General features: G+C 44.3%; 2 protein-coding genes across 3 annotated transcripts; both read right to left on the bottom strand.

The window, feature by feature from the left end:
* Positions 1 to 40,438: 40,438 nt before the first annotated feature.
* LOC139409336 (histone H2A deubiquitinase MYSM1-like) lies at positions 40,439 to 55,548 on the bottom strand. 2 transcript variants are annotated; one of them, XM_071154317.1, is made up of 16 exons: positions 55,465 to 55,548; positions 50,719 to 50,794; positions 50,577 to 50,629; positions 50,388 to 50,468; positions 50,175 to 50,259; positions 50,010 to 50,108; positions 49,182 to 49,891; positions 48,971 to 49,101; positions 48,735 to 48,835; positions 45,186 to 45,343; positions 44,968 to 45,073; positions 44,760 to 44,834; positions 41,829 to 42,017; positions 41,609 to 41,738; positions 41,311 to 41,474; positions 40,439 to 41,141 (listed from the first exon to the last, which is right to left on the bottom strand). In XM_071154317.1, exons 1-16 carry the CDS (start codon positions 55,518 to 55,520, stop codon positions 40,770 to 40,772), a joined length of 2,586 nt encoding a protein of 861 aa, XP_071010418.1. In that variant the 5' UTR covers positions 55,521 to 55,548; the 3' UTR covers positions 40,439 to 40,769. The 2 variants fall into 2 exon arrangements, with proteins under 2 accessions (XP_071010418.1, XP_071010417.1); XM_071154316.1 differs by having other exon boundaries at positions 40,591 to 41,141; positions 41,609 to 42,017.
* Positions 55,549 to 55,822: 274 nt separating this feature from the next.
* Positions 55,823 to 70,176, bottom strand: LOC139409337 (transmembrane emp24 domain-containing protein 5-like). Its single transcript, XM_071154319.1, has 4 exons — positions 69,677 to 70,176; positions 65,455 to 65,552; positions 65,178 to 65,361; positions 55,823 to 58,285 (listed from the first exon to the last, which is right to left on the bottom strand). Exons 1-4 carry the CDS (start codon positions 69,851 to 69,853, stop codon positions 58,067 to 58,069), a joined length of 678 nt encoding a protein of 225 aa, XP_071010420.1. The 5' UTR covers positions 69,854 to 70,176; the 3' UTR covers positions 55,823 to 58,066.
* Positions 70,177 to 72,089: the final 1,913 nt, after the last annotated feature.

Here is a 72,089-nt window from a genome sequence, read left to right as displayed (position 1 = left end):
AGATGTTGCTTCAATATATTCACATAATTGTCCTCCTCATGATGCCATCTATTTTGTGAAGTGCACCAGTCCCTCCTGCAGCAAAGCATCCCCATAACATGATTCTGCCACCACAGTGCTTCACGGTTTGGGATGGTGTTCTTCGGCTTGCAAGCCTCCCCCTTTTTCCTCCAAACATAACGGTGGTCATTATGGCCAAACAGCTCAATATTTGTTTAATCAGACCAGAGGATATTTCTCCAAAAGCTACGATCTTTGTCCAAATGTGCAGTTGCAAACCGTAGTCTGGCTTTTTTATGGCGGTTTTGGAGCAGTGGCTTCTTCCTTGCTGAGCAGCCTTTCAGGTTATGTTGACATAGGACTCGTTTTACTCTGGATATAGATAATTTGTACCTGTTTCCTCCAGCTTCTTCACAAGGTCCTTTGCTGTTGTTCTGGGATTGATTTGCACTTTTCGCACCAAAGTATGTTCATCTCTAGGAGACAGAACGCATCTCATTTGACATTTGTGGAGCGGTAGAAAAACAAGTTTTAACCTAAGTATATGTAAACGTCCGACTTCAACTGTAGTCGTCTTCCGGCTACACCCTACAGAGTGCTGCTGAGGCCTCTGTAGACCTGCAAATTAGTGTTTTTTAATCAATTATTTGGTGACGTGACTATATTTAGTATTATCTAAAAAAGGATACTTTTAATTTTTTCACTATTTATATTTTTATAAAAATAACTGAAGAGGATGGTCCTCCCCTTCCTCCTCTGAGGAGCCTCCTGACCAGAAATGATGGTACTGTGTCAGCTACTGTCAATCTGGATCTAGTATGTTATATGTTTTCTGTAAAGAATCGTAAAAGCTGATCCCAGAGATCAGGGGATGCGAGCATGTCACTGTTAGGGGGGGGGGGGGGCACCAACAACATGCTCACTTGTCTTTAAAACGTGTTTTCGAGTTGTGGGAGTTCTCAGTGATCAAGGTAGAGAACTACAGTAGTTTGCTCTTGCATCTTTAACCACAACATTTTAATTTCTCATCAGATCCTTCATTATCTTATTGAATACTTGAAGTTTGCAGGCTTTCCATTTACGTTCAGCCTTTCTAAGTTCACTTTAAGGCACAAGTGGGGTCATTTAACCAAAGTGAGACTCTGGCAGACAGTTTATTCTTGGTTTTAACTGGTGCCACGTTTAACTGGTGTCTGACACGTCATTGAAAGTATTCAACAAATCATCGGTGTGACGACAAAGAACAGGATGAGTAGTAGAGGATAAAAAAGTGGTTGTGGAGTTAAGAATATGAGAGGGAGTGGGGATAGACACTTTTAGGAGGAGAAAGCATTTAAGAAATAATACGGAGATGGTCAGACACACACACATCAATAGTTTATAGGACAGCACAAGTGTAGGCCCTGTGGTATGTAGCACTAAGTTAAAGGATTCAAACAGGTTCAGAAACTCCAGCTAGTGCATTAGTTGGGCAACACACATGAATGTTCAGATCTCCAAGAATAATAACCCTGTCTTATTTAGGCATAACCAAAGATACACTACATTACCAAAAGTATGTGGACACGTTATCGCCGAACATCTTATTACAAAATCATGCGCATTAATATGGAGTTGGTCCCCCCCTTTGCTGCTATAACAGCCTCCCCTCTTCTGGAATGGCTTTCCACTTGATGTTAGAACATTGCTGCGGGGACTGGCTTCCATTCAGCCACAACAGCATTAGTGAGGTCGGGCACTGATGTTGGGCGATTAGGCCTGGCTCACAGTCAGCGTTCCAATTCATCCCAAAGGTGTTCGATGGGGTTGAGGTCAGGGTTTTGTGCAGGCCAGTCAAGTTCTTCCACACCAATCTTGACAAACCAATTCTGTATGGACCTCACTTTGTGCACGGTGGCATTGTCATGCTGAAACAGGAAAGAGCCTTTCCCAAACTGTTGCCACAATCCCAGATTCGTCCGTCGGACTGCCAGATGGTGAAGCAATGATTAATCACTCCAGAGAACAAGTTTCCACGCTCCAGAGTCCAAAGGTGGTGAGCTTTACACCACTCCAGCTGACGCTAGGCATTGCGTGTGATAATTTTAGGCTTGTGTGTGGCTGCTCGGCCATGGAAACCCATTTCATGAAGAGGTCTGGGTCAGGGGGGTAGCAGTGTCTAGGGTTAGTGCAAGGGCTGTTGCTGAGGCTATCAGGGCAGTACCCCGTCCCCCTGCTGTGATGTGGTTAGGGTCTGAGGCAGGGGTAGTGGCTCCAGTCTCCCCCTCCAGTACCTGGCAGTGTCCAGAAGCACTTTGACACTGAGGGAAGACGGCTCTGGGGTCTGTGGCAGGGAGGGCAAGAACAGCTCTCCCTCAGCTCCAGGTATTGAGGATAGGGAGGGAGGGAGAGAGAGGGCGAGGGGTTATAGAGGAAAAAGTACAGAAATATGAACGCCTGAAAGCAGAGTGGCGGTGGTGTGTTAGTGATCACCTGCTGAGTGTTGACAAACAGCGGCCATTCAACATGTAGAATCATCAGGAAATTATCTGAAAGTGACGGCCAATGTTTTGTGGTCAGAGGAGATAGGATGGTCACCCACTGCTTTTAAGTACCCTCGGCAGTCCATTGCTCTGGTGTGTTTCCTCTCTTATATACACACAGTGGATGTGAGTAAATCCATCCCGACACTGTACTGATCCAGATCACTGCTTCTACAGGTCAATGTCCCAGTCAGGGATTCAACAGATTAAGTTTCACTTTATTGGTCAATTGCACAAAGTCCAACCAACATGTGGCTCCCGCTTTTAACCCAACTGTTGACTACTTTTAACCCAAATTCTAATTTGTCTCGAGAACACCTATAACACCCCCTGCTTACGTACATTGGAAAACTTGGAACGTTTTGTCCTGTGTAACTAATGAAACAATGCCCACGTTAGTTTATTCTCCCGTCTCATGTATTGTCCTTATATTAGTTGTATAAGTAATACATTGTGGTATACTATAACTGGCGACGAGGAAGAAACATTCTCACCTGTTCATTATTTTCGGTAGTCTTGAGTATAATTAGTTTTTTCACTGTAGAAAGATGCAAAGAAAACGAAGTCCAGTAATGCTAGCTAGCTTCTGATGTCACAGCAACGAGAGCCTCGAGGAAGATTTTTGCTGCAGGAGAAAGTGGAATCACTGTAAGTTATATATATATTAAAAAAGGGGGCTGGGAGCAAGGGACTGTCTAAAAACTGTGAGAAAGTAAAATAATTAACTGAAAATGTCTGCACCTGTTGGAAATATAGGAACATTTGATGAATCTGTGGAACAATGGAGTTATTTTAATTAACCTTTATTTAACGAGGCAAAACATGGAGTTCTTTCGCAGAACGTTTTGAGTACTTTGTGTTGGCAAATGGAATTAAAGCAGAAGTAGTTTTTGACTGCTTTGGGAGAAAAAACATTCAAATCTACTGCGCAGCCTAGTAACGCCTGAAAACCTGGTGATAAATCAAATGATGTAATTGTGGCGACCTTAAAAGGACATTCTCCCAAACCATTGATAATTTTGGAGAGATTAGGTTTCAAATGAGAATTCAAGAGGAAGGGGAGTCAATCTCACAGTTTGTGGCTGTATTGAAACAGTTACAGTGGGGCAAAAAAGTATTTAGTCAGCCACCAATTGTGCAAGTTCTCCCACTTAAAAAGATGAGAGAGGCCTGTAATTTTCATCATAGGTACACTTCAACTATGACAGACAAAATTAGAAGAAAAAAAATCCAGAAAATCACATTGTAGGATTTTTCATGAAATTATTTGCAAATTATGGTGGAAAATAAGTATTTGGTCAATAACAAAAGTTTATCTCAATACTTTGTTATATACCCTTTGTTGGCAATGACAGAGGTCAAACGTTTTCTGTAAGTCTTTGCGAGGTTTTCACACACTGTTGCTAGTATTTTGGCCCATTCCTCCATGCAGATCTCCTCTAGAGCAGTGATGTTTTGGGGCTGTTGCTGGGCGACACGGACTTTCAACTCCCTCCAAAGATTTTCTATGGAGTTGAGATCTGGAGACTGGCTAGGCCACTCCAGGACCTTGAAATGCTTCTTACGAAGCCACTCCTTCGTTGCCCGGGCGTTGTGTTTGGGATCATTGTCATGCTGAAAGACCCAGTCACGTTTCGTCTTCAATGCCCTTGCTGATGGAAGGAGGTTTTCACTCAAAATCTCACGATACAAGGCCCCATTCATTCTTTCCTTTACACGGATCAGTCGTCCTGGTCCCTTTGCAGAAAAACAGCCTCAAAGCATGATGTTTCCACCCCCATGCTTCGCAGTAGGTATGGTGTTCTTTGGATGCAACTCAGCATTCTTTGTCCTCCAAACACGACGAGTTTAGTTTTTACCAAAAAGTTATATTTTGGTTTAATCTGACCATATGACATTCTCTCAATCTTCTTCTGGGTCATCCAAATGCTCTCTAGCAAACTTCAGACGGGCCTGGACATGTACTGGCTTAAGCAGGGGGACACGTCTGGCACTGCAGGATTTGAGTCTCTGGCAGCGTAGTGTGTTACTGATGGTAGGCTTTGTTACTTTGCTCCCAGCTCTCTGCAGGTCATTCACTAGGTCCCCCCGTGTAGTTCTGGGATTTTTGCTCACTGTTCTTGTGATCAGTATGACCCCACGGGGTGAGATCTTGCGTGGAGCCCCAGATCGAGGGAGATTATCAGTGGTCTTATATGTCTTCCATTTCCTAATAATTGCTCCCACAGTTGATTTCTTCAAACCAAGCTGCTTACCTATTGCAGATTCAGTCTTCCCAGCCTGGTGCAGGTCTACAATTGTGTTTCTGGTGTCCTTTGACAGCTCTTTGGCCTTGGCCATAGTGGAGTTTGGAGTGTGACTGTTTGAGGTTGTGGACAGGTGTATTTTATACTGATAACAAGTTCAATACAGGTAACGAGTGGAGGACAGAGGAGCCTCTTAAAGAAGAAGTTACAGGTCTGTGAGAGCCAGAAATCTTGCTTGTTTGTAGGTGACCAAATACTTATTTTCCACCATAATTTGCAAATAAATTCATTAAAAATCCTACAATGTGATTTTCTGGATTTGTTTTCTTCATTTTGTCTGTCATAGTTGAAGTGTACCTATGATGAAAATTCCAGGCCACTCATCTTTTTAAGTGGGAGAACTTGCACAATTGGTGGCTGACTAAATACTTGCCCCACTGTATCTGAACACTGAATTTGGGCGATCACTGAGTGACACTATATACGTGATAGGTTAGTGTGTGGCATGCGCAGCGAGGCACTGGTAACGTCGTTTGACTGAGAGTAACTTAACATTACAGAAAGCAATGGAAATCCCAAATAAAGAGTGCATCAACCCAAGTGCATAAGATGTCTATAGATTTCAAAAACAAGGCAGTAGCTGGCAAGCCATGCTATCGCTATGGGAAACCAGGTCACCAAACAGAGGAGTGTTGTTGCAAAGACTTAGACTGCAGAAGTTATGGAAGAAAGGTCACATCAAACGTGCATGTAAAAACAAAAAGACTCAAACATAAATACTGAACAAAGGAGAAGTGACCAAAAGAAAAGTACAAAAAGAAAAGAGCAGAAAATGGAGCCCAGAGAGAATGAACAAAGTGATACCCTGTCTGAAGCAGAAGAATCTTTGCATGTTTTGTCCATTTCAGACAATGGATACTGGGTGACACCGCTACTGGATGGAAAAGTAGTACAGACGTAAGTGGACACTGGAGCAGCCATATCTTCACTGTCTGAGGCTGTATACAAGGAGAAACTACATCACCTCACACCACAGCCCACAAAGATGTTGAAAACACACAGGTGAGATTGTTCCAGTGATAGGAAGCGTGATTGTTACAGTGGAGCACAACAAACAGAAGGTAAAGCTACCACTCTACATGGTGAAAGGCAGCCATCCAGCTTTGCTGGAAAAGATCAAACTAAACTGGCAGGAAATTCACATGGTTGCAAAAGAGGACACAAACCTACAAGGGATATTGAGGAAACCCACGGATGTGTTCGATGGAGAACTTGTCAGTATAAAGGACATAACAGATAAACTCACTGTGATACCAGACAGCAAGCCAAAATGCATCAAAGCTAGACCTGTCCCATATGCCATAAAACCAAAAGTTTAAATTGAGCTAAACAGACTAGTCGAGAGTGGAGTATTGGACCCAGTGAATGAGCTACACCCATTGTTCCAGTCATAAAAAAATACTTTGGTGATTTCAATATCACTGTTAACCCTGTGTTGACTGCTGAAAAATATACACTACCCCTCATTGACAACCTCTTGTCTGATTTAGCGGGAGGGCAGCAATTATGTAAGATAGGCCTGACATAAGTCTATATACAGATGCATGTGGACCAAGAGTCACAAGAACTGTTGACCATAGTGACTCACAAAGGACTGTACAGGTACCGGAGGCTTCCTTTTGGAATCACCTCAGCTCCGGCCTTGTTTCAGAGAGCTATGGACCCGATACTGAGCGGGCTCACTGGGGTACAATGTTACCTCGATGATCTACTCATCGCCGGCAAAGACGAGCAAGAGCACCTGAGAAACCTGGACACTACACAACAGAGACTGGAGGAATACAGTCTGAGGTTCCGGAAGGACAAATGCGTACCTGGGCCATGTCATCGACAGTTCGGGGCTCCACAAGGCACCATCAAAGGTGAAGGCCGTTGCGGAAGCTCCATCCAAACAGAACGTGAGTCAGCTGAGATCATTCTTAGGACTACTGACATACTACGCAATGTTTGTGCCAAACCTAGCTAACATGTTAAAGCCACTGCGTGAACTTTTGAACAAAACCAAACAGTGGAAGTGGACAGATGTGAGGAGGCCTTCAAGAAATTGAAAACTTCCTTAGCTCAGTCAGTGGCCCTCACCTACTTCAACCCCAACTTGCCATTACAGTTGGCATATGATGCTTTGCCTTATGGCGTTGGTGCTGTTGTTTCACACATCATGCCACCAGGAGAAGGCAGGCCAATTGCTTTCGCATCATGAGCATTAAGTAGAGCAATTGTGCAGATAGAGCGTGAAGCACTGGCCATCGTGTTCGGAGTTAAGAAATTTAATCAGTTTCTGTTTGGCCAACGATTCACACTGCTGACTGATCATAGACCCCTCAACCCCATCTTTGGTCCCCACACTGGCATTCCGTCGCTCTCAGCCAGCCACATGCAGCGATGGTCATTGCTATTATCTGCTCACCAGTACGATATCAAGTACAGAATGTCTGAGCAGAACTGCAATGCAGACGGCTTCTCAAGGTTTCCCTTACCTCTCGCACACACTGAGCACTCCCAGGCTGAAATCTTCTACTTCAAAGAGGTGTCGAACGCCCCAGTTACATCTGTCCAAGTGAAAAAGTTCACCCACACTGATCCAGTGATGTCTGAGGTCGTGGACATTGTCACTTGTGGGAAAGGAGGAGAGCTGTCAGACGGCCTAAAGACTTACCTGGTGCGGAGGAACAAGCTCACAGTTCAGTCTGGATGCTTACGATGGGGGTTTCGAGTCATCATACTACCGCCACTGAGAAGGCAGGTGCTTGAAGAACTCCATTCAGGGCACTGTGGCATGGTGTGAATGAAGGAGATGGCACGCAGCTACTTTTGGTGGCCAGGTTTGAACGCAGCGATCGAAGACAACGTCAAGTCATGTTCTGCATGTCAAAAGATGAGAAACATGCCTCAGATAGCACCACTACACCCCTGGGACTTCCCAGAGGAGCCTTGGCAGTGAGTCCACATAGACTATGGAGGCCCACTGGAGAATCGTATGTTCTTAGTCGTAGTCGACGCACACAGAAAATGGCCTGAGGTCACAGTGATGAAGAGCACCTCAACGGAGAGAACCATCGAAGAGCTACGGTCAATCTTCAGTCGCTTTGGATTGCCAACGCAACTCGTTAGTGATAATGGCCCCCAACTGGTGTCTGAAGAGGTCATTCATGGAAGCAAATGGAATTCAGAACATCAAGTCAGCACCATATCACCCTACAATGAACAGTCTCGGTGAAAGATTTGTCCAGACGATGAAGCTTTAAAATCATCACAAGGGAATGGGTCCCCCAATAGGCGCCTAAACCTGTTGACCTACAGAAACACCCCCCATGCTACAACCAAAGTAGCACCCGAGTCAGCCATGATGAAAGACAGCTTTGCACACGACTCGACCTCCAAAGACTAAACAAGTCGTACAGACACAACAGAGAGCACAGGTGGAGAGACAGAGCAAAGCAAAAGACAGAAGCTTCAGAGCTGGAGAGAGAGTTGTTGCTTGGAACAACCGCAAAGGTTCGAAGTGGACACCAGCCACAGTGGTTGCACAAACAGGCCCTGTGTCCTACACAGTTCACACACCGAAGAACATCATCTAGAGGAGACACGTGGATAAACTGTTGCCAGGAACCAACCTCAGAGATGACTCATGTCAAGTGACAAACCAAGATCAGCTGCTGGAGACCTACCATGATGACGAGCCATAACCTGAACATCCACTGCAGCAACCTACAAATGTGGAAAGTGCTCCAGACTCACCTGAACCAGCCAGAGTCTCTACTTCGGTTACTGTTGCACCCCAGGGCATACACCATCACCACTCAGACTCCGAGACAATGTGACTGTAGACTCACCTGTATGTCGTCATTACCCTGCAAGAGAAAGACAACCCCCTGAAAGGTTGAATATTTAGTTCAGACTAACCTCTGATTATGGGGCAGAATACACCATTCAGGGGTGTACTAGTTCAGAATACACCCCAGCATTCAGGGGTGTACTAGTTCAGAATACACCCCAGCATTCAGGGGTGTACTAGTTCAGAATACACCCCAGGGTTAAGGGGTGTACTAGTTCAGAATACACCCCAGGGTTAAGGGGTGTACTAGTTCAGAATACACCCCAGGGTCAAGGGGTGTACTAGTTCAGAATACACCCCCTGGTCAAGGGGTGTACTAGTTCAGAATACACCCCCGGGTTAAGGGGTGTACTAGTTCAGAATACACCTCGGGGTTAAGGGGTGTACTGTTGCGACGACCAAACCCGGATCCGGGATTCTATTTATAGACCTAAGCTCATTACCATAACGCAACGTTAACTATTCATGAAAATCGCAAATGAAATGAAATAAATATGCTATCTCTCAAGCTTAGCCTTTTGTTAACAACACTGTCATCTCAGATTTTCAAAATATGCTTTTCAACCATAGGAAAACAATCATTTGTGTAACAGTAGCTAGCTAGCGTAGCATTTAGCGTTAGCATTAGCGTTAGCATTTAGCAGGCAACTATCACAAAAACAAGTAAAGCCTTCAAAAAAAATAACTTACCTTTGAAGAACTTCTGATGTTTTCAATGAGGAGACTCTCAGTTAGATAGCAGATGCTCAGTTTTTCCAAAAATATTATTTGTGTATTAGAAATAGCTCCGTTTTGTACATCACATTTGGCTACCAAAAAAAAAAAAAAAAAAAAAAAAAAAACTAAAATTCAGCCCTCAAAACGCGAACTTTTTTCCAAATTAACTCCATAATATCGACTGAAACATGGCAAACGTGGTTTAGAATCAATCCTCAAGGTGTTTTTACACATATCTCTTCGATGATATATCCTTCGTGGAAGCCTGGTTTCTCCTTGCTCTCAAATGGAAAAATAATTGCACCTGGCTTTACGCTCCAATTTCGACGCAGGGACACCAGGCGGACACTTGGAAAATGTAGTCTCTTATGGTCAATCTTCCAATGATATGCCTACAAATACGTCACAATGCTGCAAACGCCTTGGGGAAACGACAGAAAGTGTAGGCTCATTCCTTGCGCAATCACAGCCATATAAGGAGACAATGGAAAACAGAGCTTCAGAGATTCTGCTCATTTCCTGGTTGACGTATCATCTTGGTTTCGCCTGTAGAATGAGTTCTGGGGCACTTACAGACAATATCTTTGCAGATTCTGAAACTTCAGAGTGTTTTCTTTCCAAAACGGTCAATAATATGCATAGTCGAGCATCTTTTCGTGACAAAATATTGCGCTTAAAACGGGAACGTTTTTTATCCAAAAATGAAATAGCGCCCCTAGAGATCCAAGAGGTTAAGGGGTGTACTAGTTCAGAATAAACCTCAGGGTTAAGGGGTGTACTAGTTCAGAATAAACCTCAGGGTTAATGGGTGTACTAGTTCAGAATACACCTCAGGGTTAAGGGGTGTACTAGTTCAGAATACACCTCAGGGTTAAGGGGTGTACTAGTTCACAATACACCCCAGGGTTAAGGGGTGTACTAGTTCAGAATACACCTCAGGGTTAAGGGGTGTATTAGTTCAGAATACACCTCAGGGTTAAGGGGTGTACTAGTTCAGAATACACCCCAGGGTTAAGGGGTGTATTAGTTCAGAATACACCTCAGGGTTAAGGGGTGTACTAGTTCAGAATACACCTCAGGGTTAAGGGGTGTATTAGTTCAGAATACACCTCAGGGTTAAGGGGTGTACTAGTTCAGAATACACCCCAGGGTTAAGGGGTGTACTAGTTCAGAATACAGCCCAGGGTTAAGGGGTGTACTAGTTCAGAATACACCCCCTGGTCAAGGGGTGTACTAGTTCAGAATACACCTCAGGGTTAAGGGGTCTATTAGTTCAGAATACACCTCAGGGTTAAGGGGTGTACTAGTTCAGAATACACCTCAGGGTTAAGGGGTGTACTAGTTCAGAATACACCTCAGGGTTAAGGGGTGTATTAGTTCAGAATACACCTCAGGGTTAAGGGGTGTACTAGTTCAGAATACACCTCAGGGTTAAGGGGTGTATTAGTTCAGAATACACCTCAGGGTTAAGGGGTGTACTAGTTCAGAATACACCTCAGGGTTAAGGGGTGTACTAGTTCAGAATACAGCCCAGGGTTAAGGGGTGTACTAGTTCAGAATACACCTCAGGGTTAAGGGGTGTACTAGTTCAGAATACACCTCAGGGTTAAGGGGTGTACTAGTTCAGAATACACCTCAGGATTAAGGGGTGTACTAGTTCAGAATACACCTCAGGGTTAAGGGGTGTACTAGTTCAGAATACACCTCAGGGTTAAGGGGTGTACTAGTTCAGAATATGTTATTTTGAAAAGTTCCTTTATTTACATTAAGATAACTGTTATGTTAAAAATAAATATCCAAACAGTGATTATTAACTTTTTCCCAAAAGTGTTATTATAAAATGTTATTATATTTATTAATTATGTTATGAATAGATACGGAGGAGTTATGTCACATATGCAGATATGGAAAATATATGGGAATATCTGCTCAATCCAAAATTACAACTAACTGATTGCAGCACTACCACAAAAATGTAGGAGGCAAGTGGAAAAAGGAGAAGATAGGGAACTTGTTTGCCTGTCATATATTAAAGACACAAATTGGCTGAAAGGAACTGGCATAAATAGAAAAATATACCAGTTTCTTTTGAGCACAAAAATGTCAACAGCTGCACCATACAGGTTGCAAAATAAATGGGAAGAGATTTACAATGTACCAATTCCATGGCATATGGTTTATGAACTGATACAAAAAACTACACTTGATTCAACACTTAGTTTTTCAATTTAAATTATTATATAGAATTCTTGCCACCAACAGAATGATATATACAGTTGAAGTCGGAAGTTTACATACTTATGTTGGAGTCATTAAAACTCGTTTTACAACCACTCCACAAATTTCTTGTCAACAAACTATAGTCGGTTCGGACATCTACTTTGTGCATGACACAAGTAATTTTTCCAACAATTGTTTACAGGCAGATTATTTCACTTATAAATCACTGTATCACAATTCCAGTGGGTCAGAAGTTTACATACACTAAGTTGACTGTGCATTTAAACAGCTTGGAAAATTCCAGAAAATGATGTCATGGCTTTAGAAGCTTCTGATAGGCTAATTTATATAATTTGAGTCAATTGGTGTACCTGTGCATGTACTTTCAAACTCAGTGCCTCTTTGCTTGACATCATGGGAAAATCGAAAGAAATCAGCCAAGACCTCCAAAAATAAATTGTACTTCCGTAAGTCTGTTTCATCCTTGGGATTAATTTCCAAACACCTGAAGGTACCACGTTCATTTCTACAAACAATGGTACGCAAGTATAAACACCATGGGACCACGCAGCCGTCATACCGTTCAGGAAGGAGACACGTTCTGTCTCCTAGAGATGAACATGCTTTGGTGCAAAAAGTCCAAATCAATCCCAAAACAACAGCAAAGGACCTTGTGAAGATGCTGGAGGAAACAGGTACAAAAGTATCTATATCCACAGTAAAACGAGTCCTATATTGACATAACCTGAAAGGCCGCTCAGCAAGGAAGAAGCCACTGCTCCAAAACCGCCATAAAAAAGTCATCTACAGAGTTAAAAAAGTATGTAAAACATCACAGCACAATTGAAAAGTATATGGCACATGGAAACCAAACGAGGGTAGTCTGTGGTGATAGGTGGGCTGAGAGTGGCTAAGGATTGGGATTTGTATTTATTATGGATACCCATTAGCTGCTGCCTCAGGCCCCTACTCCACCACTACCACATATATGCAGTACAAAATTAATGTGTGTGTGTGTGTGTGTGTGTGTGTGTGCATGCATGTGTCTGTGCCTATGTTTGTGTTGCTTCACTGTCCCTGCTGTTCCATAAGAAGTTTTTTCATCTGTTTTTTTAAATGTAATTTTACTGCTTGCATGAGTTTCTTGATATGTAACAGAGTTCCATGTAGTCATGGCTCTATGTAGTACTGTGCGCCTTCCATAGTCTGGTCTGGACTTGGGGACTGTGAAGAGACCTCTTGTGACATGTCTTGTGGGGTATGTATGGGTGTCCGAGCTGTGCACCAGTAGTTCAAACAGACAGCTCGGTGCATTCAACACAATACCTCTTATAAATACAAGCAGTGATGAAGTCAATCTCTCCTCCACTTTGAGCAAAGAGAGATTGACATGCATATTATTACTATTAGCTCTCTGTGTACATCCAAGGGCCAGCCGTGCTGCCCTGTTCTTTTTTTTGTGGCACCTGACCAAATGACTGAACAGTCGTGCAGGTGCGACAAAACCAGGGCCTGTAGGACCTGCCTTGTTGACAGTGCTGACAAGAAGGTAGAAACTAGGGCCTGTAGGACCTGCCTTGTTGACTGTGCTGTCAAGAAGGTAGAAACTAGGGCCTGTAGGACCTGTCTTGTTGACAGTGCTGACAAGAAGGTAGAAACTAGGGCCTGTAGGACCTGCCTTGTTGACAGTGCTGTCAAGAAGGTAGAAACTAGGGCCTGTAGGACCTGCCTTGTTGACAGTGCTGACAAGAAGGTAGAAACTTGGGCCTGTAGGATCTGCCTTGTTGACAGTGCTGTCAAGAAGGTAGAAACTAGGGCCTGTAGGACCTGCCTTGTTGACAGTGCTGTTAAGAAGGTAGAAACTAGGGCCTGTAGGACCAGCCTTGTTGACAGTGCTGTTAAGGTAGAAACTAGGGCCTGTAGGACCTGCCTTGTTGACTGCTGACAAGAAGGTAGAAACTTGGGCCTGTAGGATCTGCCTTGTTGACAGTGCTGTTAAGAAGGTAGAAACTAGGGCCTGTAGGACCTGCCTTGTTGACAGTGCTGTTAAGAAGGTAGAAACTAGGGCCTGTAGGACCTGCCTTGTTGACAGTGCTGTTAAGAAAGTAGAAACTAGGGCCTGTAGGACCTGCCTTGTTGGCAGTACATTTAAGAAGGTAGAAACTAGGGCCTGTAGGACCTGCCTTGTTGACAGTGCTGTTAAGAAAGTAGAAACTAGGGCCTGTAGGACCTGCCTTGTTGGCAGTACAATTAAGAAGATAGAAACTAGGGCCTGTGGGACCTGCCTTGTTGACAGTGTTGTTAAGAAGGGCCTGTAGGACCTGCCTTGTTGATAGTAGTGTTAAGAAGGTAGAAACTAGGACCTGTAGGACCTGCCTTGTTGACAGTGCTGTTAAGAAGGTAGAAACTAGGGCCTGAATACTGAATACTACATCCGATGGATCTGGATACTGCTTTCAAGCTAATTTCTGCAGCGTTAGTAAAGATGTGATTAATGCATGCTGTTAATTTCATTCCTGTGCTGTTTGTAACTACCCTGGTAGGTTGACTGATAACCTGAACCAGGTTGCAGGCACTCGTTACAATTTGAAGATTTTTCTTGAGTGGGCAGCTTAATGAAAACCAGTCAATATTTAAATAACCAAGACAATATACCTCTGTTGATATCACAAGCATTTCACACATATTATCCAGATACTGACTGTTAACACTTGATGGTCTATAGCTGCTTCCCACCATAATGGGCTGTAGGTGAGGCAGATGAACCGGTAGCCATATTACTTCAACAGTATTTAACATGAGATCCTCTCTAATCTTTACAGGAATGTGGTTCTGAATATAAACAGCAACACCTCCACCATTAGTATTTCTATATTTTCTGTAAATGTTATAACCTTGTATTGCTACCACTGTATCATCAAAGGTATTATCTAAGTGAGTTTCAGAGATAGTCAGAATATGAATGTCATCTGTTACTAGCAAATGATTGATTTCATGAACCTTGTCTTAACATATGTAGCTTAACGTAGGCTATTTTGAGCACTTTTCTTCTGGGATGCTTACTTGCGTTCATTGCTTTACTGGGAAGCTTAGCAGCAGTAGATGTGTTCATGTTCTTAATGTTAGTGCAGGGTGAGCTGCTCACAGTCGATTTAAAGAGCTTATGTTTGGTATTGGTATTGGTATTGGTATCATGGTATTGGTATCATATTGTTATGTGACTGCTTTATACAAAAGTTCCATGTATGTAAAATGTATGTATATGTAGCAGAAAAGCTGTAAAAAAAAAAAAACTACTTAAAATATATTTGTTCCCTTAAGAGGGGTGGTGGTGGAGGGGTTAATAAAAAATAGAAATAAAGAAAAAAGGGCACCTACTGCCTAGCCAATCGGATAGGTCAAATCCCCATGCCTGCCAGTGGCGGTCAGTGACATTTAAGATGAGGGAGGATGATTTTTTTTTATTCATGAGCATTGCCTTATTTCTATTACAGCATATTGGATGACTGTCATTCATATTCCATCATCCAGTTCAATGTAACAGCGATAGGTTTAGGCTACTACATGATACTCACATTTTCCCTATACCAACCATGAGGTTGCTACAACATAGCCTACGAATAAATGTTTACAATGTAGGTGCACACAGGTCGAGAGACAAAAAATTGAGGTGACAGACTGTAACACATGGACAGACAGTGACACATTCAATACTGCCCTGCACACTCTTGCCTGCATCCAGCTGATCTAGGGTGTAATCATTAGTCCAACAGTTGCAAATGAGAGATTATATTGGACAAATTCAGGAAACACAATAAACTTTTTCAACAGAATCAGCGGAATGAACACACCCCTGATCACGCGTAAAAGCAGTTCACTTTCATAGCAGCCACGTTGTATTCCTTATCGCATCCTCTCACCTTTTCCCTTCGCTTGTGCACAACACATCAGCTGTATGTGGCCAGGCGAAAAAACCTTTCCAAGCCAAACTATATCATAATCGCTACACACAGCCAACATTGTATAGGTTAGTTGCCATAATTACTGTGTAAGTCTATGGAAGGGTGTGGGAACCAGGTTAAAACATGGCGCTGACAGACATGGGAGCTCTGCTTCTAGCTCCTAAGCAACTTTGCAGTATTTTTTTCCCGTGTGTTATCTCTTACATTATTTGCCCAGAACGTTTTTTGTGTTATTACATAAAACCAGAAATAACTTTTGGATATCAGAGCGGCGATAACTCACCAGCATTACGACCAGGAATACGACTTTCCCGAATTGGATCCTTTGTTCGTAGCCCCCAGGGCAATTTAACTTATCCCAGAGGCTGCTCCAAGTCACCGCCGGCGGAGAAGAGGTATTCAGAGTGGACTTCTAGTTAAACTCAGGAGTCGGGCCACCATCCACCGCTTCAGAGTATATTACTCGCTAATGTTTAATCTCTAGACAATAAAGTAGAGAAGCTCAGGGCGAGGATCTCCTTCCGGAGAGACATCAGGGACTGTAACATACTCTGTTTCACGGAATGATGGCTCTCTTGGGATATACTTTCCCCATCCATACAGCCAGCTGGGTTCTCAGTTCATAGCGCAGACAGGAATAAAGAATCCGGAAAGAAGAAAGGCGGGGGTGTATGCTTCATGATTAAGTACTCATGGTGTGATTGTGATAACATACAGAAACTCAAGTCTTTTTGTTCACCCGACATAGAAAACCTTCCAACCAAATGCCGACCGTATTACCTCCCAAGAGAATTCTCCTCGGGTATAGTCACAGCCGTGTATATTCCCCCCTCACGCAGATACCACGACGGCCTTTAAGGAACTACATCAATCAATCAAATGTATTTATAAAGCCCTTCTTACATCAGCTGATGTCACAAAGTCCTGTACAGAAACCCAGCCTAAAACTCCAAACAGCAAGCAATGCAGGTGTAGAAGCACGGTGGCTAGGAAAAACTCCCTAGAAAGGCCAGAACCTAGGAAGAAACCTAGAGAGGAACCAGGCTATGAGGGGTGGCCAGTCCTCTTCTGGCTGTGCTGGGTGGAGATTATAACAGAACATGGCCTAGATGTTCAAATGTTCATAGATGACCAGCAGGGTCAAATAATAATAATCACAGTAGTCGTAGAGGGTGCAACAGGTCAGCACCTCAGGAAGAAATGTCAGTTGGCTTTTCATGCCGATCATTCAGAGGATCTCTACCGCTCCTGCTGTCTCTAGAGAGTAGAAAACAGCAGGTCTGAGACAGGTAGCACGTCCGGTGAACAGGTCAGGGTTCCATAGCCGCGGGCAGAACAGTTGAAACTGGAGCAGCAGCACAACCAGGTGGACTGGAGACAGCAAGGTGGCATCAGGCCAGCTAGTCTGGAGGCATGGTCCTGGGGCTCAGGTCCTCCTAGAGAGAGAACGAAAGAAAGAGAAAGAAGGCATATTTAAATTCACACAGGACACTGGATAAGAAAGGAGAAATACTCCAGATATAACAGATTGACACTATCCCCCCGACACACACTACTGCAGCATAAATACTGGAGGCTGAGACAGGAAGGGTCAGGAGACACTGTGGCCCCGTTCGACGATACCCCTGGACAGGGCCAAACAGGCAGGATATAACCCCATCCACTTTGCCAAAGCACAGCCCCCACACCACGGCATGGAAGAGCACCAGTAAGCCAGTGACTCAGCCCCTGTAATAGGGTTAGAGGCAGAGAACCCCAGTGGAATGGAGCTCTTTCGGAGAAAGCATTGCCTCCAGCTGTTTGCTTAGAAATTCTAGGGACAGTAAGGAGGCCTGCATCTTGTGACCGCAGCATACATGTAGGTATGTACACCAGACTTTATGCAAACTGGAAACCACATATCCTGAGGCAACAATTATTGTAGCTGGGGATTTTAACAAAGCAAATTTGAGGAAAACGCTAGTGAAGTTCTACCAACACATTGACAGTAGTACTCGCTTCGGAAAAATACTAGATCACTGCTACTCGCCTTTTTGAGATGCATACAAGGCCCTCCCCCACTCTCCCTTCAGCAAATCAGATCACGACTCCATTTTGCTCCTCCCTTCCTATAGGCAGAAACTCAAACAGGAAGTACCCGTGCTAAGGTCTATTCAATGCTGGTCTGACCAATCGGAATCCATGCTTCAAGATTGCTTTGATCACGCGTACTGGGATATGTTCCAGGTAGCCTCTGAGAATAACATTGACAGTTACATGGGCACTGTGACTGAATTAATCAGGAAGTATATAGGGGATGTTGTTCCCACGGTGAATATTAAAACCTACCCAGGTTTTGGCACTGCTAGCTGTGTCACTAGAGATTCTGGGTTTGAGTCCAGGCTCTTTTGCAGCCGGCCACAACTGTGAGACCAAGGGGCGGCGCAAAATTGGCTCAGTGTCATCTGGGTTAGGGGAGGGTTTGGCCGGCAGGGATGTCCTTGTCCCATCGCGCACTAGCGACTACTGTGGCGGGCCGAGCACAGTGCACGCTGACACAGTCACCAGGTGTACAGTGTTTCCTCCGACACATTGGTGCAGCTGGCTTCTGGGTTAAGTGGGCATTGTGTCAAGAAGCAGTGCGGGTTTGATTGGGTTGTGTTTCGGAGGATGCAGGGCTCTCAACCTTCGCCTCTCCCGAGTCCGTATTGGAGTTGCAGCTATGAGACCAGACTGTAACTACCAGATGGATACCCCGAAATTGGGCCAACGTGGCCCGGTGGCACTGTGCTATCTGACTGTGGACTCTCGTTCTCCGTGGCCGACTTGAGTAAGACATTTAAGCGTGTTAACCCTCGCAAGGCTGCCGGCCCAGACGGCATCCCTAGCCACGTCCTCAGATCATGCACAGACCAGCTGGCTGGAGTGTTTACGGACATATTCAATCTCTCCCTATCCATGTCTATTTTCCCCACTTACAGTTGAAGTCGGAATTTTACATACACCTTAGCCAAATACATTTAAACTCAGTTTTTCACAATTCCTGACATTTAATCCTAGTAAAAATTTATTGTCTTAGATCAGTTATGATCACCACTTTATTTTAAGAATGTGAAATGTCAGAAAAATAGTAGAGAGAATGATTTAAGCTTTTATTTCTTTCATCATATTCCCAGTGGGTCAGAAGTTTACATACACTCAATTAGTATTTGGTAGCATTGCCTTTAAATTGTTTAACTTGGGTCAAACGTTTCGGGTAGCCTTCCACAAGCTTCCAACAATAAGTTGGGTGAATTTTGGCCCTCATGACAGAGCTGGTGTAACTGAGTCAGATGGGTAGGCCTCTTTGCTCGCACACACTTTTTCAGTTCTGCCCACAAATGTTCTATAGGATTGAGGTCAGGGCTCGGTGATGGCCACTCCAATACCTTGACTTTGTTGTTCTTAAGCCATTTTGCCACAACTTTGGAAGTATGCTTGGGGTCATTGTCCATTTGGAAGACCCATTTGCGACCAAGCTTTAACTTCCTGACTGATGTCTTCAGATGTTGCTTCAATATATCCACATAATATTCCTCCTCATGATGCCATCTATTTTGTGAAGTGCACCGTTCCCTCCTGCAGCAAATCACCCCCACAACATGATGTTGCCATCCCCATGCTTCACGGTTTGGGATGGTGTTCTTCAGCTTGCAAGCCTCCCCCTTTTTCCTCCAAACATAACGACGGTCATAATGGACAAACAGTTCTATTTTTGTTTCATCAGACCAGAGGACATATCTCCAAAAAGTAAGATCTTTGTCCCCATGTGCAGTTGCAAACTGTAGTCTGGCTTTTTTATGGCGGTTTTGGAGCAGTGGCTTCTTCCTTGCTGAGCGGCCTTTCGGGTTATCTCGATATAGGACTTGTCTTACTGTGGATATAGATACATTTGTACCTGTTTCCTCCAGCATCTTCACACGGTGCTTTGCTGTTGTTCTGGGATTGTTCATCTCTAGGAGACAGAACGATCTCCTTCCTGAGCGTTATGACGGCTGCGTGGTCCCATGGTGTTTATACTCGCGTACTATTGTTTGTACAGATGAACGTGGTACTTTCAGGAATTTTGAAATTGCTCCCCAGGATGAACCAGACTTGTGGAAGTCTACAATTCTTTTTCTGAGGTCTTGGCTGATTTTCTTTTGATTTTCCCATGATGTCAAGCAAAGAGGCACTGAGGTTGAATGTAGGCCTTGAAATACATCCACGGGTACACCTCCAATTGACTCAAATTATGTCAATTAGCCTATCAGAAGCTTCTAAAGCCATGACATAATTTTCAGGAATTTTCCAAGCTGATTAAAGGCACAGTGAACTTAGTGTTTGTAACCTTCTGACCCACTGGAATTGTGATACAGTGAATTATAAGTAAAATAATCTGTGTATGTAAACTTCCGACATCAACTGTACTTCAAGATTCCACCATTGTTCCTGTACCAAAAAAAGCAAAGGTAACTGAACTAAATAACTATCGCCCTGTAGCACTCACTTCTGTTATCATAAAGTGCTGTGAGCGTCTAGTAAGGATCATACCACCTCTACCTTACCATACACCCTAGACACACTTCAATATGCTTACCACTCCAATAGATCGACAGACGATTCAATCCCAATTGCACTGCACACTGCCCTGTCCCATCTGGACAAGAGGAATACCTACATCAGAATGCTGTTCATTGACTATAGCTCAGCCTTCAACACCATAGTACCCTCCAAGCTCACCATTAAGCTTGAGGCACTGGGTCTGAACCCCGCCCTGTGCAACTGGGTCCTGGACTTCCTAACGGGCCATCCCCAGGTGGTGAAGGTAGGAAACAACACCTCCACTTCGCTATCCTCAACACAGGCACCCCACAAGTGTGTGTGCTCATCCCCCCTCCTGTACTCCCTGTTCACCCATGACTGCGTGGCCACACACGCCTCCAACTCAATCATCAAGTTTGTAGACGACACAACAGTAGAAGGCCCGATTTACCAACAATGACGAGACAGGTGATGGCCCAGGTGGAGTGGTGCCAGGAAAATAACCTCTCCCTCAAAATAAATGGAGCTGATCATGGACTTCAGGAAACAGCAGAGGGAGCACGCCTCTATCCACGGGACAGCAGTGGAGAAGGTGGAAAGCTTCAAGTTCCTCTGTGTTATTTATTTATTTTCTTATTTTACCAGGTAAGTTGACTGAGAACACGTTCTCATTTACAGCAACAACCTGGGGAATAGTTACAGGGGAGAGGAGGGGGATGAATGAGCCAATTGTAAGTTGGGGATGATTAGTTGACCATGATATTATGAGAACCAGATTGGGAATTTAGCCAGGATACCAGGGTTAACACCCCTACTCTTACAATAAGTGCCATGGGATCTTTTAGGGACCACAGAGAGTTTAACATCCCATCTGAAAGACAGCACCCTACACAGGGCATTGGGATATTTTTTAAGACCAGAGGAAAGGGAGCCTCCTACTGGCCCTCCAACACCACTTCCAGCCACATCTGGTTTCCCATCCAGGGACTGACCAGGACCAACCCTGCTTAGCTTCAGAAGCAAGCCAGTAGTGGGATGCAGGGTGGTATGCTGCTGGCATCACTGACAATCTGAAAAGGTCCAGCCACACAGACAGTGTGGTGAAGAAGGGGAAACAGCACCTCTTCAACCTCAGGAGGCTGAATAAATTTGGCTTGGCCCCAAAGAGCCTCAGAAACTTTTACAGATGCACAATTGAGAGCACCCTGTCGGGCTGTATCACTGCCTGCTACGGCAATTGCACTTCCCGCAACCGCAGGGCTCTCCAGAGGGTGGTACGGTCTGCCCATTGCATCACCGGGAACACATTGCCTGCCCTCCAGGACACCTACTGCACCCGATATCACAGGAAGGCCAAAAAGATCATCAAGGACATCAACCACCTGAGCCACTGCCTGTTCACCCCGCTGTCATCCAGAAGGCGAGATCAGTACAGGTGCATCAAAGAATGAAAAACAGCTTCTATCTCAAGGCCATCAGACTGTTAAATAGCCATCACTAGCCGGCTACCACCCGGCTACTCGATCCTGCACCTTAGAGGCTGCTGCCCTATGTAAATAGACATGGAATCACTGGCCACTTTAATAATGGAACACTAGTCACTTTACTGTTTATATACTGCTTTACTCATCTCATATTTATATTCTGTATTCTATTCTACTGTACTTAGTCAATGCCACTCCGGCATTGCTCGTCCTAATATTTATAGATTTCTTAATTCCATTATTTTACTTTTAGATGTGTGTATTGCTGTGAATTGTTAGATAATACTGCACTGTTGGAGCTAGGAACACAAGCATTTCACTACACCCCTAATAACATCTGCTAAAAATTTGTATGTGACCAATAAAATTTGATTTGATGAGCCTCCTAAGTATTGTATTGAAGTCATTGTACCCAGAAGAGGATAGAAGCTAGCTGTCTTCCGGCTACACCATGGTGCGACCCAACAGAGTTCTGTTGAGGTTACTGTAGACCTTCATTGCAAAAAAAGAATGTTTTAATCAACTATTTAGTGTCGTTTTTTTATATGAAAATGATAACTTTTTAAATGTTTACAATTTTTATTTTTATGAAATTCACTGAGGATGGTCCTCCCCTTCCTTCTCCTGAGGAGCCTCCACTGGTGCCTACCTACAGTTTCCACAAACCTGGCCACAGCAAAGTTTATACTAGGCTATGTGAGATTTCATAACTTTTACAACCATGACCAGAGAGACTGTCAAAGAATACAGCAAACTGCTGTTTTTATGAGTGAGTTCATGTCTAAGTTTTATCCAGAACTGTCAACTGTGTTTTAATTCAAAACTATTACAAAACATAAAACGCTCTTCTCTCTACTTCCATTCGCACTGCAATGCATGAGTAGTCAAGTGTATCTATAGCCCTGCATTTTATTAGTAGGTTATTCGGGGTGGCAGGTAGCCTAGTGGTTAGAGCGTTGGGCCTGTAACCTAAAGGTTGCTAGACCAAATCCCTGAGCTGACAAGGTAAAAATCTGTCGTCCTGAACAAGGCAGTTAACCCACTGTTCCCTGATAGGCCGTCATTGTAAATAAGTATTTGTTGTGGCTTGCCTCGTTAAATAAATGAGTAGCTCATTGTATATATTTTAATATTGAGGCGTAGGCTATTTCACTTTCTTTGGTCATAGGAACAACATGAATTTGTGCCTGAGGCAGATGCGGTGCGACTCGAGTTCTGCCATCAGGTGGAAGACCCCCCTCTCTCTGGTCAGTCTCACCTGATGAAAGGAAGGAGGGCAGGAACCGTGAGAGGCGGACCCTCTGCTTCTCTCTCTCCTTGCCGCCGCTGAGACTAATGCTGCGTTCAAAACAACTGGGAACTTAGACGTCATTGATCTTCAGGTCGGAAAATCGGAGTTCTAGAAAGAGGCCCGAGTTTCCGAGTTGAATAACCGTTCAAATCAATCTTTCCCAGTCAGATATAAGTTCCCAGTTGTTTTGAATGGACTGAATCTGGAGATTTCCGAGTTCCCAGTTTGTTTGAACGCGCCATAATGCCGTATTCAAACAACTGGGACTTGCTGCATTCAAAACAACTCGGACATCTGAGCTCTTGAAAGCACCATGACCATCAGATGCAGGTACCATCAGTCCAATAAAATAAAAAGCTAATTATTTGCAAATATTTCAATTTATGTTCAGCTGTGCCTCGCAAGTGCAATTGATCTATTTTGTTATATAATATGGTCTTAGAAGAACAATATTGGCAGGCCAGGCATATAGCCAATATGCTGTGATACTGCACAAACCTCAATCCTACAGATCAGTTTTTATAAGGTTCATGTAAGTAAATTTAAGTAATGTTTAAAAAAATTCAGAGCAGTAGATTTTGGCTTGCTTTTTGACTGCGAAGGTGATCTTGACTCAGAAAAGGTTGGTTACCACTGACATACAGGTTTTGGAGAGGTGCGGGGGGCTGCCACACTAGGCACCAGGGGAGCTGTTGTTGTGGGGGGTAACATACCTTGATCAAGGGCACAAAGGCAGGCAACGGCATCTAGGATTTGATACAAGCAACCCTCCAGTTGCCAGCTCACCTCCGGTAAGATTTTTTCTGTCGGACCCAAGATTGGAAATAGCACCCCTCCGGTTGCTGGCTCGCCTCTCTAACCACTAGGCTACCTGCCGCCCAGGAGGGCTCAGTAGCGTACCAACTGCACCTCCCCAATGTGCTGCTGACTGGAGGCTTGTTTTAATGTATCTGTACAGTAGCTCAGCACCTACAGGCCCCAGTACATCACCAGCCTCAGCTAGCCCCCCTCCTGCTGCTTTCAGTCCTGCCCATGTTTGGGCCTCAGCCTCCCACATCCTTCACATCCTCCCCCACACGGCAAACGGTTCCCCTCTTTCCTCTCCATGTGTGTCTCTCAGCTTCTTCCACACCTCCCTCCATCCACATCTCTCCATGTCTGCAGGTGTGTATGTACAGTCTCTAGGTGTCTCATCAGTTACATTAAACTCTGCTCATCCAACAGCTCTGTTAGAGTACTGCTCTTATACCATAGTCCTCCGGCCATGGGAGATGCTTCTGTACATTTGCAACACCAGGAAGACTTGATGACAAGATGATTAATCGCAGACATCATACACTTGACAAACACAGACCCTGAGTGACAGTATGCTGGTTTATGTGGATCAGTATTGTTTTGTGTGTGTGTGTGTGTCAAATACAATTTTATTTGTCACAAGCTTTGTAAAAAACAGGTGTAGAAAGTGAAATGCTTTGGTACCCTTCCCCAGATCTGTGCCTCGACACAATCCTGTCTCGAAGCTCTACGGACAATTCCTTCGACCTCATGGCTTGGTTTTTTGCTCTGACATGAACTGTCAACTGTGGGACCTTATATAGACAGGTGGGAGACTTTCCAAATCATGTTGAATTTATCACAGGTGGACTCCAATCAAGTTACAGAAACAGCTCAAGGATGATCAATGGAAACAGGATGCACCTGCTAAATTTAGAGTCTCATAGCAAAGGGTCTGTATACTTATGTAAATAAAGTATATTTATTTTTAATACATTTGCAAACATTTCAAAAAAACTGTTTTCGGTTTGTCATTATGTGGTATTGTGTGTAGATTGATGAGGGAAAAATTATGTCATCAATTTACCGGTACCAGTAATGAGTTTTTGTTTTAGTAGCTACTATCTTGTCCGATACACAACCCAGCCAAACCGAACTGCTTCTTAACACAGCGCGCATGAGACAAGATAGTAGCTACTAAAACTACTAAAACAATTGGATACCACGAAATTGGGGAGAAAAAAGGGTAAAATAAAAAATAAATATAAATAAAAAACTCTAATGAACCTATCCTCTGCAGCAGAGGTAACTCTGGGTAACTCCTTTCCTGTGGCGGTCCTCTTGAGAGACAGCAGCGCTTGATGGTTTTTGCGACAGCACTTGAAGAAACGTTTAAAGTTCTTGAAATTGTCCAGATTGACTTCAAGTAATGATGGACTGTCTTTGCTTATTTGAGCTGTTCTTGCCATAACTTAGTCTTAGACTTAGTCTTTTACCAAAAAGGGCACAACACAACTGATTGTCGGAGGAAACACCGTGGCTAGCGCACACTGCGCCCGGCCCGCCATAGGAGTCGCTGGTGCGCAATGAGACAAGGACACCCCTACCGGCCAAGCCCTCCCTAACCCGGACGAAGCTAGGCCAATTGTGCGTTGCCCCACAGACCTCCCGGTCGCGACAGAGCCTGTGCGCGAACCCAGAGTCTCTGATGGCACAGCTGGCGCTGCAGTACAGCGCCCTTAACCACTGCGCTACCCGGGAGGCCGAGGTTCATTAGAGTTAACTGCACCTCAGATTGCACAACAGATTGAAATAAATTATTCACAGAGTTCAAGTAACAGACATCTCAACATCAACTGTTCAGAGGAGACTGCGTGAATCAGGCCTTCATGGTCGAATTGCTGCGAAAATACCACTAATAAAGGACACCAATAAGATCTCAGAGCAAGTGACGTCACCGATTGAAACGCTATTAGCGCGCACCACCGCTAACTAGCTAGCCATTTCACATCCATTACGTCAGCTCGGGATTTGATCCAGCAACCTTTTGGTTACTAGCCCAATGCTCTAACCACTAGGCTACCTGCCACCCCAAGAAGATACTTTCTTGGGCCTAGAAACAAGAGCAATGGACATTAGACCGGTGGAAATCTGTCCTTTGTTCTGACGAGTCCAAATTTGAGATTTTTGGTTCCAACCACCGTGTCTTTGTGAGATGGAGAGGAGGTGATCTCTGCATGTGCGGTTCCCACCGTGAAGCATGGAGGAGGAGGTGGTGTGGGGATGCTTTGCTGGTGACACTGTCTGTGATTTATTTAGAATTCAAGGCACACTTAACCAGCATGGCTACCACAGAATTATGCAGCGATACGTCGTCCCATCTGGTTTGCGCTTAGTGGGACTATCATTTGTTTTCCAACAGGACAATGACCCAAAACACACCTCCAGGCTGTGCAAGGGCTATTTGACCAAGAAGGAGAGTGATGGAGGGCTGCCTCAGATGACCTGGCCTCCACAATCACCTGACCTCAACCCAATTGAGATGGTTTTGGATGAGTTTGGCTGCAGAGTGAAAGAAAAGCAGCCAACAAGTGCTCAGTATATGTGGGAACTCGTTCAAAACTGTTGGAAAAGGATTCCAGGTGAAGCTGGCTGAGAGAATGCCAAGCGTGTGCAAAGCTGTCATCAAGGCAAAGGATGGCTAATTTGAAGAATATAAAATATATTTAGATTTGTTTAACACTTTTTTGGTTACTACATGATTCACATGTTATTACATAGTTTTGATGTCTTCACTATTATTCTACAATGTAGAAAATGGTAAAATAAAGAAAAACCCTTGAATGAGTGTGTGTCCAAACTGTTGACTGGTACTCTATATACAAAAGTATGTGGACACCCCTTCAAATTTGTGGATTCAGCTATCTCAACCACAACCATTATTCTACAATGTAGACAATAGTACAAAAAATAGGTTAAAACACTGAGTAGGTGTGTCCAAACCTTTGAGGAAGGTATAAAGTGACTAGTTAACAGGAAAGATAAAACAGTAGCATCAGTGTATGTGATGAATCAAAAGAGTTGGTGCAAAAAGGGTCGTTCAACTGTTACTCAATAGCTACGCGGAATAACTAACATCAGTCAGGAAGTTAAAGCTTGGTCGCAAATGGGTCTTCCAAATGAACAATGACACCAAGCATACTTCCAAAGTTGTGGCAAAATGGCTTAAGGACAACAAAGTCAAGGTATTGGAGTGGCCATCACAAAGCCCTGACCTCAATCCTATAGAACATTTGTAGGCAGAACTGAAAAAGCATGTGTGAGCAAGGAGGCCTACAAACCTGACTCAGTTACAGCAGCTCTGTCAGGAGGAATGGGCCAAAATTCACCCAACTTATTGTGGGAAGCTTGAGGAACGTTTGACCCAAGTTAAACAATTTATAGACAAAGCTACCAAAAACAAATTTAGTGTATGTAAACTTCTGACCCACTGGGAATATGATGAAATAAATAAAAGCTGAAATAAATAATTCTCTCTACTATTATTTTGACATTTCACATTCTTAAAATAAAGTGGTGATCCTAACTGACCTAAGACAGGGAATTTTTCCTGGGATTAAATGTCAGGAATTTAGTTTAAATGTATTTGGCTAAGGTGTATGTAAACTTCCGACTTCAACTGTAGGTGTTCACCTTGTCCAGGTGGGAGAGGGCAGTGTAGAGTGCAATAGAGATTGCGTCATCTGTTGGGGCGGTATGCAAATTGTAGTGGGTCCAGGGTTTCTGGGATGATGGTGTTGATGTGAGCCATGACCAGCCATGATCTCAGGTGTGTGTTTACCGGTTACCTGTGGGGTCAGCCTGTCCATCTGCTGCCAGAACACTGGCCCTGCACGCACATGGTTGTCATTACTATTGCGTTCTGAACAGGCAGAAGGTTACAGGAGAGAGAGAAACTGTATTGACAACATCGCCATCTAGTGCACTGTAGGCAGATGACCGGTTAGTCACCATATACAGCAGGGTCAGAATTAGAGTGAGGCTGAGTTACAGTCCTATCCTGTAGAGTCCTGTCCTGGAGAGGGATGGGAGAAAGAGGGAAGAAAAGGGATAGAGAGGGAAGGGGATAGAGGTAGGGAGGGAAGGAGGGAGAGAGGTAGAGAGGGAAGGGAAGGGAAGGGAGAGAGAGGGGGAAGGGAAGGGAGCGAGAAGGGAAGGAAGCGAGAGAGGGAAGGGAAGGGAGCGAGAGAGGAGCGAGAGAGGGAGCAAAAAGAGGAAGGGGAGAGAGAGTGAAGGGAGCGAGAGAGGGAAGGGAGCGAGAAAGGGAAGGGAGCGAGAGAGGGAAGGGAGCGAGAGAGGGAAGGGATCAAGAGAGGGAAGGGATCAAGAGAGGGAAGGGATCAAGAGAGGGAAGGGATCAAGAGAGGGAAGGGATCAAGAGAGGAAGGAGAGAGAGGAAGGAGAGAGAGGAAGGAGAGGGGGCGAGAGAGGGAAGGAATCGAGAGAGGGAACGGATCGAGAGAGGGAAGGGAGCAAAAGGGAGGAGAGAGGAAGGAGAGCGGGAGAAAGGGAAGAGAGAGAGTGAGGAAGGGGAGAGAGAGGGAGGGAAGAGAGAGAGAGAGAGCGCGCGAGAGAGCGAGAAAGGGAGGGAAGGAGAGAGAGGGAGTGAGGGAAGGAGAGAGAGGGAGTGTGAGGGGGAAGGGATGGGACAAGGGAAGGAAGTGAGGGAAGGGATGGGACAAGGGAAGGAAGTGAGAAGAGCAAGAGGGAGGGAAGGGACAAGGGAGGGAGGGAGAGAGTGAGAGAGAGGAAGGGAAGAGCGAGAAGTAGCAAGGAAGGGAAGAGAGGGAGGGAAGGGATGGAAAAAGGGAAGGAAGAGAGAGAGGAAGGAAGGGAAGAGAAAGAGAGAGAGGTAAGGAAGAGTGAGAGGGAGGAAGGGAAGAGCGAGAGGGAGGAAGGGAAGAGCAAGAGGGAGGAAGGGAAGGAAGGGAAGAGCGAGAGGGAGGGAGGAAGGAAGGGAAGAGCGAGAGAGGGAAGGGACGAGGGAAGGAAGATGGAGGGAGGGAGGGAGGGAGGGAGGGAGGGAGGGAGGGAGGGAGGGAGGGAGGGAGGGAGGGAGGGAGGGAGGAGAGAGGGAAGGAGGGAAGAGAAAGAGAGAGAGGGAGGGGACGGAATGGAGAGAGAGAGGAGGAGGGAAGGGAGCGAGAGAGGTAGAGGGAAGGGAGAGAGAGGGATGGAAGGGAGAGAGGGAAGGAAGATAGTGAGGGGGGAGAGAGAGAGGGAATGGAGGGGAGAGGGAGGAAAGAGAGGGGGAGGGAAGTGAAGGGAAAGGAGCGAGAGAGAGAGAGGAAGGAAGGAGAGCGAGGGAGAGAAAGGGAAGAAAGAGAGAGAAGAGGAAGGGAAGAGCGAGAAGTAGCAAGGAAGGGAGGGAAGGGATGGGAAAAGGGAAGGAAGAGAGAGAGGAAGGAAGGAAGGGAAGAGAAAGAGAGCGAGAGGGAGGAAGGTAAGAGCGAGAGGGAGGGAGGAAGGAAGGGAAGAGCGAGAGGGAGGGAGGAAGGAAGGGAAGAGAGGAAGGGAAGTGAAAGAGAGCGAGAGGGAGGAAGGGAAGAGCGAGAGGGAGGGAGGAAGGAAGGGAAGAGCGAGAGGGAGGGAGGAAGGAAGGGAAGAGCGAGAGGGAGGGAGGAAGGAAGGGAAGAGAGGAACGGAAGAGCGAGAGGTAGCAAGGAAGGGTAGAGAGGGAGGGAGAAAGGGAAGGCATGGGACAAGGGAAGGAAGAGAGGGAGTGAGGGGAGAGAGATAGAGGGAGGGAAGAAAGAGAAGGGAAGGAAGAAGAGGGATGGAAGGGGGAGAAAGGGAGGGAGGAACTGAAGAGAGCAAGAGAGAGGGGGGAAGGAGAGAGAGGGAGGAAGGAGAGAGAGGAAGGTTATGGAAGAGAGAGGGAGGAAGGGAAAAGAGAGGGAGGAATGGAAGAGAGAGGTGGAGGGAGGGAGGGAAAGGAAGAGCGAGAGGGAGGGAGGGAAGAGAGAGGGAGGAAGGGAAGAGAGAGAGAGAAAGAGAGGAAGGAAGGAGAGCGAGAAGGAGGAAGGGAAGAGCGAGAGGTAGCAAGGAAGGGAAGAGAGGGAGGGTAAAGGGATGGGACAAGGGAAGGAAGAGAGAGGGAGTGAGGGGAGAGAGATAGAGGGAGGGAAGGGGGAGAAAGGGAGGGAGGAACTGCAGAGAGCAAGAGAGAGGGAGGAAGGAGAGAGAGGGAGAGGGAGGAAGGAGAGAGAGGAAGGGAAGGGAAGAGAGAGGGGGGAAGGGAAGAGAGAGGGTGGAAGGGAAGAGAGCAGGAGGAAGGAGAGAGAGAGGGAGGAAGGAGAGAGAGGGAGAGGGAGGAAGGAGAGAGAGGAAGGGAAGGGAAGAGAGAGGGAGGAAGGAGAGAGAGGGAGGAAAGAGAGAGGAAGGGAAGGGAAGAGAGAGAGGGGAAGGGAAGAGAGAGGGAGGAAGGGAAGAGAGAGGGAGGAAGGGAAGAGAGAGGGAGGAAGGGAAGAGAGAGGGAGGAAGGGAAGAGAGAGGGAGGAAGGGAAGAGAGAGGGAGGAAGGGAAGAGAGAGGGAGGAAGGGAAGAGAGGGTGGAAGGGAAGAGAGAGGGAGGAATGGAAGAGAGAGGTGGGGGAAGGGAAGGGAGAGCTGGGGGAGGGGGGTAGGGAGTGAGGGATGGGACAAGGAAGGGAAGAGAGAGAGAGGGGGAGAGAGAGGGAGGGAAGGAGAGAGAGGGAGGGAGGGAAGAGAGGGAGAGAAGGGAAGAGAGAAGGGAGGGAGAGAGGGAAGGGAAGAGAGAGGGAGGGAAGGGACAAGGGAGGGAGGGAGAGAGAGAGTGAGAGAGGAAGGGAAGAGAGTGAGGGAAGTGGAAGAGAGAGTGATGGAATGGAAGAGTGAGTGAGGGAATGGAAGAGTGAGTGAGGGAATGGAAGAGAGAGGGGTGAGGGAATGGAAGAGAGAGGGAGGAAGGAAGGGACGGGACAAGGGAAGGAAGAGAGAGAGGGAGGGAAGAGAGAGAGGGAAGAGAGAGAGGGAAGAGAAAGAGAGAGGGATGGAAGGGAAAGAGGGAAGGAAGATAGTGAGGGGGAGGGAGGGAAGGGAAGAGCGAGAGGGAGGTAGGGAAGGGAAGGGGTGGGACAAGGGAAGGAAGAGAGAGAGAGAGAGGGAGGGAGGAAGGGAAGAGAGAGAGGGAGGAAGGGAAGAGAGAGGGAGGAATGGAAGAGAGAGGTGGGGGAAGGGAAGGGAGAGCAGGGGAGGGAGGTAGGGAGTGAGGGAAGGGACAAGGAAGGGAAGAGAGAGACAGAGAGAGAGAGAGAGGGAAGGGAAGAGAGAAGGGAGGGAGAGAGGGAAGGGAAGGGAAGGGAAGAGAGAGGGAGGGAAGGGACAAGGGAGGGAGGGAGAGAGTGAGAGAGAGGAAGGGAAGAGAGGGAAGTGGAAGAGAGAGTGAGGGAATGGAAGAGTGAGTGAGGGAATGGAAGAGTGAGTGAGGGAATGGAAGAGTGAGTGAGGGAATGGAAGAGAGAGGGAGGAAGGAAGGGAAGAGAGAGGGAGGGAGGGACGGGACAAGGGAAGGAAGAGAGAGAGGGAGGGAAGAGAGAGAGGGATGGAAGGGAAAGAGGGAAGGGAAGAGCGAGAGGGGGGTAGGGAAGGGAAGGGGTGGGACAAGGGAAGGAAGAGAGAGAGAGAGGGAGGAAGGGAAGAGAGAGGGAGGAAGGGAGGAGAGCGAGAGGGAGGAAGGGAAGAGCGAGAGGTAGCAAGGAAGGGAAGAGAGGGAAGGAAGAAAGAGGGAGAGAGGGAAGGAAGAAAGAGGGAGAGAGGGGAGAGAGATAAAGGGAGGGAAGAAAGAGAAGGGAAGGAAGGAGAGGGATGGAAGGGGTAGAAAGGGAGGGAGGAACTGAAGAGAGCAAGAGAGAGGGAGGAAGGAGAGAGAGGGAGAGGGAGGAAGGAGAGAGAGGAAGGGAAGGGAAGAGAGAGGGAGGAAGGGAAGAGAGGGAGGAAGGGAAGAGAGAGGGAGAAAGGGAAGAGAGAGGGAGGAAGGGAAGAGAGAGGGAGAAAGGGAAGAGAGAGGGAGGAAGGGAAGAGAGAGGGAGGAAGGGAAGAGAGAGGGAGGAAGGGAAGAGAGAGGGAGGAAGGGAAGAGAGAGGGAGGAAGGGAAGAGAGAGGTGGGGGAAGGGAAGAGAGGGCAGGGGAGGAAGGTAGGGAGTGAGAGAAGGGACAAGGAAGGGAAGAGAGAGAGAGGGGGGCGAGAGAGGGAGGGAAGAGAGGGAGGGAGGGAGAGAGGGAAGGGAAGGGAAGAGAGAGGGATGGAGGGAAGGGACAAGGGAGGGAAGGAGAGAGTGAGAGAGAGGAAGGGAAGAGAGTGAGGGAATGGAAGAGAGAGTGAGGGAATGGAAGAAAGAGGGAGGGAGGAAGGGAAGAGAGAAGGAGGAAGGAAGGGAAGAGCGAGAGGGAGGGAGGGAAGAGAGAGGGAGGGAGGGATGGGACAAGGGAAGGAAGAGAGAGAGGGAAGAGAGAGAGGGGGAAGAGAAAAAGAGAGGGATGGAAGGGAGAGAGGGAAGGAAGATAGTGAGGGGGAGAGAGAGAGGGAAGAGAGGAAGGGAGGGAAGTGAAGGGATAGAGAGAGGGAGTGGACGGAATGGAGCGAGCGAGAGAAAGAGCGAGAGAAAGATTGAGAGAGAGGGAGGAAAGGCAATAAATAAATTATTCTCTGTAAATGTATTGATTGTTCCCACCTATTTCATCTGAACTTTTTAATTCAGACCTAATGTGGAGATTACATTTGAACAGTGAATCTAAATGAAGACACCCAGGGCGAGGTTGGACCTGATTAATCCATATACATTTTCTTCATCTAATTAAACTCTCCTCTGTGTTGGAGGGTATGAAGTTCTCAGAAAAAAATATCAGAAACTATCTCCAAACATTTCTCTCAGATCAAGAAGAATATTCGATTAGAACACTCAGTGATTCTGATTTAATTGAACAGGGCTGAGACTAGAGTCTCTCTGCTCCTTAAACAGCTGTGCCATAGGTCCAGAAACAACATTAGTGTCTCAGACTTCTAAAGTACTGTCTGTCTGCCTGTGAGCTTCTCATAACTATGGCTGATGACGCAACCCCACTGCTAATAATGACATCCTCTCTGTAGACCTGCAGCAGATCTGAGCTTTAGGTCAGGTGATGTGGATGAAAGTGAGGAGAGCAGTACTAGAGGAGCATTACTACGACTGATTAGTCACCCTACACAGAACAGGACATTACTCTGTGTAGCCCCCAAGCCCCCAAGCGCGCACGCACACACACACACACACACACACACACACACACACAGATGAAGGTGGCAAAATAACTGAAAAATAAGAGATAACAGCAGTGTGTTGCCAGGACAACAACCTCTCCCTCAACGTGAGCAAGACAAGAGAGTTGATCGTGGACTACAGGAAAAGGCGGGCAGAACACACCCCCATTAACATCGACGGGGCTGCAGTGGAGCGGGTCTAGAGTTTCAAGTTCCTTGGTATCCACATTTCCAACAAACTATCATGGTCCAAAAACACCAAGACAGTCGTGAAAAGGGCACAACAACACATCAGGAGACTGAAAAGATTTGGCATGGGTCCCCAGATCCTCAAAAAGTTCTACAGCTGCACCATCGAGAGCATCCTGACCTGTTGCATCAATTCCTGGTACGGAAACTGCTCGGCATCCGACCCTAAGGCACCACAGAGGGTAATGCGTACGGCCCAGTACATCACTGGGGCCAAGCTTCCTGCCATCCAGGACCTCTATACTGTACCAGGTGGTGTGAGGGAGGCCCAAAAATTGTCAGTCGAGGTCCAAAACGGTCCTTAACTATTTCTACCCCCAAGCCATAATACCACTGAACAATTAATCAAATGGCCACCAGGACTATTTGCACTGCTGCTACTTGCTGTTTATTATCTATGCATAGTCACTTTACCCCTACCTACCTCGATTAACCTGTACCCCCTCACATTGACTCAGTACCGGTACCCCCTGTATATGGCCTTGTTATTGTTATTTTATTTTGTTACTTAAAATGTTTTACTTTAGTTTATTTCCTAAATATTTTCTTAACTGCATTGTTGGTTAAGGGCTTGTAAGTAAGCATTTCTGGGTGTAGTCCTGGGTGTATACACAGTGCCCCATCACTAGAGAGAGAGAGAGACACAGACAGACAGACAAAGTCCTGTGTGTATACACAGTGTCCCATCACTAGAGAGAGAGAGAGACACAGACAGACAGACAAAGTCCTGGGTGTATACAGTGTCCCATCACTAGAGAGAGAGAGAGACACAGACAGACAGACAAAGTCCTGGGTGTATACAGTGTCCCATCACTAGAGAGAGAGAGAGACACAGACAGACAAAGTCCTAGGTGTATACACAGTGTCCCATCACTAGAGAGAGACAGACAGACAAAGGCCTGGGTGTATAAACAGTGTCCCATCACTAGAGACAGACAGACAAAGTCCTGTGTGTATACACAGTGTCCCATCACTAGAGAGAGAGAGAGACACAGACAGACAGACAAAGTCCTGGGTGTATACAGTGTCCCATCACTAGAGAGAGAGAGAGACACAGACAGACAGACAAAGTCCTGGGTGTATACAGAGTGTCCCATCACTAGAGAGAGAGAGAGACACAGACAGACAAAGTCCTGGGTGTATACACAGTGTCCCATCACTAGAGAGAGACAGACAGACAAAGGCCTGGGTGTATAAACAGTGTCCCATCACTAGAGACAGACAGACAAAGGCCTGGGTGTATACACAGTGTCCCATCACTAGAGACAGACAGACAAAGTCCTGGGTGTTTTCACAGTGTCCCATCACTAGAGACAGACAGACAGACAAAGTCCTGGGTGTTTTCACAGTGTCCCATCACGAGCCAGAGCGCCAGACAAACAGACAGACAGACAAAGTCCTGGGTGTATAAACAGTGTCCCATCACTAGAGAGAGACAGACAGACAAAGTCCTGGGTGTATACACAGTGTCCCATCACGAGAGCGAGAGAGAGACACAGACAAAGTCCTGGGTGTATACACAGTGTCCCATCACTAGAGGGAGGGAGACAGACAGACAAAGTCCTGGGTGTATACACAGTGTCCCATCACTAGAGACAGACAGACAGACAGACAGACAGACAGACAGACAGACAAAGGCCTGGGTGTATACACATTGTCCCATCACTAGAGACAGACATACAAAGGCCTGGGTGTATACACAGTGTCCCATCACTAGAGACAGACAGACAAAGGCCTGGGTGTATACACCGTGTCCCATCACTACAGAGAGACAGACAGACAGACAAAGTCCTGGGTGTATACAGTGTCCCATCACTAAAGGGAGACAGACAGACAGACAAAGGCCTGGGTGTATACACAGTGTCCCATCACTAGAGAGAGACAGACAGACAAAGTCCTGGGTGTATACACAGTGTCCCATCACTAGAGGGAGGGAGACAGACAGACAAAGTCCTGGGTGTATACACAGTGTCCCATCACTAGAGAGAGACAGACAGACAAAGTCCTGGGTGTATACACAGTGTCCCATCACTAGAGAGAGACAGACAACGTCCTGGGTGTATACACAGTGTCCCATCACTAGAAAGAGACAGATAGATAACGTCCTAGGTGTATACACAGTGTCCCATCACGAGAGAGAGAGACAAAGTTCTGGGTGTATACACAGTGTCCCATCACGAGAGAGAAAGAGACAAAGGCCTGGGTGTATACACAGTGTCCCATCACTAGAGACAGACAGACATACAGACAGACATACAGACAGACAGACAGACAGACAGACAGACAGACAAAGGCCTGGGTGTATACACATTGTCCCATCACTAGAGACAGACAGACAAAGGCCTGGGTGTATACACAGTGTCCCATCACTAGAGACAGACAGACAAAGGCCTGGGTGTATACACCGTGTCCCATCACTACAGAGAGACAGACAGACAGACAAAGTCCTGGGTGTATACAGTGTCCCATCACTAGAGACAGAGAGACAGACAGACAAAGGCCTGGGTGTATACACAGTCTCCCATCACTAGAGACAGACAGACAGAGGCCTGGGTGTATACACAGTGTCCCATTACTAGAGAGAGACAGACAAAGGCCTGGGTGTATACACAGTGTCCCATCACTAGAGACAGACAGACAAAGTCCTGGGTGTATACACAGTGTCCCATCACTAGAGACAGACAGACAAAGTCCTGGGTGTATACACAGTGTCCCATCACTAGAGACAGACAGACAAAGGCCTGGGTGTATACACAGTGTCCCATCACTAGAGACAGACAGACAAAGGCCTGGGTGTATACACAGTGTCCCATCACTGCGTGGGCCATCTAATGTCCCAGGATAAAGGGTGAGCACGTCTACTACAACCTCTAACATCCCAGTGAACATAAACACTGTACCATTATGGAGGAGAGAGGCAGGTATCATACAAACAACTTAACTTTTGCTGTAGCTGAAGTGATCCACCTTTTATCCTACTGTTTTGAATTGATCTGGACTGGGAATAAAACAAACACGTGTCTCTCACACACACAAAGGTGTTGACGGTAGGGATGTCGTCACATGGACCCTCAATGGAAGAGATGAGACCTCTGGGATGCCTTTGTTAGTCAAAGCCTATGGGGAAATGAATGTTTTTTGTTGATAAATACCGAAAATAAGGTCTGTGGTAAACACAGGAGATATTATACATTTTATTCTATGAAATAATCTTCATCAGCTAACATCACTTTTGTGAATTTTGAGACAGGGACACTAAAAACACCATGCAGTACTACTGGAGACAGGGACACCAGAAACACCATACAGTACTACTGGAGACAGGGACACCAGAAACACCATGCAATACTACTAGAGACGGGGACACTAAAAACACCATGTAGTACTACTAGAGACAGGGACACTAAAAACACCATGCAGTACTACTAGAGACAGGGACACTAAAAACACCATGCAGTACTACTAGAGACGGGGACACTAAAAACACCATGCAGTACTACTAGAGACAGGGACACTAAAAACACCACGCAGTACTACTGTAGACGGGGACACTAAAAACACCACACAGTACTACTGGAGACGGGGACACTAAAAACACCACGCAGTACTACTAGAGACGGGGACACTAAAAACACCACGCAGTACTACTGGAGACGGGGACACTAAAAACACCACGCAGTACTACTAGAGACGGGGACACTAAAAACACCATGCAGTACTACTGGAGAAGGGACACTAAAAACACCATGCAGTACTACTAGAGACGGGGACACTAAAAACACCATGCAGTACTACTAGAGACGGGGTCACTAAAAACACCACGCAGTACTACTGGAGACGGGGTCACTAAAAACACCATGCAGTACTACTGGAGACGGGGACAATAAAAACACCACGCAGTACTACTGGAGACGGGGACACTAAGAACACCACGCAGTACTACTGGAGACGGGGACACTAAAAACACCATGCAGTACTACTGGAGACGGGGTCACTAAAAACACCATGCAGTACTACTGGAGACGGGGTCACTAAAAACACCATGCAGTACTACTAGAGACAGGGACACTAAAAACACCATGCAGTACTACTAGAGACAGGGACACTAAAAACACCACGCAGTACTACTGGAGACGGGGTCACTAAAAACACCACGCAGTACTACTAGAGACGGGGACACTAAAAACACCATGTAGTACTACTGGAGACGGGGACACTAAAAACACCACACAGTACTACTGGAGACGGGGACACTAAAAACACCACGCAGTACTACTGGAGACGGGGTCACTAAAAACACCATGCAGTACTACTGGAGACGGGGACACTAAAAACACCATGCAGTACTACTGGAGACGGGGTCACTAAAAACACCATGCAGTACTACTGGAGACAGGGACACCAAAAACACCATGTAGCAGCAACATCTGATCCATCTTAACTCAACGAGATCACACTCAGATCTGTGTGTGTGTCTTACCTGCCCAGTATAGTAGGCACTATCTTCTGCAGGGTTTTGAGTACCAGCCATATTAAAAGGAGAAGGCAGGGCGCGGTGAGGAGCAGAGGTATGGAAGAGGTTCTGTCCACACTGAGGCAGCCATATAACAGAGACACAGTTGACAGGAGGGCCAAGTCTGGGGGTCCCTACTGGGAGAAGTCCTGTTCTTACATCAGTCTCTGAGACAAAGATAGCCTCAATTGAAGTTGACAAATTGACAAACATATGTGGTTTTCAAGTCTGGACCGAGGGTAATAAAAGTGTGGAAAAGTGTGTGTGTGGCCTGCTGTTTCAACATAGCACCAAGAACCTGTCTCCCTCCTGCTTTTCTCACACTTGTTACCCTTTGTAGTGTGTGAAACTACACCATGTCTTGCAGGAACCTGCATAATGTTATTACATTTTTTGATACATTGTAAAAAAATACATTTTTAAAAGTATTTTCCCACACCAGGTGCAAATTGTGGGAGTGACACAACAAATAAATAACTTTACGTGTGGCTCCTTACCACAATCAATCAGCACGGCAAAAATAATCTCTGCTCAGGAGGGCCTTCGAAATCATTTTAGCAGTGTGGACGAAGTCTTCCACTTTGGAATTTTCAGAATATGAGGATCATATTCTCAGTGAGTTGGAAGAAGAGGATGAGATTGACCCTCAGTCAGCCCATCAGCAACCAGCAGCCTGCAGGTGGAGAAATATGGATGTCAAAGAAATTGTGTGGTCTTCTTGTCCAAGGAATGAGCCACCCCGCATGGCTGCCAATGTGATAAGGATGCAAGCAGGCCTGACGCGGATGGCGGTTACTCATGTGCAGGTCATAAAGTCTTATTTTGAACTGTTCATCCAAGATACCACCCAGAAAATCATTCTGGACGGCACTAATTTGGAGGGAAGGCGTGAGATGGAAGGAGATGTACCAAACTCATTTACATGCATACTTTGGGGTTCTTATCATTGCTGGTGTTTTTAGATCCAATGGGGAATCCACAGAATCCCTGTGGGATGCAGAAACTGGCAGAGAACTTTTCCGTGCAACATTGTCTTGTTTCCAGGATTATCCACTTCGATAACCGAGACACCAGACCAGCTCGACAGCAGACAAGCTAGCTGCAATCAGGTCAGTGTGGAACAAGTGGGTGGACCGCCTTCCCCTGTACTACAACCATGGGCCCAATGTTACTGTTGATGAGCAGCTTAAGCCATTTAGGGGCCGCTGCCCCTTCAGGCAGTACATACCATCTAGACCCGCAAAATATGGAATAAAGGTCGGGCTGCCTGTGATGCTGCTTCATCATATGTGTGGAACTTGCAAATGTTTACGGGGAAGCCAGGTGGAGGAGTACGAGAAGAACCAAGGGATGGAGGTTGTCCTGGGTGTGACAGAGACTCCGTGCCACATCATCACATGCAATTACTTTTTACGTAGCACAAGCTGGGATAGGAGCTCCTCAAGAGGAAGCTGACAATGGTAGGAAGTATGGGGGAAAAAACAAGCCAGAGCTCCCACCTCAGCTGTTGAATGCACGGAACAGGCCAATCAATTCCTCTAAATTTGTGTTGACAGCTGACACGTCCCTAGTGTCCTACGTGCCAAAGAAAGGCAAAAATGTGGTACTCATGAGTGTTTCATAGGGATGGGAGAATCTGTGGCCAGGAACATCAAAAAACAGAAATCATATTGGATTACAATGCCACAAAAGGAGGGGTGGACAATTTAGACAAGCTGGTGACTGGCTACAGCTGCAGAAGAATAACCCTACACTGGCCGTTTGTGATATTCTTCAACATCTTGGACATCTCGGCGTACAACGCGTTTGTCATCTGGATGGCGTTGAACCCAGATTGGAACAGAGATACTCCAGAGATAGCTCTTTCTCGAGGAGCTGGGCAAGGTATTGGTAAGACCTCAAATCTAGAGGCCGCAACATATTCCAAGAACCCCAGCTTCTGCAGCCATCGTGAGGTGGATGCTGGTGCCCCATCCGCCCGACCCACAGAACCAACAACTCCAATACCAAAAGTGTGAGTGATGTTGCATGTGTGTGTGTCTGACTCTCCTACCTTGGCCTGCTGTAACTATATATGTGAGTGAGTGAGATGTTAGTCAATTTCTAGACTGCAGACGATAGCAACAAGGAGGACAGGAAGACACATTACACATGTAAAACTGTCTCTCATGTGGTGTGTAGATCGGCCTTCATTTGTGTTCAATTGGGCTCATTTAACGTTTCCGTAAAATTTGTCCTTCCAATTTGTTCAGTTCAAAGCCATACACATCAATAGTAATGAAAACCACCTTGTTTCATTTATATTTGTTCAAGATAAACATGATTTATTTCACCCATGTCTTGATCAGTTATTTTGGTAAAAAAACTATTGATAAATGTGATCTAGCAGAGGTAAATGGCAAATATTAACCATGTATGCTGTCTATATTAACCATGTATGCTGTCTATTTTAACCATGTATGCTGTCTATATTAACCATGTATGCTGTCTATATTAACCATGTATGCTGTCTATATTAACCATGTATGCTGTCTATATTAACCATGTATGCTGTCTATATTGCTTGTAATTGATTTAAGTCAACATCTAAGTATTTTTACAGAAATTGTTATGGCTGAATTGTTTTAAAAACCCAGTAATGTTGTGGGTCCATCAGACCGGTGAACATTGGGTGAATAACAAAAACATGAACACCACACAAGGGGTTAAAAGGGCAATCTGGAGGTTCATTCATTTTTGGAACGATAAATGATTTATATGTACCCATTGATTCTTGAACTGTTGTATCCCATCAGAACCCAAAATATACACTTGTTTTACTACAATGTTTTTAAACAAACACTATATAGCTCCAAAACATGGTTGAAACATTTTTATATCATGGATGGTCAGTCCTTGCATCTATAGCTCTGTCTGTGAGGGGTTACATATCTCCAGCCCCATCCTCCAGCTTTTTGCCGAAATAGGGGCAGGGAAAACGCATTGTTATTGTTTCAACTGCATTACAAACTGGATATATAGAGAAATCTAGTAGATTCAGAATAGATAATCATGACCAGTTAACAACACAGAACCAAACTGCATTGGATGTAAGTTCTCTTGGTTAGCTGTGTGTGAGTTAGTGGTTTCTATATTAGGCATTTCTATACTATCAATGGGCGAGACCGATTCATTCTCCCAGTTTTCCTTTGTTCCTGTGTCATCTGTTCGTCTGATGTTGATTGGCTGAGTGAAGGGGAAGGCATGGGTGTTGATTGGATCTGAGGAGTCAGCGGTTTCGCCCCCATCCTTGCCTCTTGGTTTCTCAGCAACAAAGTGTGACAGGAACAGAGTGTGGATCTGGGAGAGGAAGTGGTCTCCCTCCTCCTCTAGCAGGGGCTCCAGATACCTCCCCAAAGATGACATCATCTAGATAGAGACAGAGGGTGTGACAGGGAGGAGAAAGAGAGCAAGATGTTGAGAGATGGAAGTGAGGCAGGGATGATAGAGAAATAAAATAAAAAACTCAGACAGCAGAGAGGGGTGACACAGCAATATGAAACAGGGTAAGAGAGTGAATAGAGACAAGGTGACCTACCTTCTCCAGACAGGTGAGATGAGAGTCCCTGCGGAACGGCCTGTCCATCTGGACACTGCCGTGGGCGTGTTTATACTTGTGGATAATCCACTCTGCCCTCCTCATCAGCTGGCTCCAGTCAGGCTGCTGCTGTGAACACTGGTAGTCAAACCTGTAGGGCAGCTCTGAGACGGAAGGAGGGAAGGAGAGAGGTAGAGGATAAATATGCACACTCAGACGATCTTTTTATTTTATTTCTATTTTTCTACCAAGTTGATTAGGTTGTGAAAGGGGTCATGTTAAGAGGTGTGTGTCATACTCTGTGGTCCTGGTCCTTGGTCCTCTCTGACCATCAGGCAGGTGGTTTGGGAGCGGGGGGAGGGGTTAGCAGGGTCAAACGGACTCACAATCATCCCAATAAACGGGGCTCCGCCTCGAGAGAAATAACTCTGAGAGAAAGAGAGAGTCAGAACACAGTTTCTCTCACACACACACACACACACACACACACACACACACACACACACACACACACGTACCTGGAACTGGTCCTGTGTGTCTATATCCCGTATAGAGGGGTTTGGGTGGAAGGTGGGGTGAGAGTGGTACCATCCCACTACAGCCAAGCCCAGGCTAGACAACAGCTCACAGGCCTGAGTCTGAGACAAAGGGTCCATCTCACACTGCAGACCTGTACTCACACTGTTACACGGCTCCGCTGCAACAATCTAGCACATAGACACACAGTGCATTTGGAAATTATTCAGACCCCTTGACTTTTTCCACATTTTGTTACGTTACAGCCTTATTCTAAAATGTATTAAATTGTTTTTGTCCTTACCAATTTACACACAATACACCAGAATGACAAAGCAAAAACAGGTTTTAAGAAATGTTTGCAAATAAGAAAAATGAAATAACTTTTAAACATAAATATTCAGACCCTTTACTCAGTACTTTGTTGAAGCACCTTTGGCAGCAATTACAGCCTTGAGTCTTCTTGGGTATGACGCTACAAGCTTGGCACACCTGTATTTAGGCAGTTCCTCCCATTCTTCTCTGCAGATCCTCTAAAGCTCTGTAAGGTTGGATTGGGAGCGTTGCTGCACAGCTATTTTCAGTTAATTCCAGAGATGATCGGAGCAAAGTACAGGAAGGTTCAAGTCTGGGCTCTGGCTGGGCCACTCAAGGACATTTAGAGACTTGTCCCGAAGCCACTCCTGCGTTGTCTTGGCTGTGTGCTTAGGGTCGTTTTCCTGTTGGAAGGTGAACCTTCACCCCAGTCTGAGGTCCTGAGCACTCTGGGGCAGGTTTTCAAAAAGGATCTCTCTGTACTTTGCTCCGTTCATCTTTCCCTTGATCCTAAGTAGTCTCCCAGTCCCTGCCGCTGAAAAACATACCCACAGCATGATGCCGCCACCACCATGCTTTACCGTAGGGATGGTATTGGCCAGGTGATAAGCGGTGCCAGGTTTCCTCCAGACGTGATGCTTGGCATTCAGGCCAAAGAGTTCAATCTTGGTTTCATCAGACAAGAGAATCTTGTTTCTCATGGTCAGAGTCCTTTAAGTGCATTTTGGCAAACTCCAAGTTAGCTGTCATGTGCCTTTTACTGAGGAGTGGCTTCCATCTGGCCACTCTACCATAAAGGCTTGGTTGGTGGAGTGCTGCAGAGATGATTGTCCTTCTGGAAGGTTCTCCCATCTCCACAGAGAAACTCCGGATCTCTGTCAGAGTGACAGAGTTCTTAGTCACTTCCCTGACCAAGGCCCGTCTCCCCCGATTGCTCAGTTTGACCGGGCGGCCAGCTCTAGGAAGAGTCTTGGTGGTTCCAAACTTCTTCCATTTAAGAATGATGAAGGCCACTGTGTTCTGGGGGACCTTCAATGCTGCAGACATTATTTGGTACCATTCCCCAGACCTGTGCCTCGACACAATCCTGTCTCGGAGCTCTATGAACAATTCCTTCAACCTCATGGCTTGGTTTTTCCTCTGACATGCACTGTCAACTGTTGAACCTTCAGGTGTGTGCCTTTCCAAATCATGTCCAATCAATTGAATTTACCACAGGTGGACTCCAATCAAATTGTAGAAACATCTCAAGGATGATCAATGGAAACAGGATGCACCTGAGCTCAATTTCAAATCTCATAGCAAAGGGTCTGAATACTTATGTAAATATATATATATACAGTGCCGTGCGAAAGTATTCGGCCCCCTTGAACTTTGCGACCTTTTGCCACATTTCAGGCTTCAAACATAAAGATATAAAACTGTATTTTTTTGTGAAGAATCAACAACAAGTGGGACACAATCATGAAGTGGAACGACATTTATTGGATATTTCAAACTTTTTTAACAAATCAAAAACTGAAAAATTGGGCGTGCAAAATTAAGTCATTAAAACTCATTTTTCAACCACACCACATGGGGACAAAGATCGTAGCTTTTGGAGAAATGTCCTCTGGTCTGATGAAACAAAAATAAAACTGTTTGGCCATAATGATCATCATTATGTTTGGAGGAAAAAGGGGGAGGCTTGCAAGCCGAAGAACACCATCCCAACTGTGAAGCACGGGGGTGGCAGCATCATGTTGTGGGGGTGCTTTGCTGCAGGAGGGACTGGTGCACTTCACAAAATAGATGGCATCATGAGGGGGACAATTATGTAGATATATTGAAGCAACATCTCAAGACGTCAGTCAGGAAGTTAAAGCTTGGTCGCAAATGGGTCTTCCAAATGGACAATGACCCCGAGCATACTTCCAAAGTTGTGGCAAGTTGTGGCAAAAGTCAAGTTATTGGAGTGGCCATCACAAAGTCCTGACCTAAATCCCATAGAAAATGTGTGGGCAGAACTGAAAAAGTTTGTGCGAGCAATGAGGCCTACAAACCTGACTCAGTTACACCAGCTCTGTCAGGAGGAATGGGCCAAAATTCACCCAACTTATTGTGGGAAGCTTGTGGAAGGCTACCCAAAACATTTGACCCAGGTTAAACAATTTAAAGGCAATGCTACCAAATACTAATTGAGTGTATGTAAACTTCTGACCCACTGGGAATGTGATGAAAGAAATAAAAGATGAAATAAATCATTCTCTCTACTATTATTCTGACATTTCACATTCTAAAAATAAAGTGGTGATCCTAACTGACCGGGAATTTTTACTAGGATTAAATGTCAGGAATTGTGAAAAACTGTATGAAACTTCAGACTTCCAACTATATATACACATTTGCAAACATTTCTAAAAACCTGTTTTCACTTTGTCATTATGCAGTATTTTGTGTAGATTGAGGATTATTATTATTTTTTAAATCCATTTTAGAATAAGGCTGTAACATAACAAAATGTGGGAAAAGTCAAGGGTTCCGAATATTGTGCGAATGCACTGTAGATACACACAGGATAGACTAGTGTTATTAGCATTTTCTTTATCAACATCATCATCATGAGGTGGTCGTCTCACCTTCAGGACGTTGTCTTCCTCGCTGTAGGATCCTCCCAGTAGCCCGATGACTTCACCCATCGACACATGGGCATGCTGGGTAAAAATACAAAACACAAAGACACTGAGCCCGAAGACCTTGGTAAACAACCCACATTGATACCTCTGTCTGTGTGTTCATGTGTGAACATTGTTGCTTTATTAAATACGTGTAGATGTGTGTACCTACCATGTCCATGATGAGGAGAGCCTCGGCACACACTATCACCTGAAAGGGCTCCTGCCTTTCCTTTCCAAACACACGACACGGAATCAGCTGGAACGGATCCTGCAACCTGATAATGGAGAAAGAGACTTTTACTGCATGTAATGTACAGTACACATTTCTAAGGATCCAGTGTTGACAACACACACAGACATTATTGGTAGTATACACCACCCACTCACCCTCTGTGCCTGGAGACCTTACAGGGTTTATGCGGTCTCCTCATCTCTCTCCTCAGGGCTAGCTCCTCTGCACTCAAGTGCTCGTATGTCTGTCCCTCCAGGTCTTTAGCGTCACGCCAGTTCCCCCACACGTCCCTCACACGACGCTTCCTGGTTCGCTACGACACACAACCAATCAACATGTTATAGAGCTATAACAGGTCACAGACACCTCATTTTATGCACGCTTCGACAATAACACTGAACCGTGCGTGAGGGCCCCCATCGACCCAGAGGACTGGGCGATCTCGCTCTCCAAGGCCGACATGAGTTAGGTCTTTAAATCAGGTCAACACTCACAAGGCTTCACACCACAATTACTACCACCCTGTAGCACTTACATCTGTAATAATGAAGTGCTTTGAAAGGCTGGTTATGGCACACATCAACTCCATCATCCCAGTCACCCTAGACCCACTGGAATTTGCATAGCGCTCAACAGATCCATAGATGGCGCAATCACTATTGCACTCCATACGTCCCTAACCCACCTAGATAAGAGGAATACCTATGTGAGAATGCTGTTCATTGACGACAGAGCAAGGTTCAACACCACTGTCCCCTCCAAGCTTGTCACCCATCTTTGGATCCTGGGACTGAAGACCTCCCTCTGCAACTGGATCCTGGATTTCCTGACAGGCCGACACCAGGTGGTTTGGGTAGGCAACATCACCTCCATCAACACGGGGACCCCACAGGGGTGTGTGCTCAGTCCCCCCCTGCACTCCAGACTGCGTGGCCACGCACGACTCAAACACCATCATCAAGTTTGCTGACATCACAACGGTTGTAGGCCTGAGCCCCGGCGACGATGAGACAGCCTACAGGGAGGTCAGTGACCTGGAAGTTTGGTGCAGGGACAACAACCTCTCCCTCAATGTCAGTAAGACCAAGGAATGATCGTGGACTACAGGAAATGGGGGGGAAGCACGCCCTCATCCACATCAACGGGGCTACAGTGGAGCGGGTCGAGAACTTCAAGTTCCTGGGTGTCCAAATCACTAAAGGACTTAAAATGATGCACTCACACGCGCAGAGTAGTGAAGAGGGAGTGACAGCGCCTCTTCCCTCAGGGCATTGAAAAGGTGTGGCATAGGCCCTCAAAATGTTGTACAGCTGCACCATTGAGAATATCTTAACCGGCTGCATCACTGCTTGGCATGGCAACAGCACCGCCCTCGATCACATGGAGCTACAGAAGGTGGTGCGGACAGCCCAGTACATCATTGGGGTGAGCTCCCTGCCATCCAGGACCTCTATATCAGGCAGTGTGAAAGGAAGGCCCTAAAAATGGTCAAAAACTCCGCCCACCAAGCCATAGGCTGTTCTCTCTGGTTCCTCAAGGCAAGCGGTACCGGTGCATCAAGTCTGACACCAGCAGGCTCCCGAACAGCTTCTATCCCATGAGACTGCTAAATAGCTAACAGAATGGCTACATGGACTATCTGTGTTGACCATTGTATTTTATACTGTCTCTATGCACACTCACAGGGCTCTACACACATAACATGCACACACATTTATACTGACTATACAAATGCACACAAACACTCAAAAAAATATTAATTCATGCTGCTGCTCTGTTTATTAAATATCCTGATACCTAGTTACCATACCCCTTTCCATACACTACATGACCAAAAGTATGTGGACACCTGCTCGTCGAAACATCTCATTCCAAAATCATGGGCATTAATATGGAGTTGGTCCCCTCTTTGCTGCTATAACAGCCTCTACTCTGCTGGGGGAGGCTTTCCACTAGATGGTGGAACATTGCTGCTATAACAACCTCCACTCTTCTGGGGGAGGCTTTCCACTAGATGTTGGAACATTGCTTGCTTCCATTCAGCCACAAGAGAATTAGTGAGGTCAGGCACTGATGTTGGGCGATTAGGTCTGACTCACAATCGGCGTTCCAATTCATCCCAAAGGTGTTCAATGGGGTTGAGGTCAGGGCTCTGTGCAGGCCAGTCAAGTTCTTCCATACTGATCTCAACAAACCATTTCTGTATGGACCTCGCTTTGTGCACCGGGGCGTTGTCATGCTGAAACAGGAAAGGGCCTTCCCCAGACCTTTGCCACAATGTTGGAAGCATAGAATTTTCTAGACAGTCATTCTATGCTGTAGCGTTAATATTTACATTCACTGGAACTAAGGGGCCTAGCCTGAACCACGAAAAACAAACTTTAAAGTTGGCATTATGCATTGGGACAGGTAGCGTTCTACGGGCATCAGCCAAACCCAGATTCGTCCGTCAGACTGCCAGATGGTGAAGCGTGATTCATCACTCCAGAGAACGCATTTCGCCACTGCTCCATAATCCAACTTTGCACCACTCCAGCCGACGCTTGGCATTGCGCATGGTGATCTTAGGCTTGTGTGCAGCTGCTTGGCCATGGAAACCCACTCTAGACGAACAGTTCTTGTCCTAATGTTGCTTCCAGAGGCAGTTTGGAACTCTGTAGTGAGTGATGCAACAGATTATTATGCGCTACATGCTTCAGCACTCGCCGGTCCTGTAATGTGAGCTTGTGTGGCCTACCACGTCACGGCTGAGCAGTTGATGATCCTATACGTTTCCACTTCACAATAACAGCACTTACAGTTGACAGGCGCAGCTCTAGGAGGGCAGAAATCTGACGAACAGACTTGGAAAGGTGGCATCCTATGACGGTGCCACGTCGAAAGTCACTGAGCTCTTCAGTAAGGTCATTCTACTGCCAATGTATTCTATGGAGATGGGTGTATTAAATCGAGCACACAGCAGTCAGCAATAAGTCTGGCTGAAATAGCCGAATCCACTCATTTGAAGGGGTGTCTACATAATTCTGTATATATGGTGTATCCACCTCTATCACTTCAGTATCCCTGCACACTGTAAATATATTATTGGAACTGACCCTGTATATAGCTTCTTACTTTCTTGAGTTCTTCTGATTTACATTTTTTGTGTTTTTATTCTACCTTGTGTTACTTTTTGTGCTATATTGATTACTGCTTTGCTGGGTGTGGAGCTCACACAGGACCACGTGCTGACACAGATCGGTCACGGGCCGGCAGCATAGAGTCGACTCTCAGGCAGGATGAAAACGCCTAAATCGCCCATAATCCTTTGCTAGTTACGGCCACTTTCACCATGATCCTTAGCGACTTGTTGGTGCCATTCAGCCCCCTTCAGCAATACGGCACGCTTCAAATTAAAATACTTCCGGCTGCATGCGCCATTGGAACTTTTCCATATGGATACGTGATACCTGAAAATATTTTTCCCACGCTGCCGGACGCTCCTCTCCTCCATTTCATCAACAAAACATTAACAAATGTCCTGAGGCAAACTACCGCTGTTTCCCTAAATGTAGATTCAATCTTTAATAAACCAAATATAAATGACAAACCTAGGCGTTCTCTCACAATGCTCTATTGTCTGGACCAGCTAGAGGGGTCTGGGATACAGTAGGGGATCAGAGGTTATAGGGGTCAGAGGTTACAGAGGTCAGGGGTTGACTCACCATGCTCTGTAGTCTTTGGGCCAGCTGGTATTCCAGAGTGTCTCGGCTCTCTCTGGGTTTAGAACGATCCACCACCCTGGGACGGTTATACACTGCCTGATCTGGAGAAGAAGAGTGGAGAGAATAGACAGGTAGATCAGACAAATCAGAAAGATTTGCATAACCAAGAAAGATAGACTGAGAAAAAGACTGAGAAAAAGAATGAGAGAATCACATTAGTAGTGAGTCCTAGTTACCACAGTTGAAGTTGATGCCTCCTATCAGCTCCAGGTAGGTGTGTATTCTGCCGATACAGTTGACATCTCCACAGTTCTTCAGACCAGGACGCACTGACGTCTTGTTCAAGTACTTGGGCTTACTCTTCAACCTGAGACAAACACACACAAAAAGCATGTTGAACGTGAAACCTTGAGGTCTCTGATTGGTTGTGATTGTGTGTGTGTGTACCATTGGTCCAGCATGTAGTTCCTGATCTTCAGGTATCTCTCTGGGGTTTTGGATGGCCGTCCCTCAAAGAATTCTGGGATAGCTTGTTTCTCCTCCTCAGTGATAGTCGCCAGGTCCAGCTCCGCTTCCTGCTCGGGGGCTGTAAGCTCCTCCTCTTCAAACTCCTCCCCTGCCTCTTGCCACCCAGACCCCCCTGTCTCCTCTCCAGACTCCACTGGGTCCCTCAGGGGCTCAGTAGTTCCCCCCTCACACTGTCCGCTGGGGGCCTGCTCTGCTGGGCATGGAGCTGTGAGGGGAGATGGAGGGCTACAGTTAGGCTGCTCCTGATCCGTCTCTTCCAGCCTGGGCTGTGTCTGGTTGAGTTGCACCTGGTGGATCTCTCCATGGTTGTCCAGCTCCTCTGGCACTCCAGGCTCATGTGTCTCAGTCCTAACTCCAGCCTGGAGGTCCTCAACATTCCCCTCAATATTTCTTTCTCCTCCATTTCCTCCTCCACTACTTCCCTCATCGCTGAAGTCATCAGTTATGTCCACCTCCTCTTCCTCTTCGTCTCCCAGTCTCTCTATCCGGACAGTGTTGGTCAGAGCTGAAAGGTAGGTGGGGACAGACAGGCCAGAGGTGAACACTGTTGACCCTGCCTCTGGGACCTGGCCTAAAACCAGGGGGGCTGTAGGGGTTGCCACTGCAGTAGTATTGCACTCTGATTTAGCCTGCAGGCAGAGAGGACAGGGAGAGTGACATGGTGAAAGAGGACAGAGACTGTAGGATATCTCTAATATATCCTGGTTGGCTGAGCTGGGAGAGATGTCGACTAGAGGACAGTGTTACCTTGTGTTTGAAGTACTGTCTGGCATAGCTCTTCACCTGTAGAATGGTCCGACTGCCTACCAGCTTGGAGATCTTAGTCCACCTACGGCCAAACTGAGCCTGGGGGTATAAAAAGTAGTGTGTCATCTGAAATCAGTGAGGAGAGAGGAGAAAAGAGGGTCGTACCAGTCCTGTCTCAAACAGCTCCTTCTCCTGCTGAGACCAGCGAGTGGCTGTGGAGGAGCCTGAACCTGAAGGCTTGGCAGGAGACCTGGGTGAAAACACAGCAGTAACAGTATCATGTCAGAGGCAACAACACAACACATCAGAGAGGTGGGAAGTGAACGTTTTCACCAGAGGTTTAGAGCAACACAAGGACAAATGGGACAACTGACTCACTTCTTCACTTTGGGTTTAGGCTTGCAGTTAGCCGAGTTGGCCCACACACTCTTGGACGTCTCTTTACCTGTCAAATAATACCTAGAAAGGTGCTTAATAAGGACTAAAAACATATTATATGAAGAAAGACAGACATACAAACACATACAAATCTATCCCAGGGGTGTGTGTGGTCTATGAGAAGGATACTGTTCCTCCAGCAGCATGTTCTCTGCACTGATGGAGCTGTCTAGTCCCCATGGCTACAGGGGAGAGAGAGAGTCAACACACACAAAGACCATCACACAGTACTTCCATCATGGCATATTGATTTGGCAGCAACACCTCTTACCAAGACTCCAGTATTGTTCTTCCATGCTGACTGCGGGTGCTGGTTCTGGAGTAGCGCTGCTCCCTCACCAAAGCCACTGACATAGAAGTGATATAGCTATTATCTCTCACTCTAGCAGGAATGTGATAATGATGTACACACCTTTTCTATTCATATACAGTCCATACACACCTTTACATATACAGTTGAAGTCAGAAGTTTACATACACTTAGGTTGGTTTACAAGTTTACATACACACATTTTTCAACCACTCCACAAAATTCATGTTAAACTATAGTTTTGGTAAGTCGGTTAGGACATCTACTTTGTGCATGACAAGTCATTTTTCCAACAATTGTTTACAGATTATTTCACTGCATCACAATTCCAGTGGATCAGAAGTTTACATACACTAAGTTGACTGTGCCTTTAAACAGCTTGGAAAATTCCATAAAATGATGTCATGGCTTTAGAACCTTCTAATTGACATCATTTGAGTCAATTGGAGGTGTACCTGTGGATGTATTTCAAGGCCTACATTCAACCTCAGTGCCTCTTTGCTTGACATCATGGGAAAATCAAAAGACCTCAGAAAAAAATTGTAGAGCTCCACAGTTTGGTTCATCCTTGGGAGCAATTTCCAAACGCCTGAAGGTTCATCTGTACAAACAATAGTACGCAAGTATAAACACCATGGGACCAAGCAGCCGTCATACCACTTTAGGAAGGAGATGCGTTCTGTTTTCTAGAGATGAATGTACTTTGGAGCGAAAAGTGCAAATCAATCCCAGAACAACAGCAAAGGACCTTCTGAAGATGCTGGAGGAAACAGGTACAAAAATATCTATATCCACAGTAAAACGAGTCCTATATCAACATAATCTGAAAGAAGGAAGAAGCAACTGCTCCAAAACCGCCATAAAAAAGCCAGACTACAGTTTGCAACTGCACATGGGGACTAAGATTGCACTTTTTGGAGAAATGTCCTCTCGTCTGATGAAACAAAAATAGATCTCTTTGACCATAATGACCATCGTTATGTTTAGAGGAAAAGGGGGGAGATGCTTGCAAGCTGAAGAACACCATCCCAACCGTGAAGCACGGGGTGGCAGCATCATGTAGTCGGGGTGATTTTCTGAAGTGCACTTGACAAAATAGATGGCGTCATGAGGCAGGAAAATTAAGTGGATCTATTGAAGAAACATCTCAAGAAGTTAAAGCTTGGTCGCAAATGGGTCTTCCAAATGGACAACGACCCCAAGCATACTTCCAAAGTTGTGGCAAAATGGCTTAAGGACAACAAAGTCAAGGTATTGGAGTGGCCATCACAAAGCCCTGACCTCAATCCTATAGAAAATGTGTGGGCAGAACTGAAAAAGTGTGTGTGAGCAAGGAGGCCTACAAACCTGACTCAGTTACACCAGCTCTGTAAGGAGGAATGGGACAAAATTCACCCAACTTATTGTGGGAAGCTTGTGGAAGGCAACCTGAAACATTTGACCCAAGTTAACCTCACTAGGGTAGGGGGCACTATTTTCACCTCCAGATGAAAAGCTTGCCCAAAGTAAACTGCCTGCTACTCAGGCCCAGAAGTTAGGATATGCATACAATTAGTAGATTTGGATAGAAAACACTCCAAAGTTTCTAAAACTGTTAAAATAATGTCTGAGTATAACAGAACTGAAATGACAGGCGAAAACCTGAGAAAAAGCCATCCAGGAAGTGGGATTTTATGTTTGTAGTTTTCTATTGACTGCATTTACAGATTCCATTGACTTAGGACTCAAATTGCACTTCCTATGGCTTCCACTAGATGTCATCAGTCTTTAGAAATTGTTTCAGGCTTGTATTCTGAAAAATTAGGGAGTAAGACCACTTTGAATGAGTGGACACTGCAGTGTCCCAGGGGTTTTTCATGCACATGACCGAGAGCGCTTTTGTCCGGTTGAAATATAATTGATTATTATGACTAAAAACAACCTGAGGATTGATTATAAACATCATTTGACATGTTTCTACAAACTAAACTGATACTTTTCTGATTTTTCGTCTGCCTGTTGTGACTGCCTTTTAGCCTGTGGATTACTGAACAAAACTGAGGTTTTTGGATATAAAGAGGGACTTCTTCAAACAAAACAAACATTTGAGTAAATGGGAGTCTTGTGAGTGCAACCATATGAAGATCATCAAAGGTAAGTGATTCATTTTATCACTATTTTTGACTCCTCTACTTGGCTGGTAACTGTTTGTAATGATTTGTCTGCTGGGAGCTGTTCTCAGATAATCGCATGGTATGCTTTCACCGTAAAGCCTTTTTGAAATCTGACACCGTGGTTGGATTAACAAGAAGTTAATCTTTAAACCGATGTATAACACTTGTATGTTTTATGAATTTTTATAATGAGTATTTCTGTTTTTGAATTTGGTGCTCTGCAATTCCACTGGATGTTGGCCAGGTGGGACGCTACCATCCCACACCCCCTAGAGAGGTTAAACAATTTGAAGGCAATGCTACCAAATACTAATTGAGTGTATGTAAACTTCTGACCCACTGGGAATATGATGAAAGAAATAAAAGCTTAAATCATTCTCTCTACTATTATTCTGACATTTCACATTCTTAAAATAAAGTGCTGATCCTAAATGACCTAAAACAGGGAATTTCTTACTAGGATTAAATGTCAGGAATTGTGAAACTGAGTTTAAATGTATTTGGCTAAGGTGTATGTAAACTTCCGACTTCAACTGTATACACACAGTACCAGTCAAAAGTTGACACTTACTCATTCAAGGGTTTTTCTTTATTTTTTAAAACTATTTTCTAGATTGTAGAATAATAGTGACGACATCACAACTATGAAATAACACATATGGAATCATGTACTAACCAAAAAGTGTTAAAAAAAACATTTTAGATTCTTCAAAGTAGCCACCCTTTGCCTTTATGACAGCTTTGCACACTCTTGGCATTCTCTCGACCAGCTTCATGAGGTAGTCACCTGGAATGCATTTCAATTAACAAGTGTGCCTTGTTAAAAGTTAATTTGTGGAATTTCGTTCCTTCTTAATGTGAATGAGCCGATCAGGTGTGTTGTGACAAGGTAGGGTTGGTATACAGAAGATAGCCCTATTTGGTAAAAGACCAAGTCCATATTATGGCAAGAACAGCTCAAATAAGCAAAGAGAAACAACAGTCCATTCATTTAAGACTTGAAGGTCAGTCAATCAGGAACATTTTCAGAACTTTGAAGGAGTCTTCAAGTGCAATCGCAAAAACAATAACCTTCAAGCGCTATGATGAAACTGGCTCTCATGAGGACCGCCACAGGAAAGGAAGACCCAAAGTTACCTCTGCTGCAGAGGATAAGTTCATTCGGGTTACCAGAAATTGCAGCCCAAATAAATGCTTCACAGAGTTCAAGTAACATATCTCAACTAGAGGTCGACCGATTATGATTTTTCAACACCGATACCGATAATTGGAGGACCAAAAAAAGTAGATCCCGATTAATCGGACGATTTGATTCATTTATTTGTAATAATGACAATTACAACAATACTGAATGAACACTTATTTTAACTTAATATAATACATCAATAAAATCAATATATCCTCAAATAAATAAAGAAACGTGTTAAATTTGGTTTAAATAATGCAAAAACAAAGTGTTGAAGTAAAAGTGCAATATGTGCCATGTAAGAAAGCTAACGTTTAAGATCCTTGCTCAGAACATGAGAACATATGAAAACTGGTGGTTCCTTTTAACATGAGTCTTCAATATTCCCAGGTAAGAAGTTTTAGGTTGTAGTTATTATAGGAATTATAGGACTATTTCTCTCTATACCATTTGTATTTCATATACCTTTGACTATTGGATGTTCTGATAGGCACTTTAGTATTGCCAGTGTAACAGTATAGCTTCCATCCCTCTCCTCGCCGCTACCTGGGCTCGAACCAGGAACACATGGACAACAGCCACCCTCGAAGCAGCGTTACCCATGCAGAGCAAGGGGAATAACTACTCCAAGTCTCAGAGCGGGTGACGTTTGAAACGATATTAGCGCTCACCCCGCTAACTAGCTAGCCATTTCACATCGGTTACACCAGCCATTAGGCTCATAGGCTTGAAGTCATAAACAACACTGTGCTTGCAAAGAGCTGCTTGCAAAACGCACGTGTGTAATAACTACACCCAGTTATCAAGTCGAGAAATGTCAGACTTTCCTAGTTCCTGACTAGCACATGAACACAGCATAGATGTACTGTATTCTGTCGTATTTTATGTGGACACCAGGAAAAGTAGATCCTGCTTCAGTTACGGGTTATTTTTAACCTTCATAAATGTCAGAAAAGCAGAAATTCCTGCTTAATTGGGGAAAAAACATCCCTGTTCTATCAAAAAAGAACTGCTGCAGCAGACAGTGGAGTGGGCGTGTCATGAGTGTCAGGTTTCACGTGGCTGAGGCAGATAGATGACTGGGGCCACATCAATCTCTTTGAAATTTGTCTCTACGACGTGTTTTGGTAGTCAAAGGGAGCGACCATTACAAGTTAAATTAAGTAGCTAGAATAATCTACTGATCAAGCGACCTGTTGTCATCAGCTAACGTTAGCAGCTAGTTACCGTGCTAGCCATGTCTTTGGCGTGTCCAACGGGTTATTTTTTATTTAACTGGCTTTGGCTCTCTGAATCGCCCAAATATCGTTTGAACGTTATATAAATGATTTTTAGCCCATCAATAAAACATTTAAAAAACGCTCTTACCCCAATTTAGCATCATATTCGTCTCCTTCGATATCAACGTCCAGGTCGTCCGCCATGTTGGCTACAGACAAATTTCAAACAACGGGCTAAGTGTACTCATTCACAACAATGACAGGATTCATCGACACCAAGTGGTGGGAGTGTGATACAGTCCCTTTTCCACTTTGGGCAATGCAAGCGGTGGAGAATATATTTGCAAGGAGTGTTGAGACAATACTTTTAAAATATTTTGCTTTCCTAACCTCTTCTCCTTCATTACCACTGATAAATGAAATATCTACAGTGCTGTCTAAAGTCTGAAGTGGCTTCTCATTTCCTACCACTCATTTGAAGTCAAAGGACACAACAGGACACCACATTCAGAAAAGTATAATTTTTTAATTTGACACATTTACATATACAGAACATTAGTCTGTATATCTCAGATTATAAACTGGGTGGTCCAAGCCCTGAATGCTTATTGGCTGACAGCCATGGTACATCAGACCACATACCACAGGTATGACAAAACCTTCATTTTTACTGGTCGAATTACTACGTTGGTAACCAATATAAAATAAGGCACCTCAGGGATTTGTGGTAAATGGCCAATATACCACGGCTAGAGGCTGTATCCAGGCACTCTGTGTTGCGTCGTGCTTAAGAACATCCCTTAGCCGTGGTATAATGGCCATATACCACAACCCCTCAGGCCTTATTGCTAAAATATACTCTCCTCGTTCCATCATAAGGTTAGACACCTTCTCCTAAACATCTTGTCTGTAGGTTCAAAGCATTGAGTTTTTTGTTCGTTAGAGGCCATCATTGTCTTGTGCAGAAAGGAACAAAAAAGGTTGGAGAAGAGCATCAATGACATTCTATAAATTAAAAATATTCATTTTATTGATTAATCTCCCATGGTGATGCTTGCCTGAGCATCAGCTAAAATACTTTGACACAAAATGGTGGGCAGAGACAGACAGTGGCAATACAACCCATTGTAATTGGCTTAGAGAAGCTGTAACAGACGGGGGGGGGGGGGGGCTCATAATGGCACAATGCAAGACCCCTTGAACATCACTTTGTTATTGTATAGTAAGTTACTCTCCCATTGTAAAAGTGGAGAAAGAGTGGATACTGCCGCACTGTATTATTGCTTATTTAATATCTCAAAGCAGGGATAGGTTGAAAGCCAGAAGGGTTTACTACAAAGCAGGTTCAATGAATTATCTAGCTGACATTTAGATATATATGCTTGAAATGGGCATAAGTTTAGCATTCTTAAATTAACCAGAAAACCAATAGCTATCTGATTATTTATCAAAGTTACCTGGCTATTTCGTTGAGCATGCTTTGTAGTATACCCTTCAGTCCGAGAGGTGAACAAAGTCACGTTGTTTTGCATGAGCAGTTTGGTGTCCAGCCACAAGATGGCGGTGTGGTGTTACTCATCAACACAGCAGCGCATTGCGTATTTATAGAAAAACTATTTTGTGACATAGCAGTTAGAGAGAGAAATCAGACTAAATTTGTCAGCAGCTCCAAAATGTTGGCACATATCTCAGTGCATCAACCACATCTGTATGTTTGTCCAAGTGCGTATATGACAGAGCTACAAAACAATCAAATAAAGCCAAATAACAGTCAATTAGTTGATTTCCCAACCACTCCCACCTCCTTCAGTCACCCGCAACCCTTTTCCCACAACCTTCCCTGCTTCTTTTACTCCCCAGGTGCAGCGTGTGATTGCTGTGATGACACAGCTGTGTGTTAGATAGCATTCTATTTCTGTCACAAGAGAAAAAGAGAGCGAAAGGGGCAGGGCAGGTTCCATTTCGCTTCTGCCTGTATGACTGAAACCCGACTCGCCTGTCAGCACTAAGTCTGACAGACCATCAGGACAGAGTTATAGGAGGATGAAAAGGAGGGAGTAGAAGAGAACAGCCGTGATTTAGAGAGTTACATATGGAACCATTCCCTTTCCCCTACTCCACTTCTCCATTCGCTGGAACTGGCAGACAGCAGCGGTTTCAATGAAGAAGTGTGTGGGTTTGAGTGTGTGTGAGTAAGAGATTGTGTGTGTGTGAGAATGAGTGTGTTTTTGAAAGAGAGTGAGAGGGTGAAAGGCCGTATCAATAACCTACTCTACAATAAAGTGTTTTGCAACATGACTCACAGGTCACATACTGGAAGACCTCGAAAGACGTGACACAGAGACAGGACAGTCACACACCTCAGTGTCTGGAAGAAAAAGTTTAGAGGTCACATTACCATATTAAATTAGAAATACTTGTTCATTTACGCTCGCTTTTAAACACCAATAACGGAAGGTCTGGCTGGTGTTTCACCCGCCACTGATTATTAGATAGATAGAGCAGATACCAACACAGACCCTCTGACCAACAGCAGCTAGACAGAGGAGAACAGAGCAGAGGAAGAGACTGGACAGGTATGGCATTTGTGTCTGTAAGGATGTGTGATGTAACGTATGAGTGTGTGAGTGTTGTACATAAAAATCTGATGAGTTACAATCTCATCTTCACCAACAGTCCTGCTCGCTATTGGCTGGCAGGTGTAGACAGAGCTGTCCGTCTCTCCCTGGCCCTTCCCAGTGGGCGGGGTGTTACGTGCGCGCGTGTCTCTTGTCCTCAAACAGGGCACGGATGAGGTAGACCTGCACTCCCGTCACCAGCATCATCACCAGCATGTTGGTCATGGACCACATGTTGACCCGGTCGTAGTTGGACTCCTGGAGGTTGCGATCGCGAGCCTCGAACGCTTTGAGCACAGTCTGTATTTGAAGGCTCTTCCCCAGCCGGGCTTTAACACTGTTAATGGTGTCCTGGAGAGCAGAGAGAGATAGTAGTTTGGGTTATTGTAATAGTCATAGAACCATCCTGGAACTAGCAATATACTGAGTAGAGAAAGTAGACTGGACTTCAGGACCATGCAGATTATAGATGTTACCTAGAGAGGTCCTAAGGGACCAAGGCAACAGGACAGGTGGGGGCATGTAAACAAGGCCGACAAGTCAGTGAGTCCTCTCAAGGGTCCACAGCTGTACTTTACACTTCCTGCCTCTGACTGTGTCTGTGTACTGATACTGGGGGGAGGGGGGGGGGGGGTCTGGAAGAAAGATCAAACCATTCTGCTCTCAGGTACGTGTGTGTTGTTGTGACATTGATGGCTGTGGTGCTCAGTCTCTCTGACCTTCTGCTGTTGTGTTGGCAGCGTGTGTGAGCTGGGTCAAAGTGACACCACCTTTGTGGTTGTGTACTCTACGATGACGTGTAGTAATTCCAAGCATCTCTACCTCAGAGTAGTGTTGTCACGATACCAGAACTTTGACACCAATACCAGGTTTAGTATCACGATACCATCACAGTTCTCGATACCAAAATTATATCAAAACAATACCAAGGGAAAAGAAGAAGGCCTATTAGCCAATGTCACAGAATGGCACTTGGATCTTCTGAGTTCAATATCATTACATTTTAAATTTTACATAAAAAAAATCTATACATTCATGAATCAATTAGACAATCAATCAACTACATAACATCATAATGGTAATCATTTATTTGTATGGTCTATTAATAAACTGGGTTAATCAAGATGTAGCCTAGTTCTCCCACTTAAAAAGATGAGAGAGGCCTGTAATTTTCATCATAGGTACACTTCAACTATGACAGACAAAATGAGAAGAAAGAAAAATCCAGAAAATCACATTGTAGGATTTTTACTTATTTTCCACCATAATTTGCAAATAAATTCTGAAAAATCCTACAATGTGATTTTCTGGATTTTTTTTCCATTTTGTCTGTCATAGTTGGAAGTGTTTTTTTTGCCCCACTGTATACACAATACAGGTGAATTCATAGGTATTCCAGTGAAATAAGAACTTACAATTTAGGAATAACCATTACTAAGGATCAGAAGTCGAGACGCTTCCTAAATCTTAACCCTGTTATTCAAAAACCCAGCTACACTGAACAAAAATATAAAACACAACATGCAATAATTTCAAAGATTTGACTGAGTTACAGTTCATATAAGGAAATCAGTCAATTGAAATAAATTCATTAGGCCCTAATCTGTGGATTACACATGACTGGGAATACAGTTATGCATCTGCTGGCCACAGATTAAAAATAAATACAATAATGTAGAGGCATGGATCAGAAAACCAGTCAGATCTGGTGTGACCACCATTTGCCTCATGCAGCACAACACATTTCCTTCACATAGAGTTGATCAGGCTATTGATTGTGACCTGTGGAATGTGGTCCCACTACTTTAATGGCTGCGCGAAGTGGCTGGATATACGTGGGAACTGGAACCCGCTATCGTACTCGTCAATCCAGAGCATCCCAAACATGGTCAATGGGTGACATGCAGGCCATGGAAGAACTGGGACATTTTCAGCTTCCAGGAATTGTGTACAGATCCTTGTGACATGGGGCCGTGCATTATCATGCTGAAACATTGAGGTGATGACGATGGATTAATGGCACGACAATGGGCCTCAGGATCTCGTCACGGTATCTCTGTGCATTTAAATTACCATCAATAAAATGCAATTGTGTTCGTTGTCCTTAGCTTGCCTGCCCATACAATAACCCCACCACCACCATGGGTCACTCTGTTCACAATGTTGACATCAGCAAACTGCTCACCCACATGATGCCATACACAATGTCTGGCATCTGCCCGGTACAGTCGAAACCGGGATTCATCCTTGAAGAGCACACTTCTGCCAGTGGCCACCCAAGGTAAGCATTTGCACACTTAAGTTAGTTACGACGCTGAACTAGTCAGGTCAAGACCCTGGTGAGGACAATGAGCACACAGATGAGCTTACCTGACACGGTTTCTGACAGTTTGCTCAGAAATTATTTGGTTGTGCAAACCCACAGACGATCCCGCAGTTGAAGAAGCCAGATGTGGAGATCCTGGGCTGGTGTGGTTACACATGGTCTGCGGTTGTGAGGCCGGTTGGACATACCTCCAAATTCTTTAAAACAATGTTGGAGACGGCTTATGGTAAAGAAATGAACATTCGATTCTCTGGTAACAGCTCTCGTGGACAATCCTGGAGTCAGCATGCCAATTGCACACTCCCTCAAAACTTGAGACATCTGTGGCATTGTGTTGTGTGACAAAAGTTCACATTTTAGAGTGGACTTTTATTGTCCCTAGCACAAGGTGCACCTGTGTAATGATCATGCTCTTTAATCAGCTTCTTGATATGCCACACCGGTCAGGTGGATGGATTATCTTGGCAAAGGAGAAATGCTAAACAAATTTGTGAGTATGGAAAATGTCTGGGATCTTTTATTTCAGCTCATGAAGCATGGGATCAACACTTTACATGTTGTGTTTATATTTTTTTTCAGTGTAAATCAAATGGCTACAGTGGGACCTTTTTCTTACCTTACAAAAGGAAATTGAACAATATTTTAACACAATGCAATACTCACAATACTCATACCAACAAAAAAGCTGTAGAATTCTAAGTGTATGTATATCCCTTAAGGTCCTTGTGTAATGTGTTATTGTACCCTCTATCCCAACTGTCCTTTGTATATTATTTATGTATACTTGTGTTCCCCGTGTACTGTTGTATTATTGTTTCAAAATGTATTATAAATCACCATCTTGACTGGGAGAGACGTGAGGCGGGGAGATGAAGTGAATTAATAAAGTTTTTGGTGACAATCGGCAAAACAATATTTTGCATTATGGTCACATATTATCACAAAAAAAAGGAACTAGGGTAGTGAATTGATGTTAGCTTGAGCTGTAAGCTAGCAAGGAAAGTTAGCCTACAAAACTGGAAGCTACCGGGATCTTGCATTGTAAAATGTCCTAGCCTGTAATGAACATTGTTTTGATAACAGTTATTAACAGTTTCAACATCTCTACATGCCATTTTGCATTAAAACTTCTGTGCAGCATAAGTGGTGATGTAGCCCATTCTCCCAGTGAGTACAGTGGTTCCTCAGCTAGCAATGGGTAAGTGGAGCAGGCACGGTTAGGGCTGTGGCAGTCATGACATTTTGTCATCCGGTTAGTGCCGTGCAAAATACTGCTGGTCTCATGATAGCATCTCCAGGCCTCCACTAATACAAGCTGCTGATGAGAGCCTTCAGAACATCTACTTCAACTTAATATACACCATCACATCAAATCCATTATTTATTTAAGTCAGGTCTAAAGAAATATGATGATATGATGACAATGTATTTCAGAAGAAAATGTTATCTGGCTATGCTCCATGCCATAGGCTTGTTCATTTAGCTGACAAGATATGCCATTATTTTATACTAATAAGAATATAACTGAACTTAGCTGAATAAAATATCAATTATATGTTTCCCATTCCGAAGCGATTGCGCATATGAAGTGACTATGTTGAGCGTATAAGTGCTCATTTGAAACAGGTCCTGTACGCTATATTTTGTTATTTGGCAACTTTAGTTGGTTAATGATACAAATCTCAGAATGTCTTAAAAATCAAAACATATATGGGCTGCATGATGCAACTATAAACTATTGATGATTTGGGAGTCGCAGAAAAAGCTTGCGCTGTGTTCCTTGCCTGAGGCGACACAGCTGTTCTCTCATCAAGTGACCATATTTTCACCCATCAAACTATTCCCAATTTAATCTTGTCTTTATTAATACGTACAATTATTTTCGATTTAGCAGGGGAAAAAGAAGTCATCTGTATGCACTCGAATAGCTGCCGCGCGCTTTCCAGCCGGTTCGTTTTTCAATGATGCTGGGTAGGCTACTCCGGTTTTATAGCGGAGCATGTGCTTAATATGAGCAGCTGAGAAAGAAAGAAATAACACTTTTTTTCACTCCACCCGTTAAGCACTGTTTGAGGAGCATGATCGCTGCGCTACATGTGATATTCCGCCCAAACTCTGTTCCTTGCAGATACCCAGTGCTTCATTTGGGAAAATGTGACACATTTTGGAGTATAGGTTTGGCCAATCACTAAAGACATATTAAATCTTTTGTATTATTTTTAAAAATGTTTTTCTGCCATGCATAATATTGTATAACAGCACAATCATAATTATTCGGGCTTGGCTTCATATATAGGCCTAATCCTATGTGTAACGGATGTGAAACGGCTAGCTTAGTTAGCGTGGGAGCTAAATAGCGTTTCAATCAGTGACGTCACTTGCTCTGAGACCTTGAAGTAGTAGTTCCCCTTGCTTTTGTGGGGCGATGGGTAACGATGCTTCGAGGGTGACTGTTGATGTGTGCAGAAGGTCCCTGGTTCGCGCCCGGGTATGGGCGAGGGGACGGTTTAAAATTATACTGTTACATTGATGCTGTTGACCCGGATTACTGGTTGCTGCGGAAAAAAGGAGGAAGGTCAAAAGGGGGGTGAGTGTAACGGATGTGAAACGGCTAGCTTAGTTAGCGTGGGCGCTAAATAGCGTTTCAATCAGTGACGTCACTTGCTCTGAGACCTTGAAGTAGTAGTTCCCCTTGCTCTGCATTGTGTTTGGCTTTGAAACAACATCCACCAAGCCCATGTTTTACACTCAGTGGTTAAACGGACATTACAGCCCTGAGTACCAGTACCACCAACACAGAAAGTCCAGAGTGCATAAAAAGAGATTACCGTGGCTCAACGGTCATGACTCATGCTGGTGTGGCAGCAATACGGTCACCGCAACAGCCATAGTGCTCTCGCGCTGAAAGGGGACATTGGTTGCGACATGATCCTCTCTCAATCATTAGACGACATGAGAAACATTTGGCAGAAGTACCCAAAGTAAAAAACATTGTAGTACTGAACCGTTGTTTGGGTTCTAGCACTGAGAAAGTACAATATTTCAGTATACTGTGCAACACTGGCCCAGAAAGACAGGACAGACACCGATGTCAACAGGCTTCAGACAAGACCCAGATTCTTCTGCCCTGCTGGTCACACAAACCACTCTACCATTACTAATGGTAATTTCCATGTAAAAGGACCAGTGGCAACCAGTCATTCAGGCAGAGCCCCACCTGTTTTAGCTATTTTGGCATTAATATGTGTCACATATCAGTTTGCAAACAATGTAAAAAAAACAACAACAAAAAACATAATTGATTTAATAAAGCCGCATACAAACATGGTCTCTTTTTTGCTGTCTTGAGTAAGGCAGCTCCAAAATACAGGTGTTTTAGCCTAGCCCAGTGCTTCCTGTGGTGGTGGGGCAGCCAGTGGAATATACAAAGTGTATGTCCTCTAGTTGCACCATGATTAGCTCAGTGTTCTGTCACTCATCGGGACTGTGCGTCACCTCCAAGCAGTGGCGGTTTTAGCTTGTAAATCTTGACGGGGCAACAACAACAAAATCAAGTGGGATGCATGCCAGCAAAGCAACAACACAACACTAAACAATACATTCATTGCACCATAACGGTGACAAACGGTGCCCACAAACTGTTAGGGTCTACATAAAGATGTCCCAACAGCAGTCCCAACACTTTACCACTGCTACACCTGGCTTTCAGCGGAGCCTTGTCTGACAGCGAAAAAGTTAATTGAGCAATGACGTCGTGTCCCCATGAGTGACAGAACACTGAGCCGATCACGGCGCAATGCTCCTATTTTCTGCTGGCTCGCCCCACCACCACAGAAAGCACTGAGCTAGGCTGAAACACCTGCATTTTGGAGCTGCATCACTCAAGAAAACAAAAAAAAGAGACCATGTTTGTATGCAGCTTTATTAACTTAATATATATATATATTTTTTAAATTGTTTGCAAACTTATATGTGACATGTATTAATGTCAAAATAACATGTAAAATAGGCATGCCCCCCCCCCCAAAAAAAAAGTATTTATATCCATAATTATGCATTTCTGTGTAGTACAGATCAGGGACCGATGGTGAAATTCCGTTACCAGGTGTAAATCCACTTCACTTACTGTAGTTCATATTTTTTCAAAGTCAATGTGTCATGTCATAGTTGACACTCCATTATTTTTTCAGACATCGTTCAATCTTAATTGGGAGCAGATATTTAAGAGTTTTTGGAAAACGTGGACACAAAACTAGGTAGATTATACACAAATTATGTAACCAAACTTTGCATCTGCACAGCTCTTCAAGTAAATGTGTTTTTGTAAAATGTTCAGTGTAAATTGCTAAAAGTAGTGATTGTGCATAGAGTTGTATGGTTTGTTAAACTCTGTTAAACTCTGAAATCAATGGTTTTTGTTTGACATATATTTTAAGTAAAAAATGTGAGTCTGTCTAATTCTGTTACCGTGGAATTGCCCTAATCTGACTAACACATAGATTTTTTACCAATGGCTACCCACAGGGTTTCCTTTTTGACTATCAAGTATCACTTTCCAAGATCTTAAAAGAACGTGTGAATTCTGTGAAATGTTATGTGCGAAGTCGCACCCCCTCGCATGATGTAATACAGATGCTGAGTGAATAAAACGCACCCTCCATGATGCCATACATCTATAGTGTGTGTAAAAGCAAAGTATGCTTCCAGTCCTAGCTAGGACTACAAGTCCATCTTTTTCTAGAAGTTACGCACTTGCACACTCCGTGTCATGGATTTCAAAGCATAGGATTGGTGTAAGCATTGGTTGGAGGGTTTCCACCATTGTAAAATCCATGTGAGAAAGTTTAAGTACACACTTCAGGAGAAGGGTAAAGAATCAGCATGTAGCCTAGATGTAATATAAGCACACCCCCTCACCATGATGTCCTCCAGCTTCATGTCCAACATGTCGGTCCCATGGACGTACTCCTTCCAGTCCTCTGGCTCCTCCCCTTCCTGTTCCATGTTGTCCATGAGAAGCTCGAAGAAGATGATCTTTTCCGACACAGCAGAAAACGAGTTGTCAAAACAAAACATGTAGTCTCCATCCTCGGTCTCTACACTAATGGAAACACACCGGGAGAAAGAGTGAGAGAGAGCGAGCCCAACTCCATGTGAGTGTGTATTTCACACTTGCGTGGTGTGTGTGTCTTACGTGTATACTCCGTCTGATTTGCGGTGTTCGCTGTACAGAACGTGTCCAGTAGGAGACGACAGGGAGAAGTCAACATCCAGACCTGCTCCGTCCAACACCTGAGGACACACACAGACAAGTGGGATGGGTGAGAGACAGATGAGACAGAATGATAAAAGGAGAGCGAGAGAGAGACACACAGAGTCAAAACAAAACTACATCACCTATTGGCTTGCCTCGTCAAATAAAAAGTTAAATAAAAAAATACTCGGGAAACAAGCACAGAGCAAAATGCAGTGCTATGTGGCCCTAAATCGACAGTATACCATGGCAAACAAATTCTTGAAGATTTATAATTGATGTTGTTACTGATATTGTTAATGAATCATTCCATTTCCAAAGTATGCTTTTGTCGGCTTCCCTAAATGCAAGAAAAGTCCAACTTTCATGGGGCTTTCTAAATTATGCTAATTTAACCATGCAGTGGTAATTATGAAAATAAAAGCTCCCACCACAAGGAGTTGCTAGAGCACGATGGAACAAGGAAGCCCCGGCCGGCCAAACCCTCCCCTCGCTCGGACTACGCTGGTCCAATTGTGCGCCGCCTTATGGGTCTCCCAGTCATGGTCGGGCTATGACACAGCCTGGGATCGAACCCGGGTCTGTAGTGACGCCTCAAGCACTGCAGTGCAATGCCCTAGACCACTGCGCCACTCATGAGTCCTCAAACCATTTATTTCTATATGATTACACAAACTGTCTTCCTGTCCACGAATGGTACTGTAGAATTCTATAGCTAGTTAGACAGCAGCGCTGTCCACTCAGTAGTGTTGAATTTCGGCCTAAGCTGAGCTCTTTTAAAAGCATTGATTTTCCTTTGTACATCCTAATTTTCACCATTTGTTTGCCATGTGTCCTTTATAGAAATAGCCTTTATTCCAATGCATTAGATTCATCCGTTGATTTATTACCGTTTGCTTTTGTCAGTCAACTGTGCTCACTGCTTTGTTTTTCCAGGTGCGTGCGGGTATTGGTCTTCTCTGTGCGTCTGTGGCCAGAAGAAGTAGACCATTTATTTAGCTTGATTGTTTTCTATCAATATTTGTTTTCAGCTGATGGTAGACAATATGCCCATGTGGACTCCAATGCTTCCCACATTTGTGTCAAGTTGGCTGGATGTCCTTTGGGTGGTGGACCATTCTTGAGACACACGGGAAACCTGAGCGTGAAAAACCCAGCAGGGTTGCAGTTTGTGACACACTTAAACCGTTGCGCCTGGCACCTACTACCATACCCCGTTCAAAATCACTTACATTTTGTTATGCCCATTCACCATCTAAAAGACACACATACATAATCCATGTCTCAATTGTCTCAAGGCTAAAATAATATTTCTTTAACCTGTCTCTTCCCCTTCATCTACACTGATTGAAGTGGATTGAACAGGTGACATCAATAAGCTTTCACCTGGTCAGTCTGTCATGGAAATCGTACACTCAGTATACGTTAATGACAGCAGGCCTATAGTTGGCTTTTTCGGTCACAACCATTAGACTTTGTATTTGCATAGGCCTACTTTATTTTGGATTTGTGTGCCCATGAGAACTGTTTTCACGGCGAAAGATAATGAAATGTTATGTAGGCATAGTTACACTCAGTGCACTTTCTGAGATCTCCAAGATCCAGGATTCATACAGGTTAAAGTTCTAACTAAATGGTTAAATGCTTAATAATGGCAAATAACAGTCACAAATGTCATTCATGTAAGGAAAGAATGGTAGTGTTTTATGTCACATGATCTGTGAACACTCCAAGCATTCAACTAATGAATTATGGACAACTCATGAACTAGGGTGTAAACATGTTTTGATTCATCTCATGTAGGCCTATTATATTGAATGTAGGCTACCTGTTCTGCGTGTATTCATGTGTGTAAAATTGCCTCGACTGAGAGGGTAGGTTACTGCCAGTGGTGTTGGCCTAGTAGAGGGTAAACACAGTTTACCCACCTTTTTCAGAAAAATGCATTGAAAGTATAGGGCGCGTTACTTTTTTCACCACAACCGGCAATTAGAGTTTACCCACCTATCTTTTTTACCACTACACCACTGGCTACCAGTAGACCTATTTGAAGTTCATGGTAAAACACATTGTAGCCTAGTCTAGTAAATCGACTGTGTGTGTTAGGGTGACCATCCTGCTATTTCACAGGACAGTTTCAGCCCCAATTCAGGTGTCCCGACTTTTCAGGCAACAAATAATGTTAATTTGTCAGCAAGACACATCAATCACTGCAGGCCCAATCAATGGAGGCCTAATTAATGACAATCACTGAATGTCATTAGGCACACTTATTGGTGTTTTGTCACAGATGTCCATTTCCATTCATCAAATGGCACAAGTGTACATGCAGTGTACTGTTGTGATGCTAGAATTATTTTGTGGACGAACATGCACAGGTAGCCTACTTTAAGTGATTTGTTTGACAATCAGATGAAAACCATGACTGGCTGTGTGCATGCCACATTAAAAGGTCATCAATTCTTACCATTAAATGGACGTCTTTATTATCATTATTATCCCCTTTAAAAAAAAAATCACCCAAGAGACCACCCCGAATGTCACAGTGTAATTCGCACTCAGAAAGAGATAGAGGTTGAGGAGAGCTGGTGCTGAAAAACAAGCAGAGGTGCTTCACAATGTCCAGTCCAAGAACAAGGCCTATTTTCAGTAGTGAAATATGGTTGGATTGAGTCCATTCAAGACAATAAGTGAACAGGCCAGTCCCTGGTGCCTATTTCTCTACAGTTGCATTACTGGTTTACTATTTCCACAGATCTCTGCCTCCTCTGTTACTCAGGAGCAAAGAATGACAGGGTTTCCTAACTTTAATGTCTAGTTATTTGAGGATTTCCAAACACAGACATTGAGCAGATACCATGAAGTACTTAGAAATTAGTGTCTCCACAAACTAAGGACATTGTCAGTTTTGTTCACACTCCGATGGCAGAGTGGTGGGCTACAGCATGCCACATAAATAGCTTGTCTATGGTGTTAGCATGCTACAGCTAGACTATCCTACTGTTATGGTATGACAATCCGTTATGTCAGAATTGTTAAAATATTTCATAGAAAATAGAGGTTTTACCAGACTTCTGTGTTGAGATTTGTGATTCAGGGCTACAACTCAATTGGAAACATTTTAAACACATCAGCAGAGCACAATCTAGTGCTAGGCTAATGAAATAGGAGTAAGAGGAACCACAGCCTAGGATGGAATGTCATTATTAGAAAGGAACTTATAGCCAGTTCTGGGAAAAACGAGTTTCTAAACTAGTATGATGGCATAATTTCAAAATCATATAGGCCTATAGTTAGTGTTTAATACATTTACAACACATTTAATTTACTCAACCTATTCCACAAGTAGTTCCTAGGTTCTGGATTCAGATACGACCAGTGGTGTAAAGTACTTAAGTAAAAATACTTAAAGTACTTCTTAAGTAGTTTTTTGGTTATCTGTACTTCACTATTTGTATTTTACTTTAACATTACTACATTCCTGAAGACAATTATGCACTTTTTACTCCATACATTTTCCCTGACATCCAAAAGTACTTGTTACATTTTGAATGCTTAACAGGGCAGGAAAATTGTCTAATTCACAAACTTATCAAGGGAAGCGGTCATCCCTACAGCCTCTGATCTGGCGGACTCACTAAATACGTGCTTCGTTTGTAAATGATGTCAGTGTTGGAGCTTGCCCTTGGCTATCCGCAAATTTAATTTTTTTTAAATATATAATAATTATTAAATGGTGCCGTCTGGTCTGCTTAATATAATGAATGTTTTATTATTTATACTTTTAATACGTAAATATATCTTTTAGCAATTACATTTACTTTTGATACTTAAGTATATTTAAAACAAAATACTTATATACTTTTATTCAAGTAGTATTTTACTGGGTGAATTTCACTTGAGTCATTTTCTATTAAGGTATCTTTACTTTTACTCGTTTGATAATTGGGTACTTTTTCCACCACGGAATACGACAGCGCTAACCACAATCAATGATGGGATATGCACATAACATGGGACTTCTTGTGAAGTCATGCGAGTAGTTCTAGCAGAGTAGAGACAGTCTCCAAAGCTATCCACATGAGTTATATCAAGTGTGCTCATTTACAATTATGTGTTCACCCTTTCCCTAAGTAAAACCAATCATATAAACCCCTGGCACCTGATATTCTATCTCCAGCGACGCGTCCTTCTTCATGGTCTGGAAGAAGCAATCCTTCCGCCCTGCGGGGAGTGTGAATGTGAAGTCGCTGACCAGGCTCTGGGAGAACGCAGCCACCAGGAACTTCTCAGACACCAGCACCGAGAACAGGCACAGTAACATCCGGGCCACGTCCATGGTCTCCCGCTGCCTTCAACTCTTGATTTTGACTCCGTAAAGAGACAAGCTCTCGATAAGTGCTAGTTCAGTTAGTCAAAACGTAATTTATGATGACCAGCTCACCGTTCGATGGCAATCACGATGTGAGGACCCTGCCTTTTCAGAATGGAAATCGTTTTCGCTCAACGAGTTTTGATGTTTGAGATTTCAACCCAGCATTTAGAATGTGAGGATCTGAGCCTCAGTGCCTCACATTCTAAATGCTGGGTTAATCTCAAACCTTTTCTTATTCAATTTAATGTATTTATTGGTGCATAAAATATATTTGGGACACATTCTGCGTATATTATGTTACATTTAACAAAAACGTTAACACAGGCAGATCTCAGAAGACGCACGTATCCGTTGTATGATGGGCAATGTAGTGTTTAAGAACAAAAGACGGCATCCAACGCTGCTCCAAGAGCGCACTCGCATTAACAACATCAGGACCGTTATAATACCTATTACACCTAGCGGTCAAACATGGAAATGGTTCACTAAAAATAAGTGCTGTGTTTTGTGTAAATTTACAGTGGCGTGATGTTTTGATAGCCATGCAAATCTCGCTAGGACAAGGTGATTTATCAATATATTTTCCTCTATTAGCTGCTAATGTGGCTATCATAGAGAACTACAAATGCCATGATGATCTGGACAAGAGTGCCAAATCGAGGCAAAGGTAAGAATCTAATGTCAGCTAAATGTAGTAATTCATAAATTAGCTACATTTCTTAAAATGGCCAATTCTGTGAACTGTCTTGTGCAAGTTTTAAATTTACACAATAACAGTGAGCGAAGGTGTCAGCTAGGGATGATGTGCAAGACCTTGCAGGGATTTATAGTTTTGCATGTCTACTTTGATGCTAATTACCATTTCAAATCAGAGAGTAAATAGGGCTGAATATATTGATAAAAGTAACTTTGCCGAGAGAGATTTACATGATTATCAGAACGTCACACAGGGGTAAGCATATACAAAACAGTCCTTATTTTAAGTCTTTCTAAAATTCCCTATGGGGAAAAATGAATGGTGGAAAAACGATTGGAACCATTTACCTGTTGACCGCTAGGTTTGATGGGTATTATGACATCCCACTGTGGGGCTCTATAGCCTACATGACGAGATAATTATTATTATTATTATTGGCAATTTAAAAGCAGATAATGTTTTGTCAAATGGCAGCCAAGCATAAAATATGTCATCAGAATAAGATCCTCGATATTTATTGGTATGGTGCAACAAGTTCATCACCTTGCACTTTTACCACCCTGTAAAATTCATCATAATTTATTTAATCTGTAGCCTAAACTGCATGCTTTCCCAGCGAGTCGTAGTGGTAGGACCACACAACATGTCATCGCGTGACTCAAAATTCACTTGAATATGATGGTTATTATATCAATATGTGTGCATAAAAGCTTTTCCACTGACATGTCTCGCATTATTAATTTAGTGACACAAAAAATATCACACCTTATTTTGTTTTGTCGACATGTGGACAGGAAAATGTAGGCCTGTCACGATTTTTAAAAATCTGATATGTAATGTATGACGCGTTCACATACTAGTCGGAACTAGAAAACTCCGTAATTTTTTTAATTTTTTAATTATTTTTATTAATAACAAATCAATACATAAAACACATGAGGGAAGACAAGCATACATAGATTACAAACAATAGACAGTCGAGCTAGGGGGTACAATATCACATTACAATTACACAAGGACCTTAAGGGACATGCATATACTTACAATTCTAACAGCTTTTTTGTTAGTAGAGCATTTAACCGTCTTAAAATACAGTTCAATTTATTTTTGTAGGGTACGAAAATGTGGTTTTCTGTTTGTAAATTTACATTTGTGTATATGAAATTTGGCCAAAGGAATAGTGAAATTAATTACATAAAAATTATTCCGTTTATTTCTATTGTATGTAAAGAATCTAAACAGTACATCTCTCCACAATAGTGTAAAATCTTCATAAATGTGTTCCAATTATAAACCTACTGATGATGTCTTACCACTAGAAAACTCCGTAATGTCCGACATGGTATCTGGTTGTAGTTATACATGTACTGTGTTCAACGAATCAGCTATTTCCAAGTTTCCTAGTCCGACTACCATTTGAACACGGCATTACTCGCGTTAAAAAAAAAGTTGGATGGAAACGTTGGTGTCATCCAAAAATTGGTTGTTAGTGGGTTGATTGTA

Source organism: Oncorhynchus clarkii, chromosome 5, assembly GCF_045791955.1.
Source record: "Oncorhynchus clarkii lewisi isolate Uvic-CL-2024 chromosome 5, UVic_Ocla_1.0, whole genome shotgun sequence".
NCBI classification, from domain to species: domain Eukaryota; kingdom Metazoa; phylum Chordata; class Actinopteri; order Salmoniformes; family Salmonidae; genus Oncorhynchus; species Oncorhynchus clarkii.
The sequence above is the reverse complement of the archived record's forward strand: the minus strand, read 5'-3'. Positions and strand labels throughout refer to the sequence as shown.

Excerpts from the sequence above, each read along its gene's own strand:
- LOC139409336 (XM_071154316.1), bottom strand. The coding sequence starts at position 55,520 with ATGGCGGACGACCTGGACGTTGATATCGAAGGAGACGAATATGATGCT. Across the intron at positions 49,892-50,009 it reads GACAGTACTTCAAACACAAG|GCTAAATCAGAGTGCAATAC; the intron begins GTAACACTGTCC and ends CTCTGCCTGCAG. Across the intron at positions 48,836-48,970 it reads AGGCATCAACTTCAACTGTG|ATCAGGCAGTGTATAACCGT; the intron begins GTAACTAGGACT and ends CTTCTTCTCCAG.
- LOC139409337 (XM_071154319.1), bottom strand. The coding sequence starts at position 69,853 with ATGGACGTGGCCCGGATGTTACTGTGCCTGTTCTCGGTGCTGGTGTCT. Across the intron at positions 65,362-65,454 it reads AAATCAGACGGAGTATACAC|TGTAGAGACCGAGGATGGAG; the intron begins GTAAGACACACA and ends TGTTTCCATTAG. Across the intron at positions 58,286-65,177 it reads TGAAGCTGGAGGACATCATG|GACACCATTAACAGTGTTAA; the intron begins GTGAGGGGGTGT and ends TCTGCTCTCCAG.